The sequence below is a fragment of the Rattus norvegicus genome, chromosome 7, assembly GCF_021556685.1.
Source record: "Rattus norvegicus strain SHRSP/BbbUtx chromosome 7, alternate assembly SHRSP_T2T, whole genome shotgun sequence".
Taxonomy (NCBI): Eukaryota; Metazoa; Chordata; class Mammalia; order Rodentia; family Muridae; genus Rattus; species Rattus norvegicus.
This window is the reverse complement of record NC_141540.1, coordinates 13,793,969-13,861,026: the sequence shown is the minus strand read 5'-3', so window position 1 is coordinate 13,861,026 and position 67,058 is coordinate 13,793,969. Positions and strand designations below refer to the sequence as shown.

Here is a 67,058-nt window from a genome sequence, read left to right as displayed (position 1 = left end):
GACAGCCATCGCTCAGCAGTCTGTGTCCTTGTCCCTGTGGGCACAGCGGCCGCCTTTGGGGACAGCAGTGGTGTGTGTTGTGGCAGGGGACCTGTGCCTGTGCATTTGGAAAAGCAAACAAAGTGGAGAAAGAGAGAAAACTGCTGCTGTGCTCCTGGCCCATTGCTTGCTTGTGACCTCACTCAGCAGGTGGAAGAAGGGCCGGCCAAGGGACAGCAAACAATGCCCCTCCTCCCCTGCTCCTGCTGTGCAGACAAGGCCTCCATCCCTCCATCCTAGCAGGGGTTGTGGAAGCAGGGGACCTGTCGGGCTGCAGGGAGCATAGCTGGCTCAGCATAGTTCACAGGAAGTGCCATGCTTACGCTTCGGAAGAGACCCCAGTGGATCAGGGTCATGAGACTAGATAAGCCCCTGCCATAGCTTGCCAATACCCCACCAGAGTCACAGTGGCCTGTAAAGAAAGCCTTGAGAGGTCACACATGCACTGCAGGAAGCTCGGGTCAGGTGGTCCAAGCAGGTGCTGTCACCACACTCTGCTGGTTGGCCCTGCACTGTGCAGGGCACTGTCGCCTCCCCTAAAGGCAGAGAGCCCTGCACTAGGGGTCGGAGATAGGAAGTGCCCTGTAGTGGGGGAGGGGAAAGCCTAATCACCTCTGCCCTGAGCTGCATCCATCCCTTACCCCCAAGTACTGGGAAGGCGGAGTTGGGAAAATGGCAGGTTTTAGGCCACCCTGGGCTACCTGGTGAGAATGTCTTATAGGAATGGTGTGATCACCTGTTGTACGTGTGTGTGTGTGTGTGTGTTTGCCTTTTTTGTTTGGTTTTTGAGAGGGTCTCGGGTTAGGGATTTAGCTCAGCGGTAGAGCGCTTGCCTAGCGAGCGCAAGGCCCTGGGTTCGGTCCCCAGCTCTGAAAAAAAGAAAAAAAAAAAAAAAAAAAGAGAGGGTCTCTGTATCCCTGGCTGTTCTGGTACTTGCTCTACAGAGCAGGCTGGCCTCAAGAGATCCACCTGCCTCTTCCTCCTGAGTGCTGGGATTAAAGGCCTTTACCACTCTGCCAATATTTTTTTGAGCCAGGGTCTACAGTAGCCTAGGCTGGCCTGTGACCTATCCTAACTGTACCTCTCCAGTGCTGGGGATGGCCCTGGGGCTCCAGCAGGTCTTACAGACAGTAGGTCAAGAGCACTGGGCTAGCAGCAGTTTGTGACCTTGTTTTAAAGTAGTCTCTTGGCCCTGAGACTTACTGTTCAGAACAGGCTGCTCTTCAAAGACCCTCACAGTGCCTCCCCTCACACCTCACTTCCCATCAGTGAAGTCAGCCTGTCCAACGGTTAGGGGCCTCCACACAGCACCCACCTGCTGCATCTGGCTTGGGCTGGCTGCGTGCTGCCCAGATGTCTCACTTGCTCTTGTCTGAGCCAGGGAGCGCTTTGGATGTCTGATTGCAGTGGGGGGGCTGGCTGAGGAGGCTGCTCCTGGGTCCATGTACAGGGAAACCTGAGGTGTGGGTTTGGGTCCTAGGAGCACATCAATGCTAAGCATGTCTGCCCAGAGTGTGCACTCAGTGTCTGGATGGTCTGGTAAGCTCAGGAGCCAGTCACATCAGCTCAGTTGGGCTCCAGCTTCAGAGATTGTCACAGGAAAGCCCAGTTTGGTGGCACTCTAGAGGCAGAGGTAGTGGTTCTCAAACCCTGTGGAATGTTATAGAGGAACACCCCATGCCCACTTCTGGCCTCACAGTACACCCATGTGCATGTGCACACAAATAAGGAAACTACCCCCAGCACTAAGAAACACAGGCAGGAGGACTGCCACGAGTGTGATACCAGCCTCCAGACTGGTGTCTCAGGTAAGAACCAACTGATAAACCAAAAACCAGATGCAGTACTTGCCTGTCACCCCAACACTTGGGAGTGGAGGACAGGCTCAGTGTTCTGAGTTAGATACACGGTGAGCTTGGACTAGCCTTGGCTAAGTGGCAGGAAGCCATAAAAGTGAGTTGTGCAATTTCTGTAGCCATCCAGGTAGTTTAGTGTGACAACACTGAACACAGCAGTTTCAGCTTGGGAGTGCCTGGCATTAAGTCCCTAGGTGTCGGGGGCACATCTCAGCACACCCAGAGCCAAGGGACTTAGTCTGGTGGAGGTGCATGTGCAGGAACAGCACAGAACCCAGATGTGGGGCGTTACCGACTTCCCAGAAGGCAGGCTCCCTGCCTGAGCCATGAGTGGGATGGACAGCTACCTCCCTCTGTCCTTTCTCCTCCTCAGAGCAGGTGATCAGGGCCCTTTGGCTGTGGGCCTTGTGGCTATGGGCGCAGGCACAACCCATTCCTGGGTAGCCATGGCTCCAGAGACTGGGTGCTGATGGGGCTTTGGTTTCTACCAGCTTCCAGGGGAGGGAGGAGCCTGTAGTGCGGATGCTGGGTAATTGGGCAGGCTGGTGAGGGAGCAGCCCAGCCTCACTGAAGGACCTGCCCAGGGCCACCACCTGTTCCTAGGCTGTGCCCACACATGGACTCTGACTCAGCAGGTGGGGACATAATGGAGTTCTGGTGGAACATCCAACTGAGGTCTCAAAGTTCTGGACCCTGGAGGAAGGCCTGGGACCCTGTTTGCCTCAGTTTCCCTGTCCTTAAAGATTAAAGGATATCATTTCTCAGCAAAATTGTGAGCCAAAAACTGAATAGTAACTGTTTCAGCCAGTGTTTCATGTAGTCCAGATTGGCCTCCAATCATTGTGTTGCTGAGAATGACCTTGCAAACACCAGGCGAAGCAATAAGGATGGAACCCAGGCCATGTCCACCATAGCTGAACTCTAGCCACTGAGCTCTGGCTACAAATCTGTTTGGTTGCCAATTTCAATTTCAGAACAGCCAGGGTCTCTCTCTAGCCTAGCCTGGCCTTAAACCAGATCTACCTGTCTCTTCCTCCTCTTGGGTGCTGGGATAAGTGTGGCTACGTCCACCCATAAGTTTATAAATTATCCCCCTTGCCTTTGGACCCCAAGAAGTAGGTAGACAGGTCCCCTGTCATGTCAGCCTATGGCAGATGGAGCCTATGGAGTTGCAGGACCACCCTGATGATATGCCTCACTCAAGAGTCATTAGGTTGAGTTCACCCCATTTCCTATGGCCTTGCCATACTCAAATTATGCAGCACAGATGGACTGCCCTGAGAGCCAAGGTGAAACAAGGAGACCCCAATACTCCTGGGAGAGGCGGATTACAGCTGAGTCTGGTAGAATTCCCAGATAGAGCCAGGTAGGACCTGGCATTGGTGATGCACACCTGTCATCACAGCTATTGCCAACTCCAATAGCTGTGGAGGCTAACCTAGGCTGTCTAGGACTTTACTTCAAACGAGAGTGCCTTGCTGTGCACTATTAATCCTAACCGTGTGGAAGCAGAGGCAGGTAGATCGCTGAGTTGAGGTCGGGTGGCTCTAGAGAGGGAGTTTTGGGACAGCTAGAGCTACACTGTCAACATAGGGCTGGTCCTGGCCCTGTGTGGGAATTGTCCTGGCAGCATTAAGAAAAAGAGCAACCTAGATGGCCATTGGTGCTGCACTGTAATTGCAGGATTTGAGAGACTGAAGTAGACGAATTGCCCTGAATTTTAGGTTAGGATGGGTTACACAGAGAGCCCCTGTTTCAGGAAAAACAACAAAAACAAAAAAACCCCAGGAACTGGGGAAATGGGTCAGTCTGTGAAGTGCTTTGCTGTGCAGCCATTGGTCCCCAACACCCACATTAAAATCTAGTACATTCCTGAAACCTCAATGCCATGGAGATTGAGGGAGGAGGACCCCTGGGCTCACCAGCCAGACATTCTGTAGAAACCCATGGGCTCTACCTTCAGTGAGAGACCCTGCTTCAAAAAACACCATGGGGGCTGGAGAGATGGCTCAGCGGTTAAAAGCACCCGACTGCTCTTCCAGAGGTAATGAGTTCAATTCCCAGCAACCACATGGTGGCTCACAGCCATCTATGATGAGGTCTGATGCCCTCTTCTGGTGTATCTGAAGACAGCTACAGTGTACTTATATATAATAAATAAATCTTAAAAAAAAAAAAACAAAAAACCACCATGGTAAATACCCATGACCAGATGGCCACTGGCTTCCATGCATACACAGGAAAAGAAGCCACGATAATTCCAGCATGATACCAACTGCCCATCATCCATGGATGGACCTTGACCCTGACAGAACAGTGTAAAATTTCTTACTTAGACTCTGGTTTGGGTGAGTGGGTCCCTAGGCAGCTGACCTGTGCTACATCCCTCCTACAGACTCACCAAGTCTTCCCTCAGTCCTCAGGGAAGCTTTTGAGACCCTTTGTTTTCAGTGTGTGTGTTTATGTTTGTGTGTGGGTGTGGCGTGTGTGTCAGTGCGTGTGCCTGCACACGTTTGCAGTGCCTGCAGAGGCTAGAAACAGTCATCAGATCCCTGGAGGTGAAATTATAGGTGGTTTTGAGCCTGATGTGAGTGCTGGGGACTGAACTTGGGACCATTGCAAGAGTAGCAAGTGTTTTTGTTTTGTTTTGTTTTAAACTTTATGTGCATTCCTGTTCTCAGCCTAACTTCCTGCTCATTCCATGTATTTATTACGATAGGACAACTCCTGGGAGTTCCTTCATCAGGTAGAGCTCAGAGCTCAAACTCATATTTGTTTGCAAGCACCTTTACCTACTTAGCCATATTGCTGGCCTCTCGGGGACTCTCTGCTGCCCAGTCCTCACTTCTCCTGGGTTCCCCACAGACAGGAGACACGGGGATTCCCTCTTCCTATGTCAGTAGCTTCAGTCTTCGCTTGTTCTCATGTGGTAACGTGGAGTCCTGTGAGCAATTTAGGGGCATGGGCAGAGAGGGGCTTTCGGAGTTACACTCTCTGTCACTCTATCAAGGGGTATGGAAGACAACGAATGGTGTGGAAAGAGGGCAGCCCCATGTTTCATGGTTGGGACTTCAAGGGAGGTGCTGTCTCCGATCCATACCCCACAAGAAAGAGCCGGAAGTGCAGGAGGAAGCCCCAGCTTGGTGGTAGACCCAGTGCCCCTCCTCCCCTTCACCTCAATGGCCCTCTTCCTCCCTGTCTCAGTGAGCCCTAGCCCGCAGCCCCTGTTGGTTTCCCTGTTGCTGGGAGTCTCACTGAGGACTTCCTGGGGGCAAAGTGGGACTAGGAGGGTCAGGGGCTGAGGCCACTCCTGCTGGGCCTTGTCTCCTCCAGTGTGCAGTTTTCTGTGTGTGTGTGTGTGTGTGTGTGTTTAACTTGCTTATCTTGTAGCATAGGGACAGATTACTCCAAGGCCTTTGCACACCCCGAGCTATACCTTACATATGTATGCATGCATTTTAGAATGTGTTTATTAGTGTGTTTTGGAGACAGGGACTCTCTATGTAGATTAGGCAGGGCTGGGACTATTAAAGGCGAATGCCACTACCTTTCTGTGACTTCAAGGGCTTGCATTTCAGTCTCCAGGCTTGGCAGCAAACAATACAACCCAGTGAACATCTCCCTGACCTTGCACCTTTTTTTTTTTCCCCCGGAGCTGGGGACCAAACCCAGGGCCTTGCGCTTCCTAGGTAAGCGCTCTACCACTGAGCTAAATCCCCAGCCCCCCCCCCCCTTTTTTTTTTTTAAGATGTCTTCAGACACACCAGAAGAGGGCATCAGATCCCATTATGGATGGTTGTGAGCCACCATGTGGTAGCTTGGAATTGAACTCAGGATCTATGGAAGAGCAGTCAGTGTTCTTAACAGCTGAGCCATTTCTCCAGCGTCTTTTTTCTTTTTTTAAGATTTATTTATTTAATATATATAAATACACTCTAGCTGTCTTCAGACACACCAGAAGAGGGCATCAGACCTCATCATAGATGGTTGTGAGCCACCGTGTGGTTGCTGGGATTTGAACTCAGGACCTCTGGAAGAGCAGTCAGTGCTCTTAGCCGCTGAGCCATCTCTCCAGCCCCTCAAGCGTCTTTTTTATTTTTGATACTCACTGGTTTGGCCAGACTGAGTCTGATTCCCCAGTGCTGGGGTTAAGAGTACAGGGGCTGTCATCTCTCAGGTATTTTATGGGTGCCACAGGGAGGTTCGAACTTAGGCCTCCATGCCTGTGTTTGCTGGGGTGGTGGTGTGGGATCAGGGCTTCCTTTGATGGTGACAGAATGTTCTGGAATCATTGCACCACCTGGGAACGTGTGAATATGCGTTGAACGAGTCCCGGGTGTTTATAGAGTAAATAGTGAGCTGTCCTCACTCTCCAGAGCCCTTTGGAAAAGCCTAGGTAGGCAGCCTGGCCGCTCACACTTACACTCCGCAAGCCCCGATTCCTCCTTCCTCCCATTCTCCCCCCCCCCCCCCCGGTCGCCACCCGCACCTGGGCTGACCTCCCAGTGGTGTCTGACCAGTCACCTGACCCAGAACCTGTCCAAGCTCGATCAGGCCCCATGGGGGCGCTGAGGCTCCCAGGTACGTGGGTTTGGTGTCCTGGCTGCCAGCCAGGCTTACGCAGGGGTGTGTCTGTCCCCATGGCTCCCGGACCAGGTAGGCAGGCCAGGCCGGGTCCCACCTGCAGGAAAGGATATGGGGGGGTGGGGCGAGGTGGGGTGCGGAGAGGTGGGGGTGGAGAGAGGTGGGCGGGCTCAGGCAAACACCCGATACAGGTCCGGACGCAGGTGCTGAGTTGTCCCTCGGGGCGGGATGCAATCTTTTTTTTTTCTTTTTTTCTTTGGTTTTTGAAGCCGGGTCTTTCTCATAGTCCTAATCACCCTAGAGCTCCCGGCTGCTGGGTGCAGTCTTGAGCACCTTCCATCCTGGTGGACAAGGGACCAAGAGTGACCTGTCACTGGCAGGGACACTTCGGTGACCCACATCCTGTTCTGCCTGGGTCGTTGCCCCGCCCCCTCCCCACTGGGTGGGAAGGGACTTTCGGGGGACTCCATCAGACTTCCTAAAAGTGTTACTGGGCGGGTGTCGTAACACCTGCGGCGCGACCATGACCCCAGAAGGAACGGGCCCTCAGGTGAGACGGCCTTCCCTTTCAGTGCCACATCAGGCGCGTTTGACCTTGACCCCTTAACCTTAGCGCTGAAGGCTGTGGGGCGAAGAGCTGGGTGAACCGAGGGCCACTGGGTGGGCCCGGGGCTCCGGGAACAGCACTCGGGGCGCCCCGCACCTGTCCTTTCCCCCTCTGTCGTCCCAGCTCAGTCCATCTCTCTTCCCAGCTTGAAACTGAAACCACCGTAGCGAAATGAAACTAGAGCCCCGGCCCTGCGGCGGGCGGAAGGGGACAGCACTGCAGACGCCCGGCCCACGTGGCAGGCCACTGCGGGGAGGTGGGGTGGGGTCGAGTCCTGCTGCCTAAATGGCGGGGATTTTTTTTTAAAGAAGGAACCGGTGGGGACAACTGCCTCCGTCGCCGCCATGTCCTTTCCCATACCCGCCCATCTGGCAGCCCCAAGGCCTCCTGACTGCTGCAGAGCAAGGGCACTGACCTCATTCATTTGGGGGGGGGGCTCTCTTCAGTCTTCGGAGGTCATCCTAGATAGGGGAATCAAGGTCTTCCTTTCAGTGTGTCCTCGGGCAACCAAGTGTAGGTGGGGGAAGTGCAGCCAAAGACCCTGACTTGTCCACCAAGTGCATTTACTTAAGGAAGGAACCAGCAAATACACAACTGCAGCATGCAAGACTGAAGTTAGACTCTAGACAGCTTCTCTGCTTCTCTTCTGTGTGTCCTGGGCTGGGACACAGGCTCTGATATATCTTTGGCCCTGCAGGGTGCTGCTGGGAGCTTCCCCAGTTGTAGTTTTCATACATGTCCCCAGACGTGGCAGTGGCAGAAGGTTCTCTCGGAGGGTTGTGGGCCAGGATGCCTCGCCATGGTGTAGAGAAGGAAGAGTGGCCATTTATAGGCACATGTCGGGAGCCAACCGGAGTTAAGCACAGCCCGTCACCTACTGCCCATTGATAAATGCTAGTCCCCTACCCAGTGTCTCAAGTAGTACCGGGTGTTCCAAGTTCACGTGGGAGCTAAGGATGACCTTGAACTCCTCCTGACCCTCCTGCCTCCACCTCCCCAGTGATAGGACAACAGGCACGTGCCATCATGTCTGTCTCTCTCTGTCTCTGTCTCTCTTTGTCTCTGTCTCTCTCCCTCTCTCTTTTGAGTTTGAGCCCTACCTTCTCTACACAGCAAGCTCCAGGAGACTGAGGCCCGCATAGTGAGATCCCAACTCACAATATCAAAAAGAAATGAATCAATTAATATATTAATAAACTTAAAGAAAAGAGTGAAAAATAGTGTCCTGGGGTTTAGGCAGTGGGTAAAGCCTTTGCCTAGCATCAAGGCACAAGAGTCAGAAGTTCAAAGTCGGGTTGGGGATTTAGCTCAGTGTTAGAGGGCTTGCTAAGGCCCTGGGTTCTGACCTCAGCTCCCTGGGTCAAATGAAAAACCCAGAAGTTCAAAGTTATCCAGGTTCCAGGTCAGCCTGGGCTACATGAGACCCTGTCTTTTAAAAAGCACTGTTAACTAAATAAAGTAATTTTCACAGCTACCGTGTGTCCGTCTGTTGTCTTCACCCTCAGATGTAGCTGTGGCGGTCTGGAGGCTTTGTCTGTAGAGCAAACTCACTCTGACCTCCCCACAGGCTGGAACCGGGGACCCACCCAGTCCCTACACAGCTCCCAGTGGTTTCCAGCCACTGTCATATCTAGATTCACACAAACTTCCCATGAGGCAGGCATCTACCTGGATGGGTGGTCGTTTAGAAATAAGTCTTGTCCTGGGGCCTATGGGGGCTTAGTGCTGCTGGAGCTCCTCTTTGCCTAATATACACATCACTGTGCAGGCGCACTGCCATCTTCCCCAGCATCCCTGCAGTCTAAGGACGCTCCACTCTCAAAATGGTTCTCTCCTCAGGACCAATCCCTCACCTCTGCAGACACAGCCTGTCACTTGCCCCAGCACTGGGGAGGTGGAGGCAGGACAATGAATTCAGCGTCCTCCTCTGCTTCATAAGACATTGGGAGCCAAGTGGGACTTTAAGAAGAACATTTGCGAGCTGGAGGGGTGGCTCAGTGGTTAAGAGCACTGACTGCTCTTCCAGAGGTCCTGAGTTCAAATCCCAGCAACCACATGGTGGCTCACAACCATCTGTAATGGGATCTGATGCCCTCTTCTGGTGTGTCTGAAGACAGCTACAGTGTACTCATATAATAAATTCATTTAAAGAAAAGAGCATTTGCATAGCTCTTACCAGGCCCTGTGTCTTGTCTCCAGCACTGCAAAATTAACCCATTAACTACAGAGTTAAATCTCTCACAAACCCTGAACATTCCCTCTCTCTGTTTTATTTTATTCATTCATTAATTTTTGTTTTTGAGAGTTCCTCTGTAGCCGTTTGTCCTGAAACTCTGTAGACCAGGCTGGCCTGGACCTCAGAGATCCTTCTGCTTCTGCCTGCTGACTTTGGGGATTAAAAGTGTGTACCACCATCCTCTGACTTGAATAAAAATTTTTTGAGATGAGGTCTCATTTTATTGACCAGGTTGGCCTTGAAATCGGAGATTGTCCTTCATTAACTTCCTGGGTAAGTTAACATACCCTGCAACGATTATTTTAATCAAACAGAAACTGTGGTGTAGGCTGGGGTCACCCCAGCACTCTAGGGGAAGCAGAAGGATCAAGAGTTGAGGGTCGGGGTTGGGGATTTAGCTCAGTGGTAGAGCGCTTGCCTAGGAAGCGCAAGGCCCTGGGTTTGGTCCCCAGCTCCAGAGGAAAAAAAAAAAAAGAGTTGAGGGTCATCCCTGGGTACATGGTGAGTTCCAAGCCAGCCCGGGCTACTTGTGAGGCGGTCTCAAAAACAAACAAGCAGGGGTTGGGGATTTAGCTCAGTGGTAGAGGGCTTGCCTAGGGAGCGCAAGGCCCTGGGTTCGGTCCCCAGCTCTCAAACAAACAAACAAACAAACAAGCAAACCAAAGATCCTATCCCCAAAATCAGTCACAAAATGCTGTTGTTGTTGCCCCACCCTCTCCCTGCGCACCTTCTGCTGTGTTCTTCCTTTAAATGTGTCCCTGGGTTTGACTCCAAAGCCTCCTCTCTGTAGTCTCTCTGTATGAGGGCACAGAGCATCCCAGAGCGCAGCATTTGGTATTCTTTCCTCTGCTTTGACCTTGGTCACTGTGTTTGTGTGTTTTTCTCGGTTATTGAACCCCAGGCCTTTCGTGTGAGTCAATGCTTTATCATTCTTTTGTGGTTTTGTGACAGAATTTCAAGTAGCCAAGGCTAGTCCCAAGCTCTCTCTCCTTTTAAAAGATTTATTTATTTTATATATGTGAGTACACACACATTTCAGACAAGAGGAGAAGAGGGCATCGGATCCCATTACAGATGGGTGTGAGCCACCATGTGGATGCTGGGATTTGAACTTAGAACCTCTGGAAGAGCAGTTGGTGCTCTTAACCACAGAGCCATGTGTCTTTGATCCTCCTATCTCTACTTCTCAAGGACGGGGATCCTGGGCGTGAGTCACTATCCCCAGCTCCTCCATAACCAGAACCCAGGCTGGCTAGTCACTGAAGCAATCCCCCTCACCCTTTCAGTCTCCTGATGGCGGAATTCTGGGCGAGAGCATCTACACTGAGCTTAGATGTTTTTGTTTGGATTTGTTTGGTTTAAGTTTTGAGTAAGGGACTCATATAGCCCAGAGGGGATCAAATTTGCTAAGTAGCAGAGGATGGCCTTGGACTAATCCCTGGAGAGCTGGGAATTCTCCGGGCCAACAGCTCACCCAGACCATAGGTGTGCGGTGCCTCACCCGGGCCGTTTAAAGTAGATTAGATTTAGATTAGATTGTTTGTTTTTTTTTTTTTATTCTGTTTTGTTTTTTAAGACAGAATTTCCTGTGTGTAACTGGCTGCCTGGATAAACTCAGAAGAAGGGGCTGGCCTCAAATTCAGAGATCCCAGGGTCTCTATTCTTGAATGAAAGGCTCGTACTATCATCCTCAGTGGTTTTTTAAAAGAATGTATTTGTTTTTATTTTTCCATCGTGGTGCTTTGCAGGCACCAGATCCCAGGGGGCTGAAGAAATTATAGGCAGTTGTAAGCCACCATGTGGTTGCTGGGAACCGAAACCAGGTCCTCTGGAAGAGGTGCCAGTGCTCTTAACTGCTGAGCCCTGTCTCCAGCCTCTAGATTAGATTTCATTAATCTATTTATTTTTCATTAACTAAAAACATTTTTTTTAGACAGAGCCTCAATGTGTAACCCTGGATGGCCTAGGATTTTCTATGTTGACCAGGCTGCCCTAAGGACTAAGAACTCTTTCTAATTCCCTATAATGAAAGGCATGTGCCACCTCCCGGGTTGCATTTTATATTTCTTTCATTTGATTTCTGGGAGGTCTTGCAGGTTGCCCAGCCTTAGGCTCCAGTCTCCCGCCCCGCTCTCCCTGGTCGACCTCCCCCACCCTCCTTCTTGTAGTATGGAGACCTCTAGGCTCTGCCCCATCGGTCTCATCAGAAAACTGGAGGTGATATATTCTGGGGTGTGCTTTCAGGCGATGCTGGTTCTCCAGGCCTCTCTGGAGGGTCCAGCCTGAGGTCACAGCTAGAGTTGGAAGACGGAATTGAAGTCCTGAAGTCCCTAGATCACCTACTCCCGGACCAGCGCCCGTTTCTAGGGAAATCGAGGTAGGTGGGAGGAGCCTCAGCTGTGGGCGTAGAATTCTGGCCTGGCACAGGTGACCCCGCCTCCTGCGGCCCAGGCAGGGCAGGGCGGGCGCAGCGACCCGGGTGCTTCAGTGCTCCTAGGCTCCGGTCCCGGGCTGAAGTTCCGGGTCCCCCCGCCCCGCGCCGGGCTCACGTGGCCGCCCGGAGTCCTTCCCACCTTCTTGGCTAGTGTCACAGCCAGGGCTTCCACTTCCCCTTGAAGGCAACTTATTATACAAAAAGCCAATCAAATGTATTTGGGTGTCGAAAGGTACATTTATTTATTTTTATTTTTGAGACAGGGTGTTACTATGTAGTTCTAATTGCCCTAGAATTCGCTGTGTAGTCTGGCTGGTCTCGAACTCACAGGGATCCACCTGCCTCACAAGTGCTGGGATTAAAAGCGTGGGTTGCCACGCCCGGTTAAACCGTACTTTTAATTCGGTTTATAAAAAAGTGTTGGTAACTGCTGGGAGAGGTCGATGCTTTGACGTAAAAAGCAAAACAAAACAAAACAAAAGAAAAACAAAATCAACATCCCGGGCTCCCTACAACCTGGGGCAATTTGTATACAATATCAACAACAGAACTAACAATGAATGAAAAATACCTAAGGTAAGGACCGGGCATTCGGAGGCTCACAGCCCATAGACATACACACTAAAAGCCAAAGTAAGGAAGGCTCCTCTCCATACGAAGGGGCGCGGGGAGGGAAACTGAGGCCAGGCGCTAGTTCCCACTCCCCGCTCTGCCCCCTCCTGCGAGCCAGACCCACAGCCAGGTCGTCTGGTGGCTGTGGCGTGCTGGAACCCGAGCCCAGTAGGCCTGGTGAACCGGGCTGTCGCCCGGTCCCCTCCTCTGCCTTCCCCTCCCTCTCCGGACCTCTCCCACGACCAGAGAGGAAGTGGGAGAGAAAAGGACAAGGGGGTTAAAAAAAAAAAAAAGGGAAAAAAGGAAAACAAAAGCCGTTGGGTTGCTCCGCACTTTCCCACTCCCCACCTCCGTCCTGCCCGGCGCGGCGCCCCTGCGAGGGTCCCGGTCTACGCCCCACACCAGCCGGGCCAGTCAGCCGGCTGCAGGGAAAATTACAAGGCCTGGAAAACAACCGTCCTTCCCCGCCCCTCGCCAACCCCTTCCCCGCGCTACGCCCCTGGCACAGCCGGGTGGAGGCGACTGTTTTATGTAATCGCGGGGCGGCAGGTTTGCTGGCTGGCTGTACCGGTGAGGGCGGGACCCCCGAGCTCAGCTGACACCTCGCGGCCCTGCAAGTCTCCCCCTCGGGGGTCCCCGGTACGACTCTGGGCAAATTGAGGCGCAGAAGAGGGGGTTGGACGGAGAACCGACACTCTGAAACAGCCTTGCAAACTCTGGGCTCTTCGCAGTTTGGGTAAACTGAGGCTTATGGTGGCGTTTAGGGAACCCGGAGCTCAGATGCAGACTCCTGATCCTCGCAAATACCCATTCTCTTCCTTTCCTGGGTTGTTTGCACTACTTGGGTAAACTGAGGCCAAGGGTAACGGGAGCTCCGATGCAACCTCGTTGTCCTTGCAACAGAGTCTTCTTTCGATTCCTCGCATTATTTGGGGAAACTGAGGCTCAGGGGAGGTAGATGAGGTACCGTGGCAGCGCCCTGCTGGCCTCAGAGAGAGTTGTGCAGCCAGGGACTGTCACTTCCTCGCCTTCCTCTCAGCTCTCTGGACCAGCGGGCCCCCCACGCCCCGGCAGCGGGTCCTCCGGGTGCGCACCGCGCTCCCGCCCCCACTGCCAACCCGGTCCCGCCCCGCCCCGGGCTTCGGGGGCACAGCCCGCGCCCCCTGAACCCCGCCCTGCGCGCACAGGCCGGGGCTGTTTATCTGCGGCCCCCACCCCCTGCACCCGAGGGGCCCCTCTTGCCCGCCCCCAGCACCCCGGGGTGCTCTGGGCCGTAGATAAGCCAGCAGGCTGGCACGGCGCCGCGCACGGGGCGGAGAGGTCACGGGCTTGCCAGGGGAGGGGCCGATGGGTCGGGGCTGCGCCCCCCGCCCGCCCGGCACCCCCAAATCCCTAATCGCAGCCCGATCTGTTCTCCCGGCGCAGCCCCGCGGGACGTGGCAAGAGCCGACCTGCAGAGCCTGTTCTGGCCGCGGTGGCCGGGGGGGCGGGCTGGGCGTGGGGGTGCCGGCGCTGCGGCACCTTTAAGACGAGGGAGGACCCCTCTTGCCCTCGGACAAACCAGGAAGGGAGTCGCGAGCATCATACGGGGCTTTGCGTACTGTACGGCTACTGTAGGGGCAGTGACGCCGCCGCCCGCCCGAGCGAGGTCCGCGCCGCGGGCTGCCCCGATCGCGCGTCCTCCGGGCCCGGGTCCCCGCGAGGTAAGCTGCCTGGGCTGAAGGGGAGCCCTCTCCCGGAGAGGTGGGTTTTGTTTTCCTTTTTTCTTTCTTTTTAAATTTCCTTGCAGGGTGGGGACGCGGCCGGGGGCGCAGTGCGCACCCCGCGCGCCCGTACTGAGCGGAACGGATTGGATGGGGGATCTGGGGCGCCTCCGCAACTCCGGGGTTCTGGATACCAAGGTTGCCCGGCCATAGCCGGAGACGAGTCGGGCGGGGGGGGGGCTCCGCCCGGGTCCCTCCGGGGCGAAGGGCACAAACCCGCTCCTGATCCCTCCTCCCTGCTCCGGCAGCACGGCCTCCGGGCTCCCGGCGCGCGGCCTGCGGGGGAGGGGAGTCGGGCCGCACCGAAGGCGGAGGTGGGGGCAGAGGGGCGCGTCGCGTGCTAAGTTTGCAATAGGGCCTGGGGCGCGCCTCTCCTTTCTGAGTGGTAGTGGGCAAGCGGGGGACGGGAGAGGCCTATCTGGGATTGCTCGCAGACGTTGGAGTTGGCCAGGATGGAGCTCCTTGGCGGAGAGGGGGAGGGGGCTGACAAAACAGGGAGGGGGGCTTTGCAAAAAAAAAAAAAAAAAAAAAAAAAAAAAAAAGGCCCGAGAGAGGCGGAGGGAAGGGGTGAGGGGTGGAGTGTGGAGTGTCTGGGAGGCGGACGCGTCTTCGCGGTTCTCCTGGGCGCTGTAGTTCTTTTGCTTATCTTCAGTACTTGATGTTTTGGACGGTGGTCAGGGAACGTGAACTACAAATCCCAGAGTGCCCCGCGATAGCGGCGGGTCAGGGAGGGGCGTTGCGGAGGAGGGGCGGTGAGCGGCAGACCAGAGAGCCAATGGATACGAGAAACAGTCCGGCGCGGCTCTGCATGGGGATGGTGCCTGCGTCTGGGCGGAACCTGCGTTCAGGGGCGGGGTTTTGCAGGAGAGGCGGGGCTTCCGTGGCTCCCTCGCCGGGGGCCGGTGGCGGTCCCGGCTTCCGGCTGCCGCCCCTCCCCTCCTGTTGTGTAACCGTTCCTAGGCCCCCCCCGTTCGATATTTTAATTTTTCCCCCTTTTCCTTTAGTTCCGGACGCTCCGGGACGAGGAGAAAGGTTCCTCCACAAGACTGGACGTTCCCTTCCCGGGGGAGGGTGTGGTGTCAGGGGGCTTCGGGGCTTCAGGCGAGGCCGGGGATGCGCGGCCTGGCGCGGGCCGGGCCGGGCGCGGGGGAGGTGACGGGCGGACCCAGATCCGGGGTAATTTGCATCGCCCTCCCCCCAGCCCGGGTGGGGATTGGCCGGGCGGCGGCGGAGGGTGGTGCGGGGCCGGGCTCAGCGTCGCCCGCCGGGGCTCGGAGCCACCAGCCCGCCGCAGCCATCGTCCCGGTCGCTGGCGCCCGCGCGCCGCCCGCGAAGGAGGTAGGAGCCGCGCGGCCTCCGGGCCGCCGTCCTTTCCTTTCCTTCTTCCCTTCCTAATGGTGGCCATCGCCACCACGTGCGCCCCCGCTGCCGTCCCCACCTGGGCCTGGCACCCAAGGGTGTTCACTTTGGTGGCGGAAGTGAGAGACAGATGGCTTCCCTAGTTTCCTCCTCTCCTTTCCCTCCCCTCCCAAGCAGACCTACTTAGCTCAGCACCCGTGAATGACTAAGCCTAGTACCCACGGGTGACAGGCTTGGCGGAAGCCCTGTGTCTCCCCCCTCCTTGCCACAGCTGCTTCCCCCAGCGAGGGTGTCTCTGGCCTCTTATGTCAGCAGGCTAACTCCCCCCTCCACCATCTTCCCCAGGCCTGGGCCCAGGGCGTCATCCTGAGTGGCCGCTCCCACGCTGAGCGGGGACCCACCCTAGACACCAAGCTGATTACTTGTAATTGGCAGGGCTGTGGTGGGAGAGATCCCCAGGCCCTTATTCCCCCCTTCCGTTCAGGCTAGGCTCGGGATTGCAGAAGGGTTCACTCAGTTGGGGGACATCTGTTCATCCCAGGGTCACCTCTCCACCCCACACCTTTCCCGGAGGGACTCCCAGTGGCTCCCCCAGCTGGGCCCTGGCACCTCTCCGGGGCCGGGCTCGGGGCTCTGTTTACCGGCAGGCATCGCTGTGGAGACGGCCTGGGGGAGGGAGGGAGGGGACAGAGCCTGGGGTGGAAGACAGGCAGGAAACAGGATCCAACGGGGACACTGAAACTTTAATTTGCCGGTCACTTTGGGGGTGGGGGGTATTTATTATTTAGTTGAGATTGGCTGTGGTAGAGGCCAGTCAGCACCTTGCCTGCGAAGAGGGAGCCACACACCTCCGGTCTGAGTGTTGGGGGGACCTAAGCCACAGGCCCCAAGTAGCCTAGTGTGGGGACGGCTGTTGGGCAGAGCACCTTGTCCTTGGTGGCTTTTGGGTGCATTCTGTTCTTTTCCTTGAGGCTGTGTGACCTATAGCTTGGTCCTTGGCCCGTAGAATGAAACTGAGGCTTGGAGTGTTGGGGTCCTATGTGAGCCAGGGTCTGCAAGGGTCACGGGAGGTGGGAGGGAGGTACAGGAAGCAAAGGTAGACTCAAGGTCACATGCCCAGCGGCCCTGCCTCTGAGTGTAGGGGGTCTTACAAATCACCAAATGCCCTAGGGTGTCTGCCCACCTGTGTCTCATCCAAGAGATCTGGATGCCTGAGTAACACCTGTCACCATCATAGGCACTGCCCAGGATGACATTGAGCCCAGAGAGGGATATCAAGACTCCAAGGTCACACAGCTGGAAGCTAACAATCTGCCCTGGTCCTGGCATCTGCTGCCCTGTGTGCTGGGCACCTGGTGGAGGGTGTGAGTGACCCAGAACCACCACAGTGCCCCATCTGTACCCCAAATGGGGCAGAGCTGTGGTTTCCTCTGGTTTTTCCAGGAGGGATAGACGTCACCACTCAGGGCCCAGCGTGAGGAAGGGTCCAATGTGGCTTGGATGGGCCAAATGACTAACTGTTGTCTTAGATTCCTCCTCCCACACCCCCACCCCCACCCCCACCCCAGTGAGGTTCATCTGTGTCCTCTTGGGTTCCCTGGGGCCAGCTCAGGGCACCCTAGGGGCTACTAGGAGGTGGGAGTGGGTCTCTGCCAGCTGAGCCACCTTGGGCTTCCCCCACCTCCTGTGCCCCACCCAGGCCTTGCAGTGAGGCAGAGAACAAGCTGTGGTGGGGCCTGCCATCCACCCAGAAGTGTCACATTCCTTCTTTTCTGCCTTAATTTCCCCTACTGTTCTCCGGACTTCCCTTAGGCAACCCGAAACAGGTTTGGAGTGGCTGGTGGGTGGGAGTACCTATACCACCCTGAATTGTCCCAAGGACCTCAGTCCTGCCAGCCTCCTGGGGGTGCCCCATGGCCTGCACAGGGGCCAGGGGCCCTGTGCCCTGCCTGAGCTCCCTAGGGGGTGTGGGGGGGAGGGGAGAGGCACCCTGGGAAGAACAAGTTAGGCAAGACCAGCCAGGTTCAAATTCCAGCTGGCTGTGTGACCCGGGGCCAGTGGCTTCCCCTCTCTGATCCAGACCCCCCTGTGTTGAGAGGGGGCAGGGCTTCCAGAGGGCCTCCCAGGAATGTGTCCACAGGTGGGTGAGGGTGGGTCGGTTTCCTCCTGCTGCCCAGCCTTACGTCCATAGTGTGGGATCTGGAGTGTAGCCGGAGGATCGGCTCCTCCATCTGTCCCCTCAGCAGGCTGGGACTGGGCTAGCCAGTGGCCGTCCCCACCCACACCTTTCTGGTTTGACAGGAACAGGCCCTCCTGGGGGCCCACCTTGCGCCAGGATGTTTCTAAGGGAAGGTGGTGCGTTCTTCAGGCCCCTGGGGCACTGAGGGGTCTGGGGGTGGTGCAGGTGGCTTCAGGTGGCAGACCCTTCCAGGTCCCTCAGACTTTTGTGGGCATCTTGGATAACAGGTGCAGCTGGACTCATTTGTGGCTGGAGGGGACCTGGGTCCTTTCAGTCTGCCTTGGTTGCTTCTTGTGGCAGGAATCTCATCCCCTCCACCTGGGGAGGGGGTCCGGTTTCCACTTGGAAGTGGCCTAGGCCTCCCTTCTGGCCTTTCTGGATGTGTGGAGCTCAGAGCGTGGGAACTGGGTGGGCCTGGGCCCCACCCTGTGGCTGTGCTCTCCACAGGCCTGCCTGTCCCCACCCCCACATGCACACACTTCCCACTGGGCCGGCTGCCTTCCTGCCTCTGGCCCTTTAAGGCCCAGGGCAGGAAGCCCCTCCCCATTAGGGCAATAACTGCACAGTTAATGGCAGGGCCTGTCTGAGCCCTGCCTGGCCCTCTACTGCTACCTAGTCAGGAGGGCAGGCGGGCAGGGGGCCGTCTTATGTGCCCTCACTGACTTCCTGTCCCATTAGACCAGACCTAGGGACCAGGCCAGGCGGGCATTGGCGTCAGGTCAGGGCACTGTAACCCATGGGGACCAACCTTGCAGCACAGGCTGGGAGGGGTGGGGGCTGAGGGTCAGGGGCCTGGGGCTGTACCTGTGAGCTAGGCTTGCTATGTGACCTTGGGGTGGCTCCCCACCCTCTCTGGGTCTTGTGAGGGGACTCTGAGAAGCCCAAAGACCCTCAAGAGGTTGGTGGGTACTGTGGGACGGGTGTGCCAGGTGGCCTTAAGTTACAGTTCAGTGCCTGCTCTCCAGAGTCCTCAGAGGAAGCTGAGGCTTTGACCATGGCCCCATACAGGATCTCACCCAGGAACCTGGGGAGCAGGGTGGGAGGTGGGTGGAGTGCTGGGGAGGGTGGAGTCTGACCCCTCATTAACTGGCCCCAGAAATGTACAGGAAGGTAGTGCGTGGCAGTTTTTGTCCCAGCCCCTTCCCAGAAGCCCCTCTTTCTTCCTGAGGGTGGGGCCTGTAGGCCAGGCCAAATCTTTACCTGTGTGACCTTGGGAAGACCCCAGGCCTAGTGGCGCCCCCCCCCCCCCCATGCCATAGTCCTGTCTCCAGGACTGGGTTCAGCCTCTGTAGCCTTCCTTGGTTGTCCCTGCAGTCGGCTAAGATTACAGGGCTATAGTGTGGGCCTGGTTGGGTCTGCTGTGGGACCTTCTCCCTTGTGTCTCTTGTCCCATTGGGTAGAGGGCAGATGCAAAGGAAGACACCTGATTAGTTAGTTCCTGAACACCATGGAGAGGGGAGGGCAGATCGTCTTGAAAGTAGCTACAGCAAGTAATCCTAGGTTAGACCAGAGGTGGGACCAGCAGCTGTCCCCTGATACTGGGTGTGTCTGCCTGCCAGGTGGGTGGAGTAGGGTGTGGGCCCAGGTCTTTGGTTCCTCCGACCTTTGGCTATGACCCTTCTATATGGCCAGGCCACAGGAGCATGTGCCCCGCCTCTCCAACCCAGAAGGGGCCTGCCAGGGCCTGCCCCTTGCCTGTCCGCCGACTCAGCACTGAACATCCCCAGAAATCCCACGGAGACAGGCACAGGCAGGAGCTGTTGTGCAGGGACCCCAACCGGTGCTGGGGAGGTCTCCCTGAGGAGGGACATGTCCCTGGAGCTGGGCAGAGACATAGCTCCTGCGTGGCTGATGGGACTGGTGTACCGCGCCCTGCGTGGGTCCCCGATCCCTTGTTTCACAGGAGCTATGGCGGGTCCTGGCCTTCCTCTCTCACTTGAGCTGAGTCTCAGGCTGTTCCTGGGGTGAGGCCCCTGAGAGGCCCAGGTGGTGCCAAGGTCTGGGGTGTGGCACGGCAGGTGGTGCCTGTTCCTGGAGAGATGGCAGGCGGGTCAGGTGCAGGGGCCCAGAGACCCAGGAGCTCTGAGGGGGACAGTGATGGTGGTCACTTTTGTGTGTGTGTGTGTGTGTGTGTGTGTGTGAGAGAGAGAGAGAGAGAGAGAGAGAGAGAGAGAGATATTTTTCAGGCTCTGTGGCCTTGGGTCTTCCAGGCCAACATCTGCCCTAGCCACAACCTGGAGCCTGGGTGCCTTTGTACTTAAAATAGGGCTTCAGTAGCCCCAGGCCCTGGTGCTCAGTGCCTGGTGGGAAGCCAGGGTGGCCGTGCCCAAGGCGACAACCAGGCTGAGTCACTTGGGTTTTTTCAGGCTCAGGGGCCCTTGGAGGGCTACCTTTGAGCCATTCCCTGGGTCACCCTGGCTGGGGGATGCCTTTGGGGTCACATGCCCCCTCCTCCATGGCAGGCTGTGGCAGGAGGGGACAGGGTTGACTTGTCTTTCCACATGCTCTCCAAGGCCTGGGGCCAGACAGCAGATGGCAGGGGGTGGAAGCAACCAACGGGGGCTCCTCAAGGCCTCTCCGGACTGGCGTAGGTTATCCCTTCTGGGCCCCTGGGCCTGGTCTCTGCAGTCACATCTGTGAGAGTCCCCTTTGGTGGGTGGGGGCAGAGGCACAAAGGACTCTTGTCACAAACCACTCCTGTGGGGAAAAATCCACTATGGACTGTGCCTCCTGACAGCCTTCTGGGTGAGGGAGGGGACTCCTTCCTCAGGAGGCTGAGGAAGGAGTAGATTCGGCCGTGTCCCTTCTGGGAACAACTCCAGGGGCCCCTGGCCCTATAGTGCAGGCGGGCTGTTCTGGATCTGGAGGAATGTGGGCCTTGTTGGGTGGCGAAGGGCAGCCTGGCTCCCTGGAGAGGGCGGAGGGGTGGGGACAGAGCCAGAGGGTTGCACAAGGCCGTGGGCAGATGAGTCACAGCTCTGGGGGGGCAACGAGGAGGGGTGGGGTGTGGGGGACAGCCCAGTGTCCCCTCTGCTGGGCTTCTCTAGGGATGGCTGCCCATTTTCCAGATGGGGAGTCCGAGGCTTGGAGCATGCTGAGCCCCATCCTAGGCAACATAGCAAGGTGTGCGGGAGGCCCTGGTCTACCCTGTGAGGGGAGCATGGCATGGGCTGTAACTTGGTTTCCTCCCTTATTCACCAGTTGGTCTGTCTGGTGTGGGGGGCAGGGCAGGAAGGGGGCACCCCTAGTGTACAGGTACTAGGCAGGCCTCAGTCCTGGAGTTGGGGTACACCCTGTCCTGCCCAACGAATCTTCCAGGGGAGCAAGGCCTGTTGTCGTGCCAGTTTAGTCCTGACCTCCTTTGGGGCCATAGTAGGTGGGCTTTTACCCCTGGCCCTGCTTCCCTTTTGGACTCTTGGTGCCATAAGACCCTGAAACTGAGGGCCACCTCAGGACCCCAAGTCTGGTCTGCAGGCACAGAGAGGCCCTAGCTATCCGACCTCTTCTTCTGTCACATCGGGTTTTGGTATGCTCTGCTCTGACGGTGTTCCCCTGGGGAGACTGAGGCTGAGAAGGCCAGGCTCCAGCCAGAGATAGTCCCCTTTGCTGACTGCCACCCCTTTCTGCAGGTGTCGCGGAAGATGGCTGGCGGCGTGGACGGCCCCATCGGGATCCCGTTCCCAGACCACAGCAGCGACATCCTGAGCGGCCTGAATGAGCAGCGGACTCAGGGGCTGCTGTGTGATGTGGTGATCTTGGTGGAGGGACGTGAGTTCCCCACGCATCGCTCGGTGCTGGCCGCCTGCAGTCAGTACTTCAAGAAGCTGTTCACTTCGGGCGCTGTCGTGGACCAGCAGAACGTGTACGAGATTGACTTTGTGAGCGCCGAGGCGCTGACGGCGCTCATGGACTTTGCCTACACAGCCACGCTCACGGTCAGCACGGCCAATGTGGGCGACATCCTGAGTGCGGCCCGGCTGCTGGAGATCCCGGCCGTGAGCCGAGTGTGCACTGACCTGCTGGAGCGCCAGATTCTTGCGGCCGACGATGTGGGGGATGCGGGCCAGCCCGATGGGGCGGGTCCCACGGACCAGCGCAACCTGCTGCGTGCCAAGGAGTACCTGGAGTTCTTCCGCAGCAACCCCATGAATAGCCTGCCCCCCACTGCCTTCCAGTGGCCTGGCTTCAGTGCCCCCGATGACGACCTGGATGCCACCAAGGAGGCAGTGGCTGCCGCTGTGGCTGCTGTGGCTGCAGGTGACTGCAATGGCTTAGACTTCTACGGCCCAGGGCCTCCAGCTGATCGGCCCCCAACGGGCGATGGGGAGGAGGGTGACAGCACCCCAGGGCTGTGGCCTGAGCGGGATGAAGATGCCCCGCCTGGGGGGCTCTTCCCGCCTCCTACTGCCCCGCCAGCCACTACACAGAACGGCCACTATGGCCGTGCAGGGGCCAGCACTGGTGAGGAAGAAGCAGTGGCGCTCTCTGAGGCCGCCCCTGAGCCGGGTGACTCCCCGGGCTTCCTGTCAGGTGCTGCAGAAGGCGAGGATGGGGATGCCGCTGATGTGGACGGGCTAGCGGCCAGCACACTGCTACAGCAGATGATGTCGTCCGTGGGCCGGGCAGGGGACAGTGATGAGGAGTCCCGCCCGGACGACAAGGGTGTCATGGACTACTACCTGAAGTACTTCAGCGGAGCCCATGAGGGTGATGTGTACCCGGCCTGGTCACAGAAGGGCGAGAAGAAAATCCGGGCCAAGGCCTTCCAGAAGTGCCCCATTTGCGAGAAGGTGATTCAGGGCGCAGGCAAGCTGCCCCGGCACATCCGCACGCACACCGGCGAGAAGCCCTATGAGTGCAACATCTGCAAGGTCCGCTTCACCAGGTGAGCCACCCGGCCCAGTGAGGTCAGGCGGGAGAGCGACTGAGGCTCTCTGCCTCTCTTGGTGTCTCTGTCCCCTCTTTTCTTGGGTCTGTGCCTCCTAGAGTTAGTTCCCTTCTCTTTCCCCACCAGTGATGCTCGCTTGGTAGCTGGTGTTGCTCCACCACCATGGTGTTTGTTTCACCGTGGAGACCAGGTGGGCCTGCCTGGAACGTGCTGAGGTCCTCCTGGGCCCCTACACTGGGCTCTGCAGCAGCGTTCGCTGGGCGCCTGAGGTCTAGCATCCAGCCAGGCCTCCCTGGAACGATTCAGACGGACAGGGGAGAGGCTTTGTAAGCAGAACAGTGGTGCAGAGTCCCTGGGGCCAGTTAACTTGGAGGTCCTTTGGGCCCAACCAGTAGTGGGTGTGGGGGGGAAGTCCTGGGAAGAAGCCCTGGGGAGCCCAAGTCCATTCAGGATCGAGTCTGAGGAGTCCAAAGTTGGCTGTGTGAACCCAGGACAACCTAGACCTGTACTCAGCCGTGTGTGTGTGTGTGTGTGTGTGTGTGTGTGTGTGTGTGTGTGTGTGTGTGTGTGTGTGTAGGGGTGACTGGCTGGCTGGGGCGCAGCTAGGCCCAGTGACTCAGCGCTACCCCCTGCCCTGGGGTTCCCCAGCCACGCCTACCAGGCCTGAAGAAAGAAGCCATTGTCTCAACTTCCTGGCCCCACCCGACCCCCATCCCAGCACCCTGGCCCCCTCCCCAGAGGGCAGCAGGAGAGGGTGCGGCAGGGCTCCAGTGCCCAGGAGTGCCAGGTAGGGACAAAGAGCACGTACCATGGAAGGCAGTTGCTTTAGTAGGTGAGACTAGGGCTGGGAAGACTCCTCCCCCAGGGGACATCCTGGGCTACCAAGAGCCCTCCCTTCTCAGACAGACATTGGGCTCTGGAGAGACCAACAAGGTGGAGGTCCTGGGTCACCCTGAGGCCACTCCACAGAATTTCTTTTTACCCTGTGTATACCTGGCTACCCCCAAGTTTGGGGCTGGTCCTTCTTCCCTGCAGAGAAACAAACTCAGAACCTGGTGCCTGCTGAGGCCCTTCTGTGGCTTACCTGCTTACCCCTTCTCTAGGGCCTTCCCCACCCGCTGCCTCACCCCCACCTTAACCGCCCCCTCTAGGCCTGGAGCCCAGGGGCCCCTGTGACTCACGGCAAGCATTGAGTAAGCCAGGCTTGTAGCAGCCGGGGCTATAATTACTCAGGCCGGGGCTTGGGGTGATGAAACTGGGGCTGCCTCCCACCTCTACCCTGCCTCTGTGTGGCCCCTGGGCTGCTGTGCAACCCCAGGCCAGTCAGTTCCCCCCTCTGAGCCTTCTGGGGAAATCTCTGTACAAAGCTAGGAAAACTAACCACTGGGGTACTGGGTGGGGCCTGTGCAGGGGAACAGCTGCTGCCCCCCAATACTGGGTGTAGATAGTGGGGGGGAAGTGAGCAGGCTGCAGGGGGTGGTGAGGTTTCACTGCATTGAAGTACTCCTGGTATAACAGCTGGAGACTCAGGTCTGGTGCTACCCTCAGGGCAGTAGGGAGCAGTGGAGGTCCAGGGGCTGCAGCTCAGTTGGCCCTATACACAGAGCCGGAGCGGAGCGGGAGCGGGAACCTGGTCTCAGGGGATTGGCTAAGGCAGAGGGGTGTCCAGAGTGTCAACAGGGGATGAATAGCAGTTAATCAGTCCATACGTCAAAGGAAGCCATCAGGGTTGCTGGAGGAGTTTGGATTCCAGGCCAGCCTGGGCTACATGGGGAGCCCAAGACTTAGCACAGGGCAGACCCAGACTAGGGAGTGTCACCCGGTCAGGTGCAGCCCTGGGTTAATCAGAAGGAGCAAGAGCTGTTTGTGGTAGGGCCCGCCTTTCAGAGGCCTGATATTTCCATCCCCTCTGCGGGACTCGCGGCAGGATGGAGGGAGGGCAGCCAGGGGCCATGAACTCATCCTGCCCAGCACTTGGGAGGCTGAGGCAGGAGGATGACAAGTGCAAGGTTATGACTCGGAGAGACACTTCCTTCCCCTTAACAGCCCTTCAGAGACCACTACCTAGGCAATGTTTACAGACTACTCACAGCAAAGGTACCCAGGGAGACCTTGGGGTGTCAGAGGCTGTGGTACAGGTTCATGTGAGGGTCTAGGAGGCCCGGGACCTGATGGACTTGGTGAGGGCTGGGAGGTGACAGTCCTTTCATGATGTAGTCCTTGGGATGTAGGACATTTTGTTTGAGACTTAGTCTCTGTGGGTAGACCAGGCTATCCCAGAACTGCATGTAGCCCAGGCTAGGCTCCTGCTCACAGAGATCCATCAGTTTCTGCCTCCAGAGTGCTGGGATTGTGGGCATGTGCTATCAAGGCATAGAACGCTAGGGTCTGAGAGCAGAACTCCCTAGTACCTGTCGCAGTCCTGCCCTGCCCTCCAGCAGGCACCCAGTAAATCAGAAATGTTGGCGCCAAGGCAAGCACAGCAGCCCCTGCCTGACTGTTGAAATGAAAAGGCTTCTTAGAGAGGTTGAGTATTTTCTGCGTTGCACAGCAGTGCCAAGTGCCAGCTTTGGCCCATACTATTTGTCTGGTTTGCTGGGTCCCCTGTGCCCCTGGGTTCTGAGGTCTGGGAACAAGGGAGACAAGTACTTGGGTGGGGCATGGGGGTCTCCCAGGTGCCTGCTGACCGTGCCCCGCCCTCAGACAGGACAAGCTGAAGGTGCACATGCGGAAGCACACGGGTGAGAAACCGTACCTGTGCCAGCAGTGCGGCGCGGCCTTCGCACACAACTACGACCTGAAGAACCACATGCGGGTGCACACAGGGCTGCGACCGTACCAGTGTGACAGCTGCTGCAAGACCTTCGTGCGCTCCGACCACCTGCACAGACACCTCAAGAAGGACGGCTGCAATGGGGTCCCCTCGCGCCGTGGCCGCAAGCCCCGCGTGCGGGGTGTGCCACCTGATGTCCCCTCCGGGGCTGGCGCACCCCCCGGGCTCCCGGATGCTCCACGCAATGGCCAGGAGAAGCACTTTAAGGACGAGGAGGAGGACGAGGAGGAGGCCAGCCCTGACGGCTTGGGCCGCCTGAATGTAGCGGGCAGTGGAGGAGACGATGGTGCGGGTGGCCCCACGGTGGCCGCCACTGAGGGTAACTTCGCAACCTGACTCGTATTAAAACAAACCAAAAACAAAACAAAAAACTAAGAACAGAGAGAAACCACCACCCACCCCCAGCACCACAAGTAAGCAGTTCTCTGTCCAGACGCCCTCCATCCATCCGCGCGGACATGTGTGCGTGTATATACCATGGCCGCGGGCGCCTGCCTTTCTCAGATCCTTAGGATGTGGCCCCATCTGCTCCTGTGCCCCTCGCCCCGTCCACCCAGAGGTCCCACCCAGGGGCCCAGCCTGCTCCTGCTAAGGCGAGGGCGATAGGGTCGCCAGGACAGGCGCCCAGCTCCTTGCTGGTTGGTTTTAGGGGGTCTTAGACAGACCTTAAATGCTCTGTCCACTATGAGTGGACGTTAAAATGGTCCCCAGCTCCCCACCCTCCTTCCTCAGGGCACTTACTAAAAGAGGGGGGTGTCCCCTCGGGCTCCCTCCCCGCCTGTGGCCTCACATCTCTGCACATCCACCATGGCCACCACTGACATACAAATCTATTTATTCCCAAGCCTGGATGGCCAGAGCGGGGATTTGGGGGGCTGCTGGGGTCCCTGCCACCCTCTTTCACGGCACTTAGACCTGACGGGGTCCTTGGGGCCACTGCTCAGGGCGACCCCCCCCAACCTTCCCATCTCTGCTTGGCCATGCCCCACCCTGTGTTCAGAGATTGAAAATTCGTCGTTACCCCGCGCCCCACTTTTTAAGGCACTTTTTAGATCTATTTCCCCTTTTCTCCTTAAAGACAGTTTATATAGAGATATATATAGAGAGAGATATATAAAATATTCTTTTCCTCAGAGGAGCCGGCAGCAGTTGTGGGTGGACGTAGCCAAGATCAGAGGTAACCCCAGGAACTCAGGCAGAGACAGGCGAGGGAGCGAGAGAAAGGCCACAGCTTAATGTCACAAAACAGCAATAAAACCCCAAGACTTTAGAAACACGAAAACAGAACATTAAAAAAAAAAAAAAAAAAAAAAAGGGCAAAAGCGGCGACGGCCATGTGGGGATCTTGGCACTTTGTAACTGAACGGGTACTTTTCATTCTTAACTTAAGAAATGTTTACAAGTTGCACCCAGCTTCTATGAAAAATTGGAGAGAGGGAGAGCAGTGGGAAGTAACTAAGTCAATTTATTTTTGTATAAAATAAAAGAACCCCAACCCATTGCTCCGGTAGAATCCGCTTGCGTTCCCAAGACTCAGGGCGGGGCGTCCAGGGCGCCACGGGAAGGGACCCGGGTCCGCTTGGCCTGCCTCCGGGGCTCCCTGAGTCTGCCAGGGGCCCCTGTTTCCCAGGTTATTTTAATTTTCTCTCTGTAGGAGACCACAGGCCTGGGAGCCGCAGGCCACCTGTCCTGTCCTTCCCAGCTCAGGGATGTCCCCGAGAGAGGGCTGGTCCTCGGCTAGCCAGACCCCGTGCCCCCGTGTGGTTCCCCCTCCCCGTGTGGTGGTCCCCTTCCTAGGCACCCCCTCTTTTTATTCAAAGGCACTGACTGTAACCCAGGGGCTAGCACCTGAGCCCCCCACACTCTAAACTCTGGCTTCCCCAAAAGGCTCGGTGTTGACTGAGCCACAGGCCACGGACAGGGGTTGGGGTTGGGGGACATGGGTGCCAGCACACCCCCATGTCAAACCTTGTGGCCAAGGTAGAACCAAACTTGGGACCTTGTCCATGTATACTCTGCCGAGCCCTTTCCAGTGCATGCCGGCGGGGTAGAGGGTCCTGTGTCCCCATCTGACAAATGTTTCTTTGGTTTTAAAGGGAAGCTCTTTCAGAAGGCCTCTTTCCAGTTTCTAGCAGAGGGGTTTTCCTTTCTAACCCCGTCTACTGCGCGACACCCCCCCCCCCCGATGTCTCAGGATCCCCCCTTGGGGCCAGCAGAATGGGCCCAGGGGCGGGGTGGTGCTGGCCTCCCCTTGCACCCTACTTTCGCACTGAGCTGTCCTGGGAACTGCTGTGGAGGCCAAGTTGGTCCCCAGTCCCCCATTCTCAGACAGGTCAGCCCCTCCATCCTCTCGCAATAAAACCAACTTTAATCACATGTCATCCTGGCCAGCGGCCACTAGTCTTGGGGTGGATGGAGCCCTTGGGGACTATGGTAGGGCGTCCCGTAGCCCGCCAGCGACACCGCAGATCCCTTAGGGATTGCACTAAACCCTTGCCCCTCACTCTGCACCCAGCTTCTGCCCACCCACACCCACCTTGCCTTAACCGCCAGCCCGTCCCTAGGGGGCCGCAGCCACAGCATGGGCCCAGCGCCGGGACATCCCCAGCCCCCTAAAGGCCCTCCCCAAACCCCCCCCATATACTGCAATCACATACTGTATATAGAATGTGGATCGATTTTTACAAATTTTTATTCTTTAAATTAAGGCCGTGATAAAAGTTGCCAAAGAGAATTGTGGAATTCACTAGAGGTTTGAGCAGAGGGTGCTATAGAAAGGTTTTATTTGGTTGTTTGGGGTGTGTGTGTGTGTGTGTGTGTGTGTGTGTGTGTCCCCTTTTTTTTTTTTTTTAAACTGCCTGGTACCAATAACAAAAAGAAAAAGAAGAGAAATTTGTTACTTCCATTATGGTGAATTTGCGTGTGTGTGAGTGTGTGAGACAGAAGGGCCCAGGCTGTGGGGTTCTGGGGACCCCAGTGCTGGGGAGGTGACCAGCCTGCAGCTGGCACCAGCCTGTGACCTGAACAAGGCCACCCCTGCTGAGTAGTTGCTGCTCTTTGCCTTCCTGTCCCTACAGGCCTTTGGAGATTAAGAAAAAAAAAAAAAAAGGCAAAAAAATAAAAAAATATAAAAATAAAAATAAAAAGCAAAACCCTATATATCTACAGAAACCAATGAATGTAAACGGCAGAGCAGGCCCCGCCATGCTGGGCTCCAGTGGTAGAACCAAAGTGGGTGCCCTGGGGTGCTCATTTAGGAGGACCCCCGAGTGGCCACCACCCTGTCACCCTTTTGAGCACAGCTGACCCGAGGGTGCTCTGGTGGGTCCCCTTGGGTAGCCAGGGAATGCTGCCGCTGTGGCAGGCACAATGGCAGCCTGGAAGTCCAGGCGGAAACTGGGCTGGTCGTTCAGGGGAAGGCAGTGTGAGTAGCAGGGTGTGTAGGAGGGACACAGGCTGAAAGGAAAAATAGAAAAAAACAAAAAAACCACAAAAACCAACAAAAAAAGAAAAAGCAAAATCCTATTTTTTGAGAAAGAAAGATATTTATATTTGCAGTTTTATTTTAAAAAGTTATTTAAGCTGAGGAAACAGCCTTCCCGGAGGTGGGGGTGGCTGGCACCGGACGGGTCAGGGGTCTTGGGGGGCTCCTCACCCCAGAAATGATTATCTCAGTTCAGAACTAGCTCGCACTAAATATATACTGATTTACCTTTGTGGGGGGGCAGGGAGGCCAAGAGACAGAGGGCCAGGGGAATCCCACCCCAAGCCCAGAACGAGGTGCCTTGGAATTTGGGGCCCCAGGCCTGGTGCATGGGGGTCCAGAGCACAGAACAGACATTCCACTGACCGGATGTAAGAATCTTTATAAAAAGTGTGGGAGGCAGAACGAAAACAAATCAACTGATTAAAGAAAAATGCACTTTTTGGGGGTGGGGGGACAAGCTTTAAAAGTAATTAAAAAACAACAAAAGATTATGAAAAATCCGAAAAAATAGAATTCATTTTTCTTGTACATAAAAGAGAAAAACCCAACCACTAAATGCAGCCTGTTACGATATCTCTTTGCCTGGTCTCTGTGTTGTTTTGTGGTTTTTTTTGGGGGGGGGGTGTGTGGGAGACACCCAATCTGCCTGGTCTCACATTCCCTATGGGTGGGGCCTGGCAGAGGGACCCAGCGAGTCCCAGGGTGGGTGGTGGGTTTCCCAGGCTTTCCTGGGAAAGGTCAGTGATCAGTGGGCCAGCTGGGCTGGTGACTTCAAAGTCCTGGCTCAGACACCCCAACTTTACAGTGTTGTAGGCCCTGGGTGGGCTGTATCTGGATTCTAGAAGGCCCCATGCTGCTGTCCCCAGCTGAGCTCCACTGACCTTATCAGGCCTAGGGGGCCCGGAAACCTCAGCTGGCTGTGGACAACTTCCTGTCTCCAGGAGGAAGCTGGCCTGGGGCCCTGTCACTGGGGACGGGATGCGGTGGGCTTGGGGTCCACTCTCTGCCTCTAGGCTTTCTTATGGTGTCTTCCCACTTGTTTTGCTGTGGCCCAGACAGAGTTCTGTCCAGAGCATGGATGAGTCGCTCTTGGATCACCGTGGAGACCTGTATGTTGGGAATCCACTAGGCCTGCCTGCTAGAGCCTAAAATGTCTATTAACAGGTGACTGTCACAGCTCCGAGTGGGAGAGGCCTCCTTGATGACTTACCTGCTGACCATTCCCAGATCAATGATGTCGTACAGTGCTGGGTCTGAGCAGGGAGTGCGATGCATATCTGTGCCATGCCGAGGTTTCCAGTAGCAAGCCTCATCCACTCATCTCTTACTTGAGCATACCACCGGCCCCATTCCTCGTGAGTGGCCGCGGTACCAGCACATGGGTTTCTCACTGAGCACAAAGTCCTCCTGATCCCTCCACTCTGTACGTCTGAGCCTCGATCCTGATCAGGGTCGAGTATTACTCCAGTGTATTTTCTACACAATTTTTTGTCAGAGTTCAAATTTCTGTGTGGGAGGGTACTCACACTGGGCCCACCCAACTTGCTTGTGTGTAGGTACACAGATCAGAGGCCAACCCTTTTGTTTGGCTATCCCTGCCACCATTGTCCTGCTAATGATGAGGCTCAACAGTGTCTCGCTGCCCAACAAGCAGTCCCCCTGGGCTAATTGACCCACTGCACAGCTCCTAGGGAGAAGTAGCCTGGGCTACAGAGAAACCACAGATGGTCAGAAGCCAGACCGGCTACTCTTCGTTCTTTTTTTTTATTTGCATTTTTAAAAAACAATTAAATTAGAATACAAATATTAGAAAAGAGTGCCGTGTGGCTGGCCAGGGCCCCGGCCTCCCAGCGAGTTCATGCGGTGACACCGCCAGGCCGCCCAGCTCCAGACCGGACCCGGTATTGCTTCCTGACAGAGTCGGGTGGGGAGGGCGGCAGGATGCCCCGAGGTCTGCCTGGCAGCGGGGCGTTGGAAGAGCGAGGCTCCGGAGGGTAAGGAGGCAGCCGGGGAGCCCCATGCCGCGGGCCACACAAGAGCAGAGCGACAGCGCCCAAGCCCGCGGCCGGCTGCCCCATGGGGAAGTTAACCTGAATGAATTGGAGTTACCGAGGTAGCTGGCTAGAAACGACACCCCCCCATGCCACCCGGGTCTGCCGCCGCGCCCGGCCCCGGGACACCACGTTATTGCACATTGTGGCCACCGTCCCCGGCCCGCCGCCCCACCATGGCTTCTCAACTAAAACTGCTTGCGACCAGGCCAGCACTCCGGGGTCAGGGCTCGGCCTCAACGCAGGGAGCGGGGACAGCCGCCGGCCGCTGTCCAGTGTCCGAGGTCCCCGCGCCCCGCGGGCTGCTCCGGGAGGTGGCGTGCAGGCTGCCGGCCCGTGTAAGTGTTTATTTTCTCGTTTTTTTTTTTGTTTGTTTGGTTGTTTTTTTTTTTTTGTCATTTTACTTTTTTTTTAATCCCCCCCAAGAGGAGAGTCCAGAAGTACAGGAGCCGGGAGCCGGGGAGGGGTGGGCGAGGGAATGATGGACGGGAGCGGCTCCCGCCCTCCAGCGCCCCGCAGCGGCGTCAGCAAGCGGGCACCAGTCCCTTCTGGAACGGGCAGCGGCGCTTCGGCCGGGGGCCCTCGTCATCGTCCTCATCGTCGTCCTCGTCCTCATCCTCATCTTCTGAGGACGACGAGCTGTCCAGTGTGAGGTCCACCACGTCTGCGCCTGTCTTGCCGTTCTCCAGGCCACCGGCCGCCCCCGCCCCGCCGCCGGCGCCGCCTGGGCCACTCAGGCCACTTCCCATGCCCGGGGTGCTGGAGGCTGGTGCGAGCCCGTTGGCGTCCGAGGTGCCTGTGGGGACAGGGCAACAGTGCTCAGCCGCCCTGCGTGGCTGGCGCGGTTTGGCGGATGCTGTTTGGGGGACTCACCTAGCACCAGGATGGGGCCCTGTGGGCTGCAGCTTGGTTCCTTCTCTGCACGTATTGGGCGCCATGAACCTTCCGCCAGGAACTCAATCTCATCTGCGTCCTCACACTCACTCAGGATCTTCGACAGCAGCCTGTGGGCACCAGAGTGGACAGGTCTGGGCAAAGGCACAAAGTGCACTCTGCCCGGTGCCCCGTACGCCTGGAGAATTCACTCCTATACATTCTGAGGCCCTGTAGGCTGAACAGATCTCTTATTGACTTCCCACAGCACACGTCTGGGATCATGTCGGCCAACAACAGGAGCTTCTCTCCAGGAGGTCCCTGGCTACACTGGGGTGGTGGCACAGGGCTCCACCAAGGGCAAAGGCACCTGCTGAGCCTGCCAGCCCTGGCTACTGCTGGCCTGGAGCTTAGGGGAGGGAGGGCTTGCTGCAGAAGGACGACCGCAGCTGGGCTGAGAACAGAGGGCAATTGAGTCCAGCCCACATGCCCAGTCCCAGGGCGTTCACTCCACCCAAGGCTAGAGCTGGTCAGGGAAGTGGCCATCTGCAGGCTGGGGAGCTGGGCTGGTGGCTGCTTCAAGAGCCCCTGTCTCACTAGGAGCATGGCAGATCAAAGGCTGTGACCTCTGGGAGGAGCCAGGCTTGAATGGCAGGTTGGGGGTGGTAGTGCATTCAAGTCCCTCTTCCCAGCCCAAGGACAGACAGAGGTGCCCCCACCCCCAAGTGGTTCTGAGGGCCTCAGTTCTTTGTCCAGGCTCTGGGGACACAGAAGTGTGGCTGGCACCTGGCAGGAACCTCAGGTATGGCAGACAGCAGACTCAGTGTTCTGAGTAGAGAGCTAAAACACCCCAAGGGAAGGAGCAGCACCCTCCCTCTATGCTATGGGACAGGTTCCTGCCTGTCTTGCCCTCCCCACATAGAAGCCACATCTGCAGGTGACCACTGGCAAAGACTGGGAGCTCAGGGTCACATGCACAGGGGACCTAGCAGCCTGAGGCTGCGACAGAATGACCCTCTCCACAGCAAAGGCTCCAATAATCTTGCAACAGAGGCCACAGACTACGGGCTTAGAGCAGGGGAGTCAGGCAACACAGCCAGCTGGTGTCTCCAGTGCAGAGCTTGGCTCTGTTCTCCGTGACACACCCCAAACACAGTAGTGTTCAGCCTGGAGTGGCCCAGGCCAGGCCAGACTCACCCATCTATGATGAGCTGGTCATAAGCTGCGGGCTTGTCACACACAGGGCACATCCACGTGGGCTTCTTCTCATTCATTTGTAGGTAGAACACGGCATCAAAGCACTGCAGGTGTGCGCAGGTCTCTGCACGGCAGGGCACCGAGAGCCGCATCTTCACCAGCTTGGAGAGCAGACAGATAGGATGTGAGGATACTGCTATCCCAGAATGACCACCCACATGGCTGGGGACAGATGGGACTCACTGGGCAGATGAGGGACACTCGCACTCCGGTAGTAGCGATCTCGCTGTCAGGGTCTAGGCGAAGCTTCTCCTTGACTATGTGAGGTGACAGAGGGGATGGGGACTGTCAGACAGCAGGCTCTCTCCACAGCTGAAGGAGACTGCAGGTCTCATGTAGGCCAGGCTGGCCTCTAGCTCCTGATTGCCTGCTTGGAAAGTCACTTCCAGCCAGCCTGAACCCCACAAATCCCGATGCATCCCACAGAAAGGCCCTGGGGGCTCCCACACCTGCTGAGGCTCTGATAGGTAGCATGTCATTTCTGGAAAGATCCAAGAGGCACAGCTTCCCTGAGGCCATACAGATATGTTGTGGCAACATCACAGCCCTGAGGGGTCAGCTGAGAATACCACTGAGATGGCACAGAACCTGTAGCGTCAGGCCAGCAAAAGCTTTTTCTTAAGCCTTGTGACCTGTCGAACACTGACCAGGCGCATGCACACAGGGTGCACCTGTGACTTTGCTGTCCCAACCCTGGTTAACAAACAATAGAGCTGGTAGCCTTGGCCTGCAAAGCAAGCCTTCAATTGCTCAGGTAGGACAACTCCAGCAGGCCTGGGCCCCCTCCTCCCAGCTAGGGGGTCATGATAGCACCCTCCTCAGAACAGACTGGAACCTGGCCAGGCCAACCCCAGTTGAGACGGGAAACAACAGGCCTGAATGCCCCCAAGGCAGCTGAGGCCTGCCCTGCAAAGGAATGTCCACTGGGGAGGTCCAGAGCCAGGGAGGTTGGGTGGGCAGTGTGGGCTCTTAAGCCTTCTGCAGGGGCCATGTCTTCAGAACTACACTGTCTGTCTCAACTTAAAAACACCCATCTTGGCTGGGCGATGCTGACAGACTCCTTCAATTTCAGCACTTGGGAGGCAGAGGCAGGCAGATCTCTGAGTCTGAGGCTAGCCTGGTCTAGAGAGCAAGTTGCAGGACAGCCGGGGCTACTATACAGAGACCCCTGTCTCAAAAGAACAATGCCATCACCTGTGTCCCACCGTCCTGCTGCTCATCATGCTCTGTGCCCACAGACCAGGGCCTAAAACCCCACGGCAAGGGCCAGGAGCTGGACCCCAGCCTGGCCTTGCGTCTTTCCCCACATCTGTCACTGCACACCCTAGCAGGAGGTCCCAGCAGGCACAGCAAGGCCTGGAGGCCCTTCCACTCACCCAGAGCCTTGCAGAGCTCAGGATGCTTCACCCCAATCGTCTTCAACCTCTGTAGCAGGTCTGAGGAGGTCAGCTGTCGCACCAGGTACAAAGCCACAGAGTAGCTCTGTGGACAGAGAGGCTGTGTCAGGGCAGCAATGTGGAAGGATGGGGTGCTGGGCACAGGATGGACAGGGAGACATGAGGCAGTTGGGTGCTGGGCCAGGGCTCACCTTGCCATAGTTGCCCCAGGTAACAGTAATGCGGTTGGTGGCCGAGGACAGATACATGAGGTGGGTAAGGTTGATGGGGCGGCAGGGCCTCTTGGGTTCCACACCAGGCTTGTTGGAGGGATAGTAGCCCTGTGGACAGAGCTATACTCAGCCCCACCAGGTCCCCATTCCTGCTTGGTGTCTATGTCACCCCGCTCCCAGGCTGCCCCGCTCACCGGCACTGAACAGTAGCTGTGGTTGACTTTCACAGCGATGTTGGGTGGATACTGGTCCTCCTGTGGACAGCTGGTGTCAGAGTAACAGATCCTAGGGAGACAGCAGGACATGGGGCTGTGGGGGAACATGAGACACAGGGGGGCTGTGGGAGTTCACGGGACATGGGGGTGGGGCTGTGGGGACACACAGCCAAAGAGAGAGAACTGGGAAGGCCTGTGCAATGAGAGCAGATGGTGGCAGTACAGGACAGCTTGTTGGGGTTGCTGCAGGTCGGGGTAGGGCGTGGCTTGCTCTCTCGCTGGCTCGTACCTCAGTACCACCTGCACTGCTTTCACTCCAGGCTGCAGCTCCCTGTGGGCAGGGCAGGAGCAGAGTCAGTGGCAGCATAGGCCACCCAGGGGTCCTTCTCTTGGTTACCAGCTAAGTGGTCATAGAACCCACCCACCCCAGCTTGACCTCTGCCTTGGCAAATAAGGCAGGGACAGCCCAGGCTCACCCACACCCATGGCACCCAAGGGTCTCTGGGCTTCGTCTGATGACGTGTGTGCCTGGGAGAGGCTCCGGAGCCTGCTGGGCCCCACCTGGAGTTGCGGATCATCTCCACCTGCCGAGGGGTCAGCGCGAAGATGCACGGGCTCTCTTGCAGCTTCTCAGCACTCTGTGGGACTGAACACACGTGGGTCAGGCAGCCTAGCTTGACAAAGGCCACCACTCTTCACCTGAGACTCTAGTGACATGTACTGGCCTCGCCCATTCTGGAACCCCCCCTCCACCCCCAGCCATGTAGCCCAAAGGTGGAGGGGTAGCCGCATGTATCTGTGGGCCACCGTTCTGTCTGCACGGGCTCCACAACAGCATGCTGGCCTATGGGGCGGGAGCCCAGCAGGGGGCTTTTAGTTGCTGTGGCCACAGCAGGCCTAAGGAAAAGGAGAAGAGGCAGTACTGGCACCTGCCACCCAGTGTGCAGGAGGCCGGAGCAGAAGGATCTTGGGTTCAAAAACCTGCCTGGGGGCTGGGGATTTAGCTCAGTGGTAGAGCGCTTACCTAGGAAGCGCAAGGCCCTGGGTTCGGTCCCCCAGCTCCGAAAAAAAGAACCAAAAAAAAAAAAAAAAAAAAAAACCTGCCTGGACTCCAGGTGAGTCTGAGCCCCAAGGGCACACAGCAGTGGGGAACAGGCCTATAGCTCCACCCAGCTCTGCAAAATCAGCCACCATCCCTGCCAGGTAGCATTGTCTGAACAGCCGCAGGATCTGGTTTATGAGAACAGCTGATGCTGGGTGTGATTGGCCTGGAACCTTCTGACCCGAAGGCTGTTGCCTGTGCCACATACTGAGTACAGGCAGATTCCGACCTGGGGTGGAGTGGCTGGGGTGAGGGGATTGTCTCACATACAGAAAGAGCCATGGGCCCCTGGGTGACAGCAGGCTGCATGCAGAATGCTGCAGGGCCCGAGGGAGAGCTGAGACCAGGGCTGCCTGGGCCACTCAGGGCTGCCTACCTGCAGCCATCATCCAAGGGAGGGTGAAACAAGCCCAGCAGGACCATGGCAGACACCTGAGGTGGCAGTGGCTGGGTAGGAGATAAGAGTCCCATCCTCCAGCAGCCAGGCTTATCCCACCCATGCCACTGCAGGAACCACAGGCTGCCGGTCCCCAGAAGCAGCCTGCCCCCACCCGGCACTGAGGGCTGGGTCTCCAGGGCAGCACCAGCCTTGAACTGAACCCTTCCTGGAGGCCTCATCAGACCCACCCAGTTTTATGGCCTTTGCACCAACTGTGGCTCTCACTTTATAGCCCAGGCTGGCCCTGAACCTGCAACCCTCCTCTAATAAGTTGTTGATGCTCATGTCTGTCCTATACAACAGTGTCTGAGGGCCTGATCAAACTGTCCAGGCGTGGTGGCCCACACTTAATCCCAGAGGCAGAGGCAGGTAATCTCTGTGAATTCCAGGATAGCCAGAGTTCCACAGAGAAACCTTACATCAAAAGAAAACCAAGGGGTTGGGGATTTAGCTCAGTTGGTAAAGCACTTGCCTAGCAAGTGCAAAGCCCTGGGTTCGGTCCTCAGCTCCAAAGAAAGAAAACCAAAACCAACTGCACACCGCCAGTTCGGAATGAGGTGGGATGAGGGCAGCCTGGGCTACCCAGCAGCCTGCTGCCTCCTTCCCTCCCGACCACTCTCTCTGGCCTCTACAGCATGGGTTTTAGGTGGAGGACCACACCATGGACACTGCACATGGGCAGGGCAAACACAAACTCTGTGGGGGAACCCACAGACCGCCTCTGCCTGGCCTTGGAAGACGATGCCCAGGATCTTCACTGTTGTGTGGTCTAAGTCTTGTGCACTCCAGGGTGGAGGTGGGCAATGGGAACCCAATAGAGAGTAGGACTACCCAGGACCAGCTCTGGGTATCCCTAAGTCCCTCGAGACATTGACACAATTGCCACTTCATCCAGGGGCTACAGGGGATAAGTGGCCTCCTCACCAGACGGTCTCACTGTGTAGCCCTGGCTGTCCTGGAACTTGCTCTGTAGACCAGGCCTGCCTCTGCCTCCTGAGCGCTGGACTAAAAGCATACACCACCACCTGGCTAAAGTGATAGGCATTTAATGCAGGACTATCTGATTGCACTAGCAGTGCCAAGGCCAAAAGTGGGGCCCCATCTGCCTCAGGCCAGCCATGGCAGCAGCGTGCTGGGCTCGATCACCTAGGTACCATCAGGTCCAGTTCCACACAGCTGCCCTCGCCCACCACAAAGGTCCTGAGTTAGGGGTCGGCAGGGAGCAGAACTGACTGAGGACAGAGTGGCACTCAGCACCACTGTGGGACTCACGGCTAGGTGGGGATGTACCTAGCCACAGAGGAGCACAGCCTGTGCCCCGGGGGTGGGCAGGACCAGTGTACTCTGCTCACCCGTGCTGCTGTCCTGCCCCAAATCCGTGATTTGAGCCAGCCAGGCCCAGCCTGGGGGTCAGACAGCAAGGGTGGTGGTGGATGCAGGGGTGCCTGCCGATCAGTGCAGCAGTGGGGAAGTACAAACAGGATCAGAGGGTCTAGATCATTTTTGTTATATAACAAGTTGGGCCAGCCTGAGCTACCTGAGTCCCTGCCTCAAAATACCACAAAAAATAAACACCCAAAAGGTAAAGTGCAACAGATAAAGGTAGTGTTGAAAGCCAGCTATGGTGGAGGAGACGTTATATGGGCAGGCATTGGGGAGCACCTGTAACGACTGACTGGGAAAGGCCTGGGGTGGGTAATGAAGAAGTCAGTGTGGGAGGCTGAGGTGTAGCCTGTGCCAAAGCCCTGCTGACAGAACCAGGCAGGTTTTCCCAGTGTCCTCTGAGGATGACACGGGTGGACCTCTATTCACAGCACTGTCGGGGCTGGAGCTAGAAGACCATAAGTGCCAGGGCAGCCTGGGAACTGACCCATGAGGACAGCAGGGGGAAGTAGCAGGGGCTAAAGAGGCTGATGTCCCATGAGCCGGAGGATCATGGGTCCCCCAGCCCTGGCCACGTCCTCAAGTCTAGAGCCCCCATCACTCTTTACTACCATAATGGCTTCATTCCATCTAGATGACCTCCAGGAAGCCCTCCAACTGCTCAAAGGACACACGGCCCTAGGGCAGGCAACACCAGCTCCATGATACCTCCTTCTCCACCCAGTCCCACACCATCCTCACTTCTGCCTGGACCTCCAGGTCTCGAGTCCTGAGTCAGTGCTGCTGTGGGCAGCAACTGCTATCTATCAGGGCCTGCCTACCCTGGAAGTGGGGGAGAAACCAACATGGACCCCCAGACAAACAGGGGTACAGCCTGGTGGAAAGGGAATCAACCTGGGGGCTAGCTCAGGCTGCTGTGTGTCCTTGGATGAGTCCCTTGCTCTCTCTGGTTACTGGCTGTCCATGTGCCCTGGTCTCCAGCTGGTCTCTCCCTCCTTTTCCCCTCCCCCTCCGGGTGCTCAGGTGACATATGGGTTCAGTCCGACTGTGTCTGGGGCCATGCTGGGAGGGTCTAGGCCAGGGCTAAGGAAGCCTGTGAAATCTTGGGCTTTGGAACTTGAGAAGTCACAGCCTAAGACCTAGGATCAGCACCCTTACCGAGCAGCCCCTCAGGGTGTGGGGACCCTGGGAGGGGGTGCCCTGGTGAGAGGCAGGCGGGCAGGCTAGATCTCTTTGTTCAAGTTGCTGGTATACAGAGGAGCATGCTCTCCCGGAGATCAGGTGACCGAGGTCCCTGGGGGGTAGGGGCACAGTGATGCATTGTGGGGCAGAGTGACGGCTGGCTTGCTCGGCAGGAAGGAAGCCTGTCATGCAGGCGGGGAGGCCAGGGGCCAACCTCTTGGCACTTAGGTCTCCCTCAAGATGACACCCAGTCAGCTTGGCCCCAAGGCTCCTGACAGCAGGGGGGCAAGCTTGTGGCACTTGGAGCATGACAGGAAGGGCAGGGTGGGCAGACTGGAGGCTCTGCCTAGAAGCCCCCATCAGCATCGTAGGTTTCAAGAGAAGGGTGGAGCCTCAGTAAGGGGATGGGGCCTCTAATCACAGAAAAGTCCTGGACCATGCCAGAAGGTACAACCACTGCTGTCCACTGTCCTTCCTCCAGCAGCCCCAATTTAAACACAGCCCCCCACCCCTACCCCGCGCCAGTCCTAGGATAGGAGGACATGGCCTTGCTACAGTAGAAGAGTGCTACCCAGGCTGAAGGGAAGGCCCCTAAGCACCACGTGGTGTCAACAGAAGGCACTGCCCATCTCTGAGCCAGCCCAAGTACTGGGGCCCAACCTCTGGGCTTTCACAGAGGCAGGCAGGATGGAGAATGTGGCATTAGGACGTTGGGAGAATCCGAGAAAGTCCCAGGACCTTCTAGGTACACAGCTCAGGGCAGCCTCTGTGGCTACAAGCCTACTTGGCAGTGCGCAGAACACCAGGCGCTGTAGAGGGCTCGGAGGCCATCCTTGCCTCAACAGGGAGGATGGGGTCTGACCGACCAGTCTATGACCTGGTACCCTGAGAACTTGGAACTTAGCATCTATTTTTCTTTTTCTTTCTTTTCTTTTAAAAATCAGGGTCTGGGGGCTGGAGAGATGGCTCAGCGGTTAAGAGCATTCATTGCTCTTCCCGAGGTTCTGAGTTCAAATCCCAGCAACCACATGGTGGCTCACAGACATGAGTAATGGGATCTGATGCCCTCTTCTGGTGTGTCTGAGGACAATAGTGTACTCATATACATAAAATAAATAAATAATTCTTTAAAAACAAAATGTCATTTAAAAAAAAAAAAATCAGGGTCTCTTTGCCCAGGCTAGCCTCAGAATCATGGCAATCCTCTTGCCTCAGCCAACCAAGTGGGGGGTGAAAGGTTATGCATGCTAGTGAATGCTTGGCTCACTTTTCAACCTACACCCTCAGCCACACCCTCCGAGGTCTTAGTTTGTAGCCCAGTCTAGCCCCGAAGTCTGCAGCCCAGTCTAGCCCCTAAGTGATGAGAAGGCCAGGATGTGCTTGCTGCCCTGCCTCCCACGCCATGTGCTTTAAGCTACTAGGTTTGGGGAGGCTGGTCATGGGGCACAGTGCTGAGACTGCTTTGGGGGTCTCGGGACACTGCCCACCACTCACCCAGCTCAGTGGGCTTCAGCAACTCGTCCAGCATGTTGAAGAAAGGCAGCTTTACCAGGCGTACCTCCGGCTTAAGGGCCTTGGTGGGCAGGCGCCCCAGTCCATTCAAGTACTTCCCGTACAGCACGGGGTAGTCCACGGTGGGTCCTGACAGGGGAGTCCTGGGCATGGAGTGTAGTGCCAGGGGATCCAGGGGCCGTGGCGCCTGTGGGCCGGGCTCTGCACTCTTCTTGGCATAGCGAGTCTCATACAGCTCTTTGATCTTCTTGAAAAGCTCCGGGCTACAGTCAAACTGCACCAGCTGCAAGGCCCTGGTCACCAGCTCATGCTTCAGCCCGCTCTTGCTACGACCTACAAAGCCCAGCAGCATCTGCAGGTCTGACACTCGGAAGCTCATCACCATGTTCTGCAAAGGGGAACCACAGCAGCTCTCAGGGATTTGATCCTCTAACCTGCATCTCCCCTCGCCCCACAGCTCCCTTCCTGCTTCCTATAAGTGCTGTTCCAGAGTAGGTATGGCCTGCTAGTCTCAGGCAAGGACCCTGGGCACCATAGGCGGAGACAGGTCTTCCAATAAGGCACCCTGGGTTCTGCCCTTGGTTTTTAGCCAACCATGCCAGGAGTACCCCCCAAGGCACCACCAGGGTACCCAGGAACAGAATGGGTGCACATGAGAACAGCCAAACTGAGCAGTGACCTAGCTAATGACAAGGTGACACAGATGGGCAGGCCTAGGAATGCACTTACGGGATGTTTCAGGCAAAAGGAAACCAACCAGAGCATAAGGGGATTCCAGAGCATGACCCAGGCCCTCTGGCAGGACACCTGCACTCAAGACAGCTGATGGCTGCGGGCATGGCAGGGCCCCACAGATACAAGGACTGGGCATCCCTGACAGGTCAGCTGGGTCCAGGGTCTCTTGTGTTAAGTCCTGATTCTGGTCTCCACTGAATGAAGAGTGGAGGTAGAAAGGGACTTCCACAGAGCTGGGACACATACCCCAAGTAGCATGAGGAGACAGTCAGGTGACCCAGTCTGTGAGCCCCAAAGAAACCTGTAAAGCAATACAGAAAGCCCACCTGACCAGCCCAGGAGTCTGGGATCTGTCCCATTGGATGTCCACCTGGTCACTTGGGGTGCTGAGCACTACCTAACATGGCCCTTGGGACCAAAAGCAGTGTCCTAGGGAGTACTGAAAAAAACCTGAGATCTGGGGTACCAGCTACTACAGCATGACTTAAGTACTCCTGGTATTACAGGGTGGGCTGGAGTTTGACCTGGTTACTACCAAGCTTCCCAGACCTCTGGAGGATTGTAGGGAAGCCCGGACTCTCCAGGGACTCTAGGGTATGTGGCTCTTGGGCACACCTAATGTGGCCTTCACTTCCTCCTGCACGCAGGGACGAACAACACATAGTTAGCACATTCGTACCCAAACCCTCACAACTCAGGAGAGGTAAGTAAGGTAGGAGCCCTCGGTGGTTCAGTCAGAGCAGGGGCTTTGTGGTCCCAGTGGTTACCAGGAGCTCCATCACCGAGGATGCATGGCAGCATGAGAGCAGCCAGGTCGCTACCATATGGTCTGGGTCAGGTTTCTTAGCAGCTGCCATGGCCCAAGCAGCCTGCTAAGGAACAGCAGGGCATCGGACAGGTGCAGGAAGAAGCCTACATCCATCGTCCAGAGTGCATTTCCCGCCCTGGCACAGACTGCAGCATCAGCGCCATGACTTCTGGAGCCTTCAGCCGGGGTGTGATGTAGAACGACAGCCCAGACACAGACACAAGTGGCTGCACTCAGCTGTGTCACTAGCCAAGGGTCTTCAGAAAGCTGAGATACACAAGGGCAAAAGGTTGAAGGCTTCACTCCAGCCTGTGGCAGGGACCACTCATCTGCAGGATGGAGCGTGGTCCATTCATTCACAAACACCACAATCGCCTCCTGGAAGCCCCAGTGGACCTCAGAAGACAGACTCTCTGGCCTGTTGTGACAGGCTGGAGGATAGCTACAGGAGAAGTGGAAGTACTACCATCAAACTTCAAGCACTGTGAGGGCCATGACAGGAGCCCCTCTGGATCATTTCAGAGCTGCAAAGAAGGGACAAGTTCACCTAACTAAGGTGGAGGAACGGTCTAGCTGACAGAGGGTCAGCAACTTTTATTTCAAGGATCTAGACAGCAAAGAAGCAATTACAGCCCTTATCGCTGAGGGGGGAGGTGGGTACAGAGGCATTGGCCTCCCCCAATGTTCTAAGGATGCTACAAGAGGGAATTCAAGCAGTAAAACTGGGTCCCAGACCCACAGTTCACATGTACCCATCTCAAAGTTCTGTTCCCCAAGAGTTTATGTAAATGGTATAGATTTTGGGTGAGTGAACAGGGGGGAAGATGGTTACACTTTTTAAAAATTTTTTGGAGATAGGGTTTCTCTGTGGAGCCATGGCTGTCCAGTAACTCACTTTGTAGACTAGACTGGCTTTGAACTCAGGGAGATCTCCCTGCCTCTGTCTCCTGAGTCCTGGGATTAAAGGCATGTACCACCACACCCGGAGTGCACTTTTTATTCAGAGTCTCTAGAATCACTCTAAGGGTCCTGGTGGGGAGGGAAGAACCATGTAACAAAAGAGACAGGAAAGGAGGGTGGGCAAGTCAGGATCTTATTGGTAGGAAGATGCTTGAGGAAGACTGAGGGGCTGGAGCCTTGGCAGGGAGACAGCGTAGAACTGGATGAAAGCTAAGCCAAGCTGTACTCCGGGAAGGTTTAATGGGACTCAAGAAGGTCAGAGCCCTGGTACCTTAATGCAGAAATGGGGGAAACAACCCTAAACAGTGCTCCCCTGGACTCAGTCAAGGTGTCTCGTGGGGATCAATCTGAGGAACACATAAAAAGAAGAGGGTGGTGGGTCCAGCGGGCTACACCAGGCAGCAGTAAAACCCTACAAGATGATTCACTAGGATGTAGAGGTTAGAGAGTGAGGCAGGATCATTGGAGGCTGGCAAGTGGGGAGCGGGGCTCGAGGGGTGGGTCTCTAAAATGAACTTGGACACTTATAGTTGGGTTGAGTCTGGAGTCTGACTTATTCAGTAGTGGGAGGTGTCAGTACGGGCCCAGAGAATCAGAGCACTTGTGGAAATCCCTGCAGACCTTCCCCATGCTGGCCTTTAGGGGAGGAAAGGGGGGGGCACCCGGACCTGAGTCCTACTCGTTGCCTTGGAAACCCGATGGAGAAGTCACTGCATTCCTTCGGCTTCCAAGACCACAGAAGGACCCCCACTTCTGTCCCAATGGAGCTCACCCAAAAGAGGACAGTGCCTGTTCCCGGGAGGCTGTGTATTCGCAGCCTGTAGGAAACCCAGTTCGGGTCGGTAAAGAAGTGACAGTAGACGGCGGGGACACCCCAGGAGGGTGCTGGCGACCCCGCCCCCGGTCTCCCCGCCCCCCGCCCGCAGGCTCAGCCCGCGTCCTGGTCGCACCCTCGCCAGCCCGCGGCGCCACACCCCGCCCCCCGCCCTCCTAGCTCCCTGCGAGGAGCGGTCCGTACTCCGCCACCCGCCTGTCCCGGCTGGAGCCACTCTCCCTCACTCACTTTGGCCTCCACCAGCTCTGCCGCCATCTTGGCCACTAGCGTCCCCCGCGCCGGGAGGCCCCAGCCGTCGCGTCACGTGAGGGCCCTCGACTGTGGGGCGGGACCTGCGCGAGAGCCAATAAAAGCAAGTGCTGGCTCCTTTCTCCACGCCCCCGCGCCTGAGAGGCGGGAGGAGGCATCGCGCGCACGCGCCCCCAGGAACCACCGCCCGAGGATCTAGCCAATCACAACGGACAATTGCCAAGCCCCGCCCCCACAGTTATTTTTCAAGGCGCTGGCTGCTACCACGCCCACTCGGGGAGGAGTCTGGGTGCTTAAAGGCATAGCAGCACTTCCCGCCGCCTCATTTCTCTTGCTTCAAAAAAACCGCTAAATTTTTGTATTTGTATTTATTTAGTATGTACATGTGTGAAAGTCAGAGAACAGTCTAGGAAAGTAGGTTCTCTCGTTCCACTGTGTAGGTCCCAGGGATGAACCGGGGATCAGACCTGAGCCATGCGCCCTTTGCCGTGCTCCCTCGCTCTTACTGACCCCACCTTTTCTAGAGAGCACAGGCCGGACCCCCTGCCTCGTTTTCAAATTGGCTTGCGGTGGCAACAATTGTGGGCTTTTAAAATTGTTTTAAAATTTTGTTTTTTGAGACAGGGTTACCATGACGCCCTGGCTCTGTGACACTCGCTCTGTAGACCAGGCTGGCTTCAAACTCACTGAAATCCGCTTGCTCCAGCTTCCGGAGAATTGGGATTAAAGACAGCCGAATCAAGCACAGCCTAGTCTCGCTTGTTAAGGGCATAGAAGCCCCTCCAGCAGCCCCCCCCCCCTTTTTTTTTTTTTGGTGATCAAGGCCACGCCCACTCTCCTGTGGTCTGTTTTATTTATATATTGTGGGAAACTTGCTCATTTTTTGGTCGTCCAAAGACAATTTAAGGAGTTTATAGTTCCACAATATGGGTTCAGGGAATGGAATTCAGGTCATCAGGTTTGGAGACTAACGCGAATGGGTGTGGGTGCACGCGTTCTGAGCCTCCTATGTGGAATTCGGAGGACAATTTGGTGGAATTGCTTTCTCCTTTAACCAGGTATCACAAAATGAGTCCCGAGGATCGAACTCCTAATAGGCTTGTGGGCAATCACCATTTCTGGGGCCCTGCTTGGCGTCCTAAGTACTCACAAGCCCCACCCAACTCCCAGGATTTCGACGCTTGCACTAAGGCCACGCCCACTTCTAGCCCCGCTCTGGGTTTTTAAGCCCCGGACCGCGCGGCCTCTTGCTTCCGTTTCATTGGGAGGACTGGACCGCGCCCACGTCCAGCGCCAGGAGGGTGGTCTTAAAGGTGTATGTTCTTCCGGCTATGGTGCATTTTATGGCTCTTGTTTACGCTTGCGTTTTTTGTGAAGAAAAGGCTGGGGATGAACAGAATGCGGCCGGGCAGGTGTCCCTGTTCCCTTCGAGCGGCAGCTGGCAGGTACAGGGCTCTCGTGGCGATGTAGCGGTGGGGTGCGAGCCTTGTCGGACCTGTACAGTACACATTCGGGTTCTGCTTGCACATTCTCCCCTTAGCCTTTCGTGTGTGTGTGTGTGTGTGTGTGTGTGTGTGTGTGTGTGTGTGTGTGTGTTCAGATCGGTTCTGTGCAAACCATTCAATCCTTACTCTTGTTTCTAACTAAATTGAGAGAGAGAGAGAGAGAGAGAGAGAGAGAGAGCGAGCTCTACCAAGCCTGAGGTCTCACTATAAAAAGCCCCCCGTGACTCCCTAGTACCCCAAGATGTAGAGTGAAAACTGATTTCTTTTGAGAACCAGTCTCATGAAGCTCAGCTCACCTGGTAGCTTCTAGCATCCAAGTGCTGGCTTGACAGGACAGGCGCGGCTCACCCACCACACCTTATTCTGTGATGCTGAGAAAGCTCTCCACCAACCAAACCCAGCCAGCCCCTTTTGTACTCTTGTTTGATTTTTTTTTAAAGATTTATTTGTTTTATGTATTGTGTGTTTTTTTTTTCCTCTCAGTTTGTCTGTGCACTTGTGTGCATGGTGTCTCCAGAGGTCAGACCCTCTCTGGAACTGGCTACAGATGGTTGTAGGCCACCATGAGGGTGTTTGAAACTGATCCTGAGTCTCTTGCAAGAGTGCTGTAATCTTCGAGCAGTCTCATCTAACTGTCATACACACCCTACCTCTTCTGAGCTGTACTCCCTTTTTTTGTTGCTTCTTTTTTTTTTGTTTGTTTTGTTTTGTTTTGTTTTTTGGAGACACGGTTTCTCTGTGTGGCTCTGGCTGTCCTGGGACTCACTCTGTGTAGCAGGCTGGCCTCAGACTCAGATCCGCCTGCCTCTGCCTCCGTGACACACAGGATGAATGCTGTGACCACCATCCTGGCTTCCGCTTTGTTTTTTGGACAGGTTTTCTCACAGAACCTCTCGTGCATTGGATGTGCTGAATTAGTTACCACTGATGACTTCCCGTCTCTACCTCCCCTTTGCTACAACGATGGATGAGCCACCACATCTGGATTTTTGCATAGTTTAAGGATTTGAACTTCGATCTGTTATGTGTTCAGCAAATGATTTCCCCACTAAACAACTCTCTGTCTCACCAACATCATTACAGCTTGACAACAACACTTCTCTCAAGAGGTCTGTCTTCCTATTTCCCTTTGGGTTGTTTGTTTGTTTGTTTGTTTTCTTTTTTTTAATTGGCCTTTCAAAATGGACTACATTTCCCAGAACTCTGAAGGCACCCAATATCACATGATCATAATCCATCCAATAAGGGGAGTGATGTGTTCTTCCTCTTTTCCTCTTTCCTCCTTGGCCTAGTCTAAGACAGCGGAATACTGGATCTTGAGGAGGAAGGCCATCTTTTAGAGACTTTAAAAGAAGACAGCAACAGTGAACTTACATATAATAAATAAATAAATAAGCTCTGAAGAGATTCTTTCTTTTTTTAAAGATTTATTTATTTAATGTAAGCACACTGTCGCTGTCTTCAGACACACCAGAAGAGGGCATCAGATCTCATTACAGATGGTTGTGAGCCACCATGTGGTTGCTGGGATTTGAACTCAGGACCTCTGGAAGAGCAGTCAGTGCTCTTTTTTTTTTTTTTTTCTTTTTTTCGGAGCTGGGGACCGAACCCAGGGCCTTGCGCTTGCTAGGCAAGTGCTCTACCGCTGAGCTAAATCCCCAACCCCGTAGTCAGTGCTCTTAACCACTGAGAGCCATCTCTCCAGCCCAGAGATTCTTTTTAATATTTTAATTTTACTGTCTTTTTCTTTCTTCTTTTCAAGACACGGTTTGCCTCGGGAGTCCTAAAACTCGCCTTGTAAACCAGGCTGGCCTCAAACTCTACTCTGCCTGCCTGCGCCTCCTTTGTGCTGAGATGAAATGCTCCGCCACTGCAGGATTCCTTTCATTATTTCTGTGTGAATATACTCACATGAGGGCAGTGACCTCGGAGTCCAGAAGAGGGCGCTCCGCTCCTTGTGAGATCCTGGAGATCCACTCTCCTACCTGGATAGCCATCTCCCCATCCCGGGTGGGCCTAAGTTCCATTGCATTTCACCCTATTTTATCACTCTGTGGCTTTTTTCCTTTGTCACATGCACGTGCAGTGCAGGCATTCGTGTATGTGGGGGTCAGAGGTTGGTATCATGTCTTCCTTTATCTATATTTTGTACTTTTTTGAGGAAGAGACGAGAGATTTTCCAAGGGTCACTGGCAGGCTAGTTTAGCCTCGTGGAACTCCAAGTTCTCCGAGGGCATGCAGAAGATTTTTATGCAAGAACTGGGATTTGAACCCAGATTTTCCTGTTTTTATGGCAAGTACTTGACCAACTAAGCTATGACTCAAGCCTTATTTTTTGTTTGATTTTTTTAAAAAAAATTATTTATTGGCTCGTATAAGCTACAGTGTACTTATATATAATAAATAAATAAATCTTTGAAAAAAGAAAGAAAACTTTTTTAAAAAATCATTTATTTACTTTATTTATATGAGTGCATTGCCACTGTCTTCAGACACACCAGAAGAGGGCATCGGATCCCATTACAGATGGTTGTGAACCACCACGTGGTTGCTGGGAATTGAACTCAGGACCTCTGGAAGAGCAGACAGTGCTCTTAACCACTGAGCCAACTCTCCAGCCCTACTTCATTCTTACAAGAACCCCGTGAAATTTCACTCGTATTATTCACTCGGATGGCCAGAGACATCCAGTAACTTATCCAAGGTCACATAGCATAGCACATTAAAGCAAGACCAGAATTTAAACCTACATCTTCTCTGACCAAACCTTAAATCTGATTTATCTCAATGTATCATATATTTCTCCCCTTCACGGAGGATAGGCAGACCCGAGCACCATGCAGTTGGTTCGCCCTGCCGGCAGGGACCGCTGTATCACACGCCGTGTCCTCCACGCACGCGCAGTGAACCCTTTCTGCGTCTAAGGATCCTATTCCCTGCCGCATCCTTGCCTCGCTCCCGCTCCTGCCTAAACTGATTACTGCAGATCCTGAATGGCTGTCTAGCAGCAAACTCTGCAGATATTAGATGCCCTGCTTCTGGCCGCATGCCCATAGTCGCCTGTCAATCCCTTTGCCCTGTCTCAGCCCTGAACATTGCCCTGTTCTCTTCCCCTCATTAGCTAGCTTCTAGGAATTTGCCAAGAAGGCCAGCCACTGAGAGCAATTCAACTGCTTCTCTCCAAAATGAACTTTAATTACTTAGTCCTGATAGTGGACACTCCTTTAGCCCCAACGCTGGGAGCCCAGAACCAGGGAGAATGTCTGAGATTCCAAGCCAGACCACAATGGTGCCCAGTGAAGCCTTGTCTTGGTTTTGTTTTCAAATACATTCTATTTTAGTTGGGCATGGTAGCCCACACCTTTGATTCTAGAAGTTTCAAATCAGAGGCAGGCAGATGTCTTGTGAGTTGAGGCCACCCTGGTCTACATAGTGAGTTTCAGGCAAACCAGAACTAGGTAGAGAAGCCCTGTCTCAAAAAACAACAAAAGGGGTTGGGGATTTAGCTCAGTGGTAGAGCACTTGCCTAGCAAGCGCAAGGCCCTGGGTTCGGTCCCCAGCTCCAAAAAAAAAAAAAAAAAAAAAAAAAAAAAAAAAAAAAAAAAAAAAAGACAAAAACAAAAAGTGAAATTACTCCTTTTGAGCGAGGGTCTCCTGTAGCCCAGAATGACGGGATCTTCTTGGCCCTTCTTCCACCTGTTTCCTTCCTGGTCCCTGCAGGGTTTGAGATGGCAGGCAGGCCCTGTACCTGCTTGGTCAATACTCTACCTGCTCAGCTCAGCTCAGCTTGATTGACACTTTGTTTATTATTAATGTGTGCACGATGTCTGTGCCACACATATATGTGGCTCAGAGAAGTTCCCAGAGTGGCTTTGCCTTTCCACTGTGGTTTTGGTGTCAATCTGAGGGTATCAGATTTGTGTTCTCAGTCTTTAGTTTGAGAGAGTATTGCTGGGAAAGCAGGGTTGGCTAAGAGTTTCCCACAGTCTTTCATCTTTGAACACTTTGGAAGAGCAGGCTAGGCCAGCCACCTCCACCCTCAATCCCCTTTATTTGTTTGTTTGTTTATTCATTTATTTTTCTGAGATTAAAGGCATGTGCCTGTTACCACCTGGCCTTTCAACTTTCTCTTTAGGTTTTGAAACAATGTTTCTATATAGCTCAGGCTGGCCTTGAACTCACATGGCTGAGCATAATCTTTTTTTTTTTTTTTTTTTTTTTTTTGGTTCTTTTTTTCCGGAGCTGGGGACCGAACCCAGGGCCTTGCGCTTCCTAGGTAAGCGCTCTACCACTGAGCTAAATCCCCAGCCCCGGCTGAGCATAATCTTGTGCTTCTGTTCCTCCAGTTTCCAGCTGGTGGGATGAGAGACATACACTGCCACCGCCAGTTTATATGAGCTTCTCAGCTGCTAGGAAAATGCTCTATACCCTGGGCCCAGCCCTAGATGGCTCCATCTCTGGGAATATTTGCCCTGTCTCGTTGCAAAGGCCCCACTCTCTCTAGAACGAGCTGTCAAGGGTTTCTAACACTGCAGGGACCTCTCTGCTCTTCAATAAAATAGACAGACAGACAGACATATCAGGGTGGAAAATTTCCGACCATAGCGCGCATGCGCTGGCTGGGGTAACAGTTGACTGGAATGGAGTCAAATACTCTGGTGTAGATGGTCCTTAGTTCTGGAGCTTAGTTCTTGACTGCCACTGCTTGGGTGGCTCCGCGTTCTTGCCACTCAACAGACATGTTTCTTGTCACCGGCCTCAGCGGTGCTCTTGTTGAAACTGAGATCACGTTTTAATAAAGCAAACAGAATAAGACCGCAGTGGTGGAGGCGGGTGCAGGTTAATTTTAGAGCCAAGATTCGCAAACCGCATTGCTTAATTTACTTATTTTAGGCTGGGACACCTCCCCTCCTGGAGGAGCCTGGAAGGGAAAGATGTATCCCCTTGCTGAAACTGAGGGAACTTGGAACAAGGCTTCCCCCAGGGGAGGTAGTCAGCAAGGGTCGAACGCCGAACAATGAGCATCTATTGTGTGCAGAAGGCTGCGCGCCCAGGGTCAGGCGGGGACAGCCTCGCTCGCGGTCCTGCGGCGCCTCCTGCTGGACGCACGCGGCACTGCCAGTGTGGAGGACTCAAAAAAAAAAAAAAAACAAAAAAAAACCCAAAAAACACTTTGTCCTTTGTTTAGGTATGGGGTGTGGGGCGAGACAGAAGGGTTGCTGCTAGTAATGGGCTACAGAAAGAAACCTTGTCAAAAGGTGCAAAAAATTAGGAGACAAGTGACAAAAATCTAGGAGACAACAGGTTTTGTTTCATTTTGTTTTTCAAAGAAGGTCTCCTGTAACCCAGGATGGCATATTAGAATCCACTGTGTAAGGAAGAATGGCCTTGAGTTCTTGTTACCCCAGCCTCCGTCTGCCAGGCAGTGGTGGGCTGACAGCTGGCTGCCACCAGCCGAGCTCCACGCGCTGATCTATCCGTCTATTTATTTGTTTGTTTGTTTTTAAGACAGGGTTTTCCGGTCTAGACCTGTCTCTTCTGGAAATCACTCTGTAGCCCAGGTTAGCCTTGAACAAAGATCTCCTTTCTTTGCCTTCTAAGTGCTGGGATTAAAGGCGTGCACCACGGCGTTTCGTTTTTTATCATTATTGTTGCATTCTTGCCCGCAGGAGGATCAGGCATTCAAGGACAACCAATACAGCTAACCCAGTTGAGGGCCAGCCTGTTCTACCAGAGATCATGTCTCTGGAAAAAAATAACTTCAGAAGAGCGAGGTGTGTTGGCACACGCTTTAACTGGGCACAGTTCAGGCAGGCATATCTTCGGGTTTTGGGGCCATCCTTGGCTGCACCCATAGACCTTGGTTCCAAAACAAGGAAGAAAGTGTAATAAAAATACAGGCAAGGTTTAGCAGAAATAAATCTGTGGCCCTAAGGGTCGCTTTCTCCAGCTTTTCCCAGAGGTGTCAAATTACATAACAGTCTCAAACCTAGGCCCAACCCACTGACGGGTCCGAATTTCAAAGTCCTTTTTATTGACTTACAAGGTTTTCAAGGAAAATCTTGGAAGTAACTGTGTTCCGAAGAATCTACGTTTAAAAACCGACCCCTGGATCTTTGCCTTGGGTCCAAGGACCGAGCTGGCCACGCCCCAGCCGCGCCGCAGCCACTCCCAAGGCAGTTCAAGTGTTAAGCCCGAAAGGTAGAGCTCTGCGCATGTGCACACCCGTCCATAGCTGGGTCCCAGCCAACCAGGCCGGAGGAGCACCCGCGCCGTCACGTGACGTGCCCAACCGGCGTCGACCTATAAAAGGCCGGGCGTTGACGTCAGCGGTCTCTTCCGCCGCAGCCGCCGCCATCGTCGGCGCGCTTCCCTGTTCACCTCTGTATTTGAGAATCCGACGCCATCTGCCACCATGGTGAGTGTCCGCGGCGCGGCAAGACTTGGGGACTGAGACGAGTCTTCGGGGCAGCGGGAGGTGGCCGGAGCGGGACCCGGAAAAGAAAGGAGACATGGCTGCCTCTGCATGGGTGGCGGGACGTGGTCGGCTCGCGGCGCCATATCTGCACCTCCTCTGCCCGTCTTTGGGAGTGTCGGCCTCCTGAAGTTGGAGTGTTTTCTCTAATTCCTTCGTCCAGCTCTCCTTTCCGAGAACGCTGGGGTGGCTGTGGGAGGGGCGGCGTTTGCTGATGTGGCAGCGGACATAATGCTGTATAGCCCTGTGCCCATGGTGACAGGGTGATGGTGCTCCCGGGAAGTGACAGCCTGCAGGGGTGGCTCACATGGAGACCTCTAGTGAGCTGAGCGTCTTCCGCCCTGGCCTTTATCTCCTTCCTTGGTCCGCACAATGGAACCGGTCCCCTCCAAGCTGAGAAAATGGCTCATGGGCCTAGGGGCCTATTGTGGCCTTTGATCCCAGCATTTGACCTTGGCGCACAAGGCGGGTTGGCAGTGTGTAGCAGGCGAGGTTTTGTCGGCCTGTGTGGGCCCCATCTCGTGCGGGCCCCCTGTCGCCTGCATTGTTGGACTGCTGGGGTGGCAGTCCAGCTTGGCGTTGATTACGTGGTGCGGTCTCAGCCTAGGCTCCCTGGTACTCTTGTTCTAGTTGTCATTTTGGTTAGGGTTGGGTTCCTGACACATCTGGTGACTCTTGATGCTTCTTAGGTGGTAGGCTTGTAGGTGTGAGTCGAATGAGCGCCAGTTTTGGGGAGACAGCTCTTTGGAACCCCACAATGGGGTGCTATCGACCCGAGTTCCCAGAATCAGTCCTGACCGCCCTTCCCCCACCACAGGTGAACTTCACAGTAGATCAGATCCGTGCCATCATGGACAAGAAAGCCAACATCCGGAACATGTCAGTCATCGCTCACGTGGACCACGGCAAGTCCACGTTGACCGACTCCCTTGTGTGCAAGGCTGGCATCATCGCCTCTGCCCGAGCCGGGGAGACACGCTTCACTGACACTCGAAAGGATGAGCAGGAGCGCTGCATCACCATCAAGTCCACGTGAGTGTGAGGGGGAGGGGTCCCTCATCCCCCAGCCCGTGTAGATGAGATATGTCCACCAGCCTGATGATTGGCTACCAGTGGTGCTGTGGGGTGAAGGGACCCAGGAGCGGTTTCATCTGGTGGCCATGTCTGGGCTGACGTCCCCTTTCCCCCCCTTAGTGCCATCTCCCTCTTCTATGAGCTCTCCGAGAACGACCTGAACTTCATTAAGCAGAGCAAGGATGGCTCGGGCTTCCTCATCAACCTCATTGACTCTCCAGGTCATGTGGACTTCTCCTCAGAGGTGACCGCTGCTCTGCGTGTCACTGATGGAGCACTGGTGGTGGTGGACTGTGTGTCTGGTAAGCCATGTTGGTGGGCACTGTTATAGACGGCTCTTTTCATGGTACAGTAGTGGCAAAGACAAATTCTGCTCAAGGTGAGGGTGAATTGAGCTGTTATCTGAAGTTGGGCATGGTGGTCCCCATGTATGTCTGGGCAGGATGGCGGTGAGGTCCAGCTGCATGTAGTAGCAGTTACCTTTAATTCCAGCACTGTGAGGTACGTTGATCTCTAGGTTCAGGGCCACCAAGGCCTGTCTGGGAAAGGTGAGAAGGGCTAGTAGCATGAGGCTCATGCTCTCAGGAAGGTCCAGGCTGGGAACAGCACCTGCAGCTGTGCCTGCTGGGGACCACCACTGTGCACCCTGGTGAATGCCTAAGCAGGTTCTTAGACAAGCCCACTCGGGTCTTGGCATGGAGGACAGCTGTGTTGGTCATCACTGCCTGTACTGTGCAAGGTTTGGGAGTGTGCATAGCTGAGCAGTCCCTGCACTCCCGCAGGTGTCTGTGTGCAGACAGAGACAGTGCTGCGGCAGGCCATCGCTGAGCGCATCAAGCCCGTGCTGATGATGAACAAGATGGACCGGGCCCTGCTGGAACTGCAACTGGAGCCTGAGGAGCTCTACCAGACCTTCCAGCGCATCGTGGAGAACGTCAATGTCATCATCTCCACCTATGGCGAGGGCGAGAGTGGACCCATGGGCAATATCATGGTGTGAAGCTACTCTTCTGGGGGGAGCGGTCAGGGCTGTGCTCCCTGGGAATCCCTGGGCCCACACATGATGACGGAAATTCTTCACTTTGACCTGATGTCTGTTGAAGAAACTCAGTGTCTGAGGCTGTGGGCTTGTGGCTGGGCTGGCTGCTAGCCAACTTTGCTGGCTAATTGCTGCTTTCCTCCTCAGATCGATCCTGTCCTGGGCACTGTAGGCTTTGGCTCTGGCCTGCATGGGTGGGCCTTCACACTGAAGCAGTTTGCAGAGATGTATGTGGCCAAGTTTGCAGCCAAGGGTGAGGGCCAGCTGGGTGCAGCTGAGCGGGCCAAGAAGGTAGAAGACATGATGAAGAAGCTGTGGGGAGACCGGTAAGAACAGGGCATGGGACAGCCTCCGGTGCCACCCATCACCTATGTCTGTGCCATGTGCCGATGCTATGTGACCTCTCTGTGCTAGGTACTTTGACCCGGCCAACGGCAAGTTCAGCAAGTCAGCCAATAGCCCAGACGGGAAGAAACTTCCCCGCACCTTCTGCCAGCTCATCTTGGACCCCATCTTCAAGGTGTTTGATGCCATCATGAACTTCAGGAAGGAGGAGACAGCCAAGCTGATCGAGAAGCTGGACATCAAGCTGGACAGTGAGGACAAGGACAAGGAGGGCAAACCACTGCTGAAGGCTGTGATGCGTCGCTGGCTGCCTGCTGGTGACGCCCTGCTACAGATGATCACCATCCACTTGCCGTCCCCGGTCACTGCACAGAAGTACCGTTGTGAGCTGCTGTACGAGGGCCCACCTGATGACGAGGCCGCCATGGGTATGAACCAACCGTGCGGTCGTCCTGCTCAGCCCTGGGCCTTCCCAGCCTTAGCAATTGGCTGATGTGGGTTCCCACCTCTCCTAGGTATTAAGAGCTGCGACCCCAAAGGCCCCCTAATGATGTACATCTCCAAGATGGTGCCAACATCTGACAAAGGCCGCTTCTATGCCTTCGGTAGAGTGTTCTCTGGGGTGGTGTCCACAGGTCTGAAGGTCCGGATCATGGGCCCCAACTATACACCTGGGAAGAAGGAGGACCTGTACCTGAAGCCTATCCAGAGGTGGGTACTGTCCTTACTCTCCTGAGCCCTGGCTGCTTTCCAGGAGAGTCCTTTGACATCTGCCTTCCCTTTAGGACCATTCTGATGATGGGCCGCTATGTGGAACCCATTGAGGATGTGCCCTGTGGCAACATTGTGGGGTTGGTCGGAGTGGACCAGTTCCTTGTGAAGACCGGCACCATCACTACCTTTGAGCACGCTCACAACATGCGGGTGATGAAGTTCAGCGTCAGCCCTGTCGTCAGGGTGGCAGTGGAGGCCAAGAACCCAGCTGACCTGCCCAAGCTGGTGGAGGGGCTGAAGCGGCTGGCTAAGTCTGACCCTATGGTGCAGGTATGTGCCACTAGCTCACAGGCTTGCTGGGGTTAGAGGGGATGCCTGGGGAAGGGGGGTTGCTGACAACTGTCCCCACAGTGCATCATCGAGGAGTCTGGGGAGCACATCATTGCTGGTGCTGGAGAGCTGCACCTGGAGATCTGCCTTAAGGACCTGGAGGAGGACCATGCCTGCATCCCCATCAAGAAATCTGACCCTGTCGTGTCCTACCGGGAGACAGTCAGTGAGGAGTCCAACGTGCTCTGTCTTTCCAAGTCCCCAAACAAGCACAACAGGCTGTACATGAAGGCCAGGCCCTTCCCTGATGGCCTAGCAGAGGACATCGATAAGGGTGAGGTATCTGCCCGCCAGGAGCTCAAGGCGCGTGCCCGTTACCTGGCCGAAAAGTATGAGTGGGATGTTGCTGAAGCCCGCAAGATCTGGTGCTTTGGACCTGATGGCACTGGTCCCAACATTCTCACCGACATCACCAAGGGTGTGCAGTACCTGAATGAGATCAAGGACAGTGTGGTGGCTGGATTCCAGTGGGCCACTAAGGAGGTGAGTGAGTGGTGGGTGAGCCTGGGTGCTCTGGGTGTTAGTTCCTGAGGGCTGCTGGGGGGCTTGACATACAGCTCTTTGCAGGGTGCTCTTTGTGAGGAGAACATGCGTGGTGTGCGATTTGATGTCCATGATGTGACCCTGCATGCTGATGCCATCCACCGAGGAGGTGGTCAGATCATCCCCACAGCGCGCCGCTGCCTCTATGCCAGTGTGCTGACTGCACAGCCCCGCCTCATGGAGCCTATCTACCTGGTGGAGATTCAGTGTCCTGAGCAAGTGGTGGGCGGAATCTATGGTGTCCTGAACAGGAAGCGTGGCCATGTCTTTGAGGAGTCCCAGGTAGCTGGGACCCCCATGTTCGTGGTCAAGGCCTACCTGCCTGTCAATGAATCCTTTGGTGAGTGTCTGGTCCCTGGAGTTTGCTGATAACCGGGAAACCTGTGGGGGTGGGTGAGGAGCCAGAGGGGCAGAATTCTTTCTCCAATGCCAAACTAGTTAGGGGTGGCCAGGAAATCCAGAGCTAACCTGGAAAGCCTCCCCGGGAGGGATGACAGGACAGCCAAGCATGCCCCAGGGAAGATACCTAAAGGCCTAGGCTACTTAATGAGCCTCCTGTCTTCTGTCTGTAGGCTTCACTGCCGACCTTCGATCCAACACTGGTGGCCAGGCCTTCCCCCAGTGTGTGTTTGACCACTGGCAGATCCTGCCTGGGGACCCCTTTGACAACAGCAGCCGCCCCAGCCAAGTTGTAGCTGAGACCCGCAAGCGCAAAGGCCTGAAGGAGGGCATCCCAGCGCTGGACAACTTCCTGGACAAACTGTAGGCAGCCTGGTACTGCCACACGCTGCACAGTGCCCGCCCATCAGAAGACACCTTGAGACTGTCCCCACAGTGCCCCTCTGGAGGCTGCTGGGGCCATCCTGACATCACTCAGCACTCACTTGCTACCAATTCTATTTATTTCGGAATTACAAGGCAGCGTGAATGGCCCTCTGCAGGCTGGACTGGCAGGCCGTGGGGTGGGCAGCACACGGTGGTTAGCATTTTCAGAGGGAAATAACGCAGATGTCCAAAATTCTAAATAAATGCATTCAGAGGTTTATGGGGTCCATGGCCAAGTGTAATTCCCCCAGAGGGGGAAGTGGGGGAGTGCCTCCAGGAAGGCAGGCAACCCTTAGACCTGCAACCCAGCTGTGCGAATCATTGGAGTAATAAACTCTTCTGTGGTTGAACCCTATGGGCTCCTCAATCCTGTGCTGTGCGCCCCTTCCGGGTACCTCTACCTTAGAGGGTGTCTGGCTTCTCCCACAAGGCTCCTGGTTTCCTTACTAAGGGTGACTTGCAGTGTTAACACCCTTTGCTAACCTGTGTCTTGGTGACAAAATTGATTTTTATTCCAAACTGAGTTCATAGTGCTCCACTCCCAAGGTTTCTCAACCTTGGACCAACTCCATATAGACATCCAGGAGACTGGTCTTTGACACACGCGGCTCCAGGTCATTGGCCTTCAGTCTCATTGCGTTAGCCAATCACATGAGAGTAAGGAGACATCGGCCCAATAAAGGCGTGTTTTCCTGAGGGCAATTTCGAGAGTTCCTGTGAATTGTCCAGTGGGCCAATGAGCACCGGAGTCTAGCCTAGCGTGGTGGCGTCACCAGTCAACGCCCAGTTACGCCGATAGGTCGGATGGTAGCCAATGAGTGGGGGCATCCAGTTTCCGGGTGAGACGTGATCCAGTGAGCACAGGCTTCCTAGTTTTGGGGGCGTGTCGCAACGCAGTCGGCGCATGCGTAGATGAACCCGCAGGGTTTGCACCGGAGGCTCTCGCGGGGGCCTCGCTGGCGCTGGGCGGGGACTCGCGGGCTGAGGACGGTACGAATGGGCTGGGTCCGGGACGGTGTGTCGGGATTCAGGGGACTCGCGGCGAGGGCGTGAACGAGGGGAGGGGACCCGCGAAGGGCATGGCTGTCTCCGTAAGCTCCAACCTCGAGGGGTGGACCTCTAGGACCGGCACCGCTGCTACGCATGCGTTAGGTTTCCGGCGACACTCCTGAGTTCCGGGGTTCGGGTGGGCATGATTGACAGGTGAGGAAGCTGGGAACCCCAAGAGCCAGACGCTGTGGAAGAGTGTTGAGAACCCCACGCTGATTTGGAATTCTGGTTAATCCTCCCTCAGGCTCCTGAGTGCTAGGGTAAAGGGCACACGACACTATACTCTGTTTTATAGTTTTGTATATATGTACTGCTTGAGAGATGTTCTGCTTCTTTTAGTTATATCTGTGCTTGTTTCTGAGAGGGATGTTACAGTGCCTGCAGGTACCTGAGGTGCCTGAAGACGGTGTTAGAAGTCACCAGGCAAGCGCAGGAGATCTAGGTACCAGTGAGCCACCTAACACGGGCACTGGGAACCAAACTCAGGTACTGTGCAAGGACAGCCCACACTCTTACATGTGAGCCATCTCTCTGGTCACTTGAGTTGGTCTCATTGGAGCCTATGCTGGCTTGTAACTCACCAAGTATTTGAGGATGCCCTTGAACTCCTGTCCTTACAGCTCTCCCCTCCCCAGTGCTGGGGTGTCAGGTTTGCTCTACCATGACCAAATTGTGGGTAGGGGCATTGAGTGTCATATATGCTGGGGGAGCCTCTTGGAGGAAGTTAGATCTGTGATAAGCATTTCTTTCCTCTGTCCCCCCAGCTCCTGTGTCCCCAGAATCCTGCAGAAGGACAGCGCCATGTCCACGTTCAGGCAGGAGGACGTTGAGGACCATTATGAGATGGGAGAGGAGCTTGGCAGGTGAGTGGTGTGGTGGGTTGGTGGGGGGTGACTCTGTCCTTCCTGTCCTCTGTATCTTGAAGCAGTGACCGCAAGTTTGCTGGTGGTACCACTGAGCTTCAGAGCCCCAGATGGCAGTGGACCTGAGTTTCTTTTTTTTTTTTTTTTTTTTTTTTTTGGTTCTCTTTTTCGGAGCTGGGGACCGAACCCAGGGCCTTGCGCTTCCTAGGTAAGCGCTCTACCACTGAGCTAAATCCCCAGCCCCAGGACCTGAGTTTCTTTTTTCCTGTGTCCCCTGTGAGCTGTAGAGAGAGACACGGAGGCTTCTGGATGCTACCCTTGAGCCAGAGACAGTGGCTGAGAGCATTGTCTGCTATGGGATTTTTCTAAGTTTGTTTTTTTTTCCCCCCTGTCCTGCTATGTATGCTTGGCTGGTCTGGAGCTTGCTAATCACAGAGATCCACCTGCCTCTGCTTCCCAAGTGCTGGAGCTAAAGGAGCGCAAGCCCACCCCCACCCCACCCCCACCCCCGGCCTTGGTTGTTCTGTTTGTTTTTGAGGCGGGGTCTCATTGTAGCCCAGGCTGGTCTTGAGCTTCTTTGATGTTATTATTACCCATGTGGGTCAACGCTGGGTCTCCCTTTTTTTCTTCAGTTCTGTCCATGGTATGCTGCTCCAAGGGTGTCTCCCGGTGTGCGGGTGTGAAGTTGAGGAGATCATTTTCTGTTTGGATTCTCTTTCTAGGCCAGTTCTCATAGATCCCTCCCACCTCCCACTCCCTCCTCCTCACAGCAGACCCTTCCTCCTTCCGAGGGGCTTCAGACCTTATTTGGCCAGACTTCTGGGAACATCAAGACCCGCCCTATGATGTCACCCTCCTGGAATGTAAATGACCCTTGGTATAAGGCCGGCTAAAGGGAGCCTGGGGAGCCTGAACTGCTCGCCCTGGCCAACCCTCAGGCAGATGCACTGTCTCTTCTTAGCTCAGGCTGGGGGTGTCTGCCACCCCAGCAGTGCTCCAGCTGTGTCATGCACACAAAGAGTCACATGTGCTAGTCACATCTATGAGCTCGCTGCTAGGGAAGTAGAGACATCCCAGGCCGGGGATGTGAGACTCAGACTGAAAAATAAGATGGGGAACTGGAAAGATGGCTCAGCGGTTACGGCACCAGCTGCTCTTGCAGAAGACCCAAGTTGCATTCCCAGCAGTCCCATGGAGGCTCATGGCTGTGACTCCAGCTCCAGGAGTCTGCCACCCACCCCCATCCCACCCCCGCTGGTCCCTGTGGGTAAAACTTGTATGGAAGTAAATAGAGGCCTTCTCAGCACCAGAGGGGGGCATGGGCGATTTAGCCCTTCCTGTCACACCTTGAGGGTGGTTCTGGGATTCTGAGCACCTCACAGGCGTTGATGCTCACCTAGCAAATGAGGGTGTGTTTGTGTGTAGCCCACACATGCCGTCCAGTGTAATTTCCAAAGAGTGTTTATGGTGTATACCGCAGTGTACACTCACTGTCTGGATCTCTGTGCTTTTGTTTTTTAATTTCTAAAAAGACTTATTATATGTACAGTGTTCTGATGCGTGTATGCCTGCAGGCCAGAAGAGAGCTCCAGCTTTCATTACAGATGGCTGTGAGCCACCATGTGGTTGCTGGGATTTGAACTCAGGACCTCTGGAAGAACAGTCGGTGCTCTTAACCACTGAGCCATCTCTCCAGCCCCTTATTTGTTCATTTTTAAGAGACATTTGTTGTACGTATGTGAGTAGCAGCCATAGGACTTGTGTGGAGGTCAGAGGGTGGCTTGCGGTCCCAGGTGCATGAGCAGAAGTCAGGGCTGCTGTCAGGTGTCCATTCTAGATAAGCAGATAAGCAGGTATGGTGGGGTAGGCACAAGAGGACCAGGATCAGCTAGGGAGTGAATTCAACGTCAGCCTTGGGAAGCTAAGGACAGTGTGGATGAGGGGAGGCTGCTGAGGCTGCATCATACCTGCCATGACTCCACCAGCTCTGCCTGTCCTTGAGTAGCCTTGAATGTGGTCATTCCTGCAGAGACAGACAGACACACAGACAGGATGGACACTGTCCCATTGCATCCATCAGTCATTGCTGGAAGGTGAGGTATGCTGCTCATCTGGGTTCTTGGTGGTCATGTGGGGCCTTTGAGCTACTGCGTCTGCGGGCCGGGTGCACGTGTGGGACACACACCATGGCTCTGGGGCATCGTAGGCCAGAGCCAGGTACTGGACCTGTAGCGACAGCTGCCTGCCTGTGGTACAGCTCCAGCTTTGTGCTGCTCTGTGTGGCAGTGGCCGAACACTGTCCTTGGCTGAGGTGGGGATGGTGGTGGCACTTGCCTCACAGGGCCATTGCATATGTGCAGCCCTTGCGTGCATTGCAGCATGAAGCCAGTTAGCACCCGCTGGAGGAGGTCATGTCCCTCGGACCTCTCTGTGACCCCGCTCTCCCATGAGCTGCTGGAGTCGGTCCTGGTCAGGGTGCAGGACAGTGCCTACAGATGCTCTCCAGGCCTCTTTCCCCTGGTGCATTCGGTCCCCCCACTGTGGACGGCTACACACACGCCAAATCCTCTTCACAGATACTCAGGTTCTCAGGAATAGCCACTTGGGTTTTCTTTTTGATTGGTTTTGGATTTTGTTTTGTAGCACTGGTTATGCTAGAACTTGATATGTAGATGAGGTTGGCCTTGAACTCACAGAGATCCTTCCGCCTGTGAATACATACATCTAAGCCAGGCGTGGTCAGTTCTCTCCTCCCACTTTGTGGTTTTCTATGTTGCTGCTTTCACCCACTGAGTCACCTCACCAGCTCCATGGTGTATGAGGCAGTGTCTCGTGTAGCCCAGGTTAGCCTCAAACTCACCATGTAGCCAAGGATAACCTTGAATTTCTGATTCCCCCACCTCTATGTCCCTAGTACTAGGATGATAGGCATCTTGTTTTTTTTAAAAGACATTTATTATATATATAGTGTTCTGCCTGCATGTATGCCTACGTGATAGAAGAGGGCATCAGATCCCATCACAGATGGTTGTGAGCCACCAGGTGGTTGCTGAGGATTGAACTCAGGACCTCTGGAGGAGCAGCCAGTGCTCTAACCCTGAGCCATCTCTCCAGTCCACCCATTTATGATTTGAGGTTCTGGGAAGACATGCTGTTGTGCCAGCTGCTGTGAGAATGTGGGCTCTGGAGGTGAGGGCCAGCCTGGCTCCTGTGACCAGACTTTTTCTCATTCTAAAAACAAAAGAACCAATAGCCAAAGGTAATTTGTTAAAAAACAAAACTGGTATGATCACAGTCTCTGCCTTCCCAGCCCTCAGGACGCTGAGGCTAGCCTAGGTTACGTGGTAAGGTTCGGCTGTTGAGACGAGAAGTCTAGTAGCTTAAACTGGTGGTATGCAGCTCTATTCCTGGGCAGGGTGGAATCGTCAACTTACCACAGATAGGGAGCCAATGGCAGGCCAAGGCAAGACACCACCAGAGTCCAGGGGTGAATCTTATTGGGAGGAGAAATGACGCAGACAGCTGCATCACCAAGGCCCACCCCAGAATGGGTGACAGCTCAGAAACCTGGGCCCCCAGGGCAAACTGTACAGCAAACTGGCAGCTCCATTATGGGTATCCTCCTTCTGGGGTAACTGGGTTCCCTAATGCTCTCCCAGGCAGCCTGGCTGGTCTGAGTCAGTCCAAGTCCTTACTGTTTATGTGGGTTTTTTGGATTTGCTTGTTTTATACGGGGAGAGGAGCAGTACATTTGGTCGGCTTCAGGGATTTTCTGAAACTGCTGAGATGTTCTCTGTTTTCAGGAGCCTTGCTCTCCAGGGTAGGTTTTCACTTTAGAGGATGGGTACATGGGGGTTGGGGATTTAGCTCGGTGGTAAAGTGCTTGCCTAGCAAGCACAAGGCCCTGGGTTCTGTCCCCAGTTCGGGGCGGGGGGCGGGAAGAGGATGGGCCCACAGCAGTTGGGCTTGAGTGGAGATGCTCCTGCCTCTGCTCCTGCGTTAAAGGCATGCTCACCGTGCCTGTGTGAGGGATACCATTTTTATGTCACTTTTTTTTGAGACAAGGTGTCTTACTGAACCTGGAGCTCGCCCCTCAGGGCAGCTGGACTCCCTCTCAGACCTCCTTCTTTCTCTCCCTCAGCACGGGATTAACCTCACTTGACTGTTCTTGGGTCCCCGGTGCCGGGCCAGCGTCCTCTCCCTCAAGGCAATCCCCAAGTGTCTGTCATGAGGCTCTTTGGGCAGTTCTGTTGTTGTGGGAAACCTGGGAACAGATGCACAGAGGCTGGGGTACAGAGTCCTGCCTTCCTCTGGGTCTGCAGCGCTTAGCTGTTCCTTCCCCCACAGCGGCCAGTTCGCCATCGTGCGCAAGTGCCAGCAGAAGGGCACCGGCATGGAGTACGCGGCCAAGTTCATAAAGAAGCGGCGCCTGCCGTCCAGCCGGCGCGGTGTGAGCCGTGAGGAGATCGAGCGCGAGGTGAGCATCCTGCGCGAGATCCGCCACCCCAACATCATCACGCTGCACGATGTGTTCGAGAACAAGACAGATGTGGTGCTGATCTTGGAGCTGGTGTCCGGCGGCGAACTTTTCGACTTTCTGGCTGAGAAGGAGTCACTGACAGAGGATGAGGCCACGCAGTTCCTCAAGCAGATCCTGGACGGTGTCCACTACCTGCACTCCAAGCGCATCGCGCACTTTGACCTGAAGGTAGCTTGTGTGAGTGGGCGTGGGGAGGGAGGGGCAGGGATAACCAAGGGAGACACACACACACCCGCCCTCTCGCAGCCGGAGAACATCATGTTGCTGGACAAGCATGCAGCCAGCCCACGCATTAAGCTCATCGACTTTGGCATCGCGCACAGGATCGAGGCCGGTAGCGAGTTCAAGAACATCTTTGGCACGCCAGAGTTCGTCGGTGAGGGGCAGGTGTGGGCACCACCCGATAGGGTAGATTCTGCACGGCCTTGGCCTGACCTGCCTCAACAATCCTGTCTTCCACAGCCCCTGAGATTGTAAACTATGAACCACTTGGCTTGGAAGCTGATATGTGGTGAGTGGGGTTGGCAGAGGCCCTGCCCTGCTCCATTCTCTCCCGTGCTTCCCGTGCTCCCCTAGCTGTTCCCAACCTGTGGGCCTTATTCAGCTAGTGAGGGTGTGGGCCCTAGACAGCAGCATGGAAGGGCTGAGACCCCCTGCTCAGACCCCAACCTATCAGACTACATGGGCTCTGCTCAGTCACACGGGGCTTGCTGTCGTCGGATAGGGTCCTGAGGTTCTGCTGTCCTGGCTGCCCAGGTGCTCAGGCAACCCTGTGGTTGACACTGACAACACCCTAGAGTGGGGCCCTATGTCCTGGGGTGGAGTGCTGCCAAGGCCATTCTGACCAGACTTTTCTGCCCTTTGCAGGAGCATCGGCGTCATCACCTACATCCTGTGAGTGCCTGAGATGGGCAGGGGCCTCAGACTGTACCTGCTAGAGGCCCAGGGATCAGGGCTGGCACCTCTGCAAACTGCAAACACTGGGGCTGAGAGATCTCCCTGGGGAACACTGGCTATGCCTCTGGCCACGCTCCTAGCCCACCCCGACCACGCCCCTAGCCCCACCCCTGACCACGACCTCACTGAAGGATTCTAGGCTGTGGCACATTCCTAGCTCCTCAATAAGGATTGTCAACCCTGATGTAGGGTTTGCTCACCCCCTTCCCTAGAGCAGACCCACCTTGGAAAAGTGGAAAGGGTTTTCCCTTTACACAACCGGGTCACAGTCCTTGGAGGTAGTCAGGGCAGAAGGAGAGTGGGAGGCAGGAACTGTGGAGGGACTGCTTACTGGCCCGCTCAGCCTGCGGTTTTTTTGGGAGTGCGTGTGCTCTCTAGACTGGCGTCGCTCACAGTGGACACAGCCCACTCACACCAGTCATCAACATCCCACAGGCCTGCCTAAATCAGGCAGACGCTCAATTGAGGCCCCTATTCCCAGATAACCTGTAGAGGGGTGTGGGGTGTCAGCTGTCCCCTCCCTGGCTGGCCATATGCCCTGTCTTCTTACAGCCTGAGCGGGGCGTCCCCATTCCTGGGGGAGACCAAGCAGGAAACGCTGACAAACATCTCGGCTGTGAACTATGACTTTGATGAAGAGTACTTCAGCAGCACCAGTGAACTGGCCAAGGACTTCATCCGAAGGCTGCTGGTCAAAGATCCCAAGTAGGCAGACCATGGTGGCAGCCTCAGAGGCTGGCCACACCAGTTGTTTGTTTGTTTGTTTGTTTTTTTTGTTTTTTTTGTTTTTTTTTTTTTTGCGGGGGGATGGGGGTATTTTTTGTTGTATTTTTAAAGCAGGGTCTTCTGTAGCCCAGGCTACCTCAGCCTCCTGGGTGCTGGGTGTCTGGTTCACCACCAGTCTTTACACCCTCCGTGGCCAGCTAAGCCAGGACCTCTGGGCACAAGTGACCACAAATCTTAAAACCCTACACAAATACTGCTCTTAGAACCTCACCACGGTGGTGGAACAAGACTACCCCGGGACGGGGGACCGGGGGCTTTAGGGGTGATAGGGCTACAGCTTGTCAGACTTCTTCACACACTGGGAAAGGACACTTGTGGAAGGCTGGGGTCATGCGGGGTCCCGTGGGTGCAGTTACCAGAGAGCTGACCCGCCCCACCCCGCAGGAGGAGGATGACCATCGCACAGAGCCTGGAGCATTCCTGGATCAAGGTGAGGCCTCGGGACTCCGGGATCCAGCTGGCAGGTGGGAGGGCTGTCGGCGTGGCCCCCCTGCCGCAGCTCTGCTCCTCACAGGTTCGCCGGCGTGAGGACGGCGCCCGGAAGCCAGAGCGACGCCGACTGCGCGCGGCGCGCCTGCGCGAGTACAGTCTCAAGTCGCACTCAAGCATGCCGCGAAACACGAGCTACGCCAGCTTCGAGCGCTTCTCGCGCGTGCTGGAGGACGTGGCGGCGGCGGAGCAGGGGCTGCGCGAGCTGCAGCGGGGCCGGCGGCAGTGCCGGGAGCGCGTGTGCGCGCTGCGCGTGGCTGCGGAACAGCGGGAGGCGCGCTGCCGCGACGGGAGCGCCGGGCTAGGCCGCGACCTGCGACGCCTGCGCACGGAGCTGGGTCGCACCGAGGCTCTGCGCACGCGCGCGCAGGAGGAGGCACGGGCAGCGCTCTTGGGCGCTGGTGGCCTGAAACGTCGCCTGTGTCGCCTTGAGAACCGCTACGACGCGCTAGCCGCACAGGTGGCTGCTGAGGTGCAGTTCGTGCGCGATCTGGTACGCGCGCTGGAGCAGGAGCGGCTGCAGGCCGAGTGCGGCGTGCGCTAGGCTGCGACACCCCCAGATCTCGGCCCATCCCCAGAATAAAGCTACTTTCCACGCACTGCCGCGTGTCTTTTACGCCCCGCAGAATGGGTGGGAACGGGGAACCCCACCGTAGGTGCTCCTCTACGCCGCCAACGGGCCCACTGGAGAACATGGCTGTGCTACACCACACATGGGTGGTTGCCACCCACAGTTCACATACTGGTAAAGCTGAAACTCAGTGGGGACCCGCAGTATCACACAGCTCCTAAATGGACACACCTAGGGGGTGGGGGGACCTCGAGGACAGTGTTTGGTAAGAGGTAAACGCTATGCACCTGTCATCCCTGCTCGTGGAGGTTGAGGCAGTTTCCGACACCACCCTGCTCTTAGCTGAGCAGGTCCTGCCTGATCTGCTCTCCCTGGGGATCGCTTGTATATGGTGACCAATAACCGGCTCTCTACCTGCGGCGTTCAGGCCCCACCTACGGACGCTCTGTGTGCACAGCCACCGTGAGGCGGCAGCAGAGAGCCGGTGGCAGTCCCAGAGTCAGCACGCTGGCTGACCTCGCAGTGAGTCCCAAACCCTTTCCCACCCTCACCCACATGTAGGTCAAGATTGGGGATCCAATACCTTCCGAACACCAGCTTCTAGAGAAGCCAGGTGGGATGGTACAGGCCTGGGGAGGCAGATCTTTGTGAATTCAAGGCCAGCCTGGTCTACAGAGTGAATTCCAGGACAACCAGGGCTACAGGGAGAAACCCTGTCTCAAAAAGTCAAAAATAAGTTAAAACT

General features: G+C 55.6%; 5 protein-coding genes, 1 long non-coding RNA gene and 1 other non-coding gene across 18 annotated transcripts in view; 6 read left to right on the top strand and 1 right to left on the bottom strand.

The window, feature by feature from the left end:
- The window catches only part of Map2k2 (mitogen activated protein kinase kinase 2), a 19,515-nt gene extending 19,375 nt beyond the window's left edge, over window positions 1-140 (top strand). For both annotated transcript variants that reach the window (XM_087558843.1, NM_133283.2), the window contains 1 exon segment: window positions 1-140. This exon segment is cut by the window's left edge and continues 109 nt beyond it. In XM_087558843.1, the coding sequence (XP_087414969.1) occupies window positions 1-2 (2 nt within the window). In that variant the 3' untranslated portion in view covers window positions 3-140.
- Window positions 141-12,915: 12,775 nt separating this feature from the next.
- Window positions 12,916-29,510, top strand: Zbtb7a (zinc finger and BTB domain containing 7A). Of its 6 annotated transcripts, none has more exon segments than NM_001439483.1 (3): window positions 12,916-13,007; window positions 21,359-22,614; window positions 25,321-29,510. In NM_001439483.1, coding segments are annotated over 2 exon segments (1,710 nt in total). In that variant the 5' UTR covers window positions 12,916-13,007; window positions 21,359-21,370; the 3' UTR covers window positions 25,787-29,510.
- A 1,172-nt stretch (window positions 29,511-30,682) lies between these two features.
- On the bottom strand, window positions 30,683-44,208 carry Pias4 (protein inhibitor of activated STAT, 4). Of its 2 annotated transcripts, none has more exons than XM_087557694.1 (11): window positions 41,975-42,627; window positions 40,543-40,948; window positions 35,504-35,588; window positions 35,232-35,273; window positions 34,922-35,012; window positions 34,707-34,835; window positions 34,495-34,600; window positions 33,302-33,375; window positions 33,059-33,219; window positions 31,862-31,992; window positions 30,683-31,784 (listed from the first exon to the last, which is right to left on the bottom strand). In XM_087557694.1, exons 2-11 carry the CDS (start codon window positions 40,943-40,945, stop codon window positions 31,513-31,515), a joined length of 1,494 nt encoding a protein of 497 aa, XP_087413820.1. In that variant the 5' UTR covers window positions 40,946-40,948; window positions 41,975-42,627; the 3' UTR covers window positions 30,683-31,512.
- A 1,188-nt stretch (window positions 44,209-45,396) lies between these two features.
- On the top strand, window positions 45,397-48,085 carry LOC148004447 (uncharacterized). Its single transcript, XR_015625056.1, has 3 exons — window positions 45,397-45,592; window positions 46,528-46,761; window positions 47,415-48,085. It is a non-coding gene; the product is annotated as an uncharacterized LOC148004447 (long non-coding RNA).
- A 3,901-nt stretch (window positions 48,086-51,986) lies between these two features.
- Window positions 51,987-57,412, top strand: Eef2 (eukaryotic translation elongation factor 2). The gene is made up of 11 exons (NM_017245.3): window positions 51,987-52,070; window positions 52,945-53,159; window positions 53,322-53,503; window positions 53,984-54,195; window positions 54,388-54,566; window positions 54,655-55,013; window positions 55,101-55,296; window positions 55,371-55,629; window positions 55,711-56,172; window positions 56,257-56,572; window positions 56,805-57,412. Exons 1-11 carry the CDS (start codon window positions 52,068-52,070, stop codon window positions 56,996-56,998), a joined length of 2,577 nt encoding a protein of 858 aa, NP_058941.1. The 5' UTR covers window positions 51,987-52,067; the 3' UTR covers window positions 56,999-57,412.
- Window positions 54,258-54,321, top strand: Snord37 (small nucleolar RNA, C/D box 37). The gene has a single exon (XR_015626229.1). It is a non-coding gene; the product is annotated as a small nucleolar RNA SNORD37 (small nucleolar RNA).
- Window positions 57,413-57,959: 547 nt separating the features above from the next.
- Window positions 57,960-66,341, top strand: Dapk3 (death-associated protein kinase 3). 5 transcript variants are annotated; one of them, XM_087558922.1, is made up of 9 exons: window positions 57,960-58,148; window positions 58,872-58,970; window positions 63,318-63,678; window positions 63,757-63,886; window positions 63,973-64,021; window positions 64,378-64,404; window positions 65,020-65,172; window positions 65,638-65,683; window positions 65,768-66,341. In XM_087558922.1, the coding sequence occupies exons 2-9, from the start codon at window positions 58,909-58,911 to the stop codon at window positions 66,284-66,286; spliced, it is 1,347 nt and encodes a 448-aa protein (XP_087415048.1). In that variant the 5' UTR covers window positions 57,960-58,148; window positions 58,872-58,908; the 3' UTR covers window positions 66,287-66,341. The 5 variants fall into 5 exon arrangements, with proteins under 5 accessions (XP_087415048.1, XP_087415046.1, XP_087415047.1 ...); XM_087558920.1 differs by having other exon boundaries at window positions 57,960-58,260; XM_087558921.1 differs by having other exon boundaries at window positions 57,960-58,367.
- Window positions 66,342-67,058: the final 717 nt, after the last annotated feature.

What these genes read in the sequence shown, in the direction of transcription:
- Eef2 (NM_017245.3), top strand. An exon ending in AGTCTGACCCTATGGTGCAG is followed by an intron (nt 55,630 to 55,710) that starts GTATGTGCCACT and finishes CTGTCCCCACAG; the next exon opens with TGCATCATCGAGGAGTCTGG. An exon ending in TCCAGTGGGCCACTAAGGAG is followed by an intron (nt 56,173 to 56,256) that starts GTGAGTGAGTGG and finishes AGCTCTTTGCAG; the next exon opens with GGTGCTCTTTGTGAGGAGAA.
- Zbtb7a (XM_087555463.1), top strand. Translation starts at nt 21,371, where the DNA reads ATGGCTGGCGGCGTGGACGGCCCCATCGGGATCCCGTTCCCAGACCAC. An exon ending in TGCAAGGTCCGCTTCACCAG is followed by an intron (nt 22,615 to 25,320) that starts GTGAGCCACCCG and finishes CCCCGCCCTCAG; the next exon opens with ACAGGACAAGCTGAAGGTGC.
- Dapk3 (XM_087558920.1), top strand. An exon ending in GGCTTGGAAGCTGATATGTG is followed by an intron (nt 64,022 to 64,377) that starts GTGAGTGGGGTT and finishes TGCCCTTTGCAG; the next exon opens with GAGCATCGGCGTCATCACCT. An exon ending in TGGAGCATTCCTGGATCAAG is followed by an intron (nt 65,684 to 65,767) that starts GTGAGGCCTCGG and finishes TGCTCCTCACAG; the next exon opens with GTTCGCCGGCGTGAGGACGG.
- Pias4 (XM_087557694.1), bottom strand. Translation starts at nt 40,945, where the DNA reads ATGGTGATGAGCTTCCGAGTGTCAGACCTGCAGATGCTGCTGGGCTTT. An exon ending in ACAGCTACTGTTCAGTGCCG is followed by an intron (nt 34,836 to 34,921) that starts GTGAGCGGGGCA and finishes CTCTGTCCACAG; the next exon opens with GGCTACTATCCCTCCAACAA. An exon ending in GACCAGCTCATCATAGATGG is followed by an intron (nt 31,993 to 33,058) that starts GTGAGTCTGGCC and finishes TGGTGCCCACAG; the next exon opens with GCTGCTGTCGAAGATCCTGA.